The 56,303-nt window shown below is 67.4% G+C and overlaps 1 protein-coding gene across 8 annotated transcripts; it reads left to right on the forward strand.

Moving 5' to 3' along the window:
• Positions 1–9,787: 9,787 nt before the first annotated feature.
• On the forward strand, positions 9,788–55,242 carry JAKMIP3 (Janus kinase and microtubule interacting protein 3). Of its 8 annotated transcripts, none has more exons than XM_045854599.1 (23): positions 9,788–9,918; positions 21,983–22,230; positions 23,787–24,284; positions 33,903–34,118; positions 35,406–35,525; positions 36,052–36,198; positions 36,813–36,944; positions 38,126–38,161; positions 38,892–38,951; positions 40,392–40,520; positions 41,215–41,343; positions 43,377–43,460; positions 43,675–43,737; positions 44,447–44,545; positions 45,613–45,711; positions 45,808–45,861; positions 47,622–47,687; positions 48,450–48,518; positions 48,604–48,681; positions 50,963–51,166; positions 52,440–52,505; positions 54,266–54,307; positions 54,701–55,242. In XM_045854599.1, the coding sequence occupies exons 2-23, from the start codon at positions 22,096–22,098 to the stop codon at positions 55,154–55,156; spliced, it is 2,982 nt and encodes a 993-aa protein (XP_045710555.1). In that variant the 5' UTR covers positions 9,788–9,918; positions 21,983–22,095; the 3' UTR covers positions 55,157–55,242. The 8 variants fall into 8 exon arrangements, with proteins under 8 accessions (XP_045710555.1, XP_045710556.1, XP_045710557.1 ...); XM_045854600.1 differs by having other exon boundaries at positions 45,808–45,867; positions 54,235–54,307; positions 54,701–54,780; XM_045854601.1 differs by having other exon boundaries at positions 54,235–54,307; positions 54,701–54,780.
• Positions 55,243–56,303: the final 1,061 nt, after the last annotated feature.

Consider the following 56,303-nt stretch of genomic DNA (forward strand, 5'->3'; position numbering starts at 1 on the left):
AGCAGGAGGCGGGGGGTGTTGGTGTGAGTGGGGCCTGGCCACAGCCAGGGCACCGGCCAGCAGCGCTGAGACCACAAGTGAGAGGGGCCTGGCCCCGGAGGGAGCCTGAGGGGGACATGGTCCCTGGGCAGTCAGGTCAGGTCAGGTCGGACCTGTGTCTGGGGACCGTGAGGTGCAGGGGAGGGGGCAGCCAGCCGCTGGTCACTCCCAGCTTCCCTGGGAGCAGCCAGCCCCGAGCTGGAGGAGGGAGGGGTGAGGGCCACACTGGCCAGGGCACGAGAACGGCTGCCCCGGACCTGAACCGGGAGGAGGCCGGCCGTCCTCTCCGGTCTCGCAGTGACTAGCGCCGTCTCCCCCCAGGCTGGCCCCCCCCCCAGGGCCGGAAACGAGGAAATGAGTGCCCCGCGGAAGGGAACAGTCCCCGCCGGCCGGGTCCCCGGCAGCGCCGGGGGGGGGGGGGGTGGTTGATGGGACTCCTCTGAGTGCCGGGCAGGACGCCCAGGGGCTGTTTTCCACCTTCCCGGGGACTGGCAGTCCTGGCCGGGCGCCTGCTGACCGGTCACGCTGTCCCGTTTCCCTTTCTCTTCCAGGAAAACAACTTTTCCACGAATTCCCACTGCTGTCAGTACTGCGCTGGGGCTATTTTTGGAGTCAGCGTGGTGAGATGTTTGGGATTGCCAGCTGCCCAGTGCTCGTACGGCGCCTGCAGCCCGCGCTGGCCGCGTCCCCGTGGCCAGGGAACAGGCCCTGCTCCGGGGGGAGGAGAGGGCGTCCAGGGAGAGCCGTGCCCTGCATGTGCCCCGCACGTGCCCCAAGTGCCCGACACGGGGCGCGGCCCCCGCAGCAGGGGCCTCTGCGGAGCGGCGCGGCCGCCCCCGCGGCCGCCGCACTTGTTTGTCCTGGTCTGTGAGGCAACCGCTCGGCTGCTCTGCAGGGAGGCGGAGGCTGCGGAACGGCCTGTGCGTTCCGAGCGAGGCAGGGACCACACGCAGAGCAAACACTGTCAGGAGACTGGTCACGTGGCGAGGGAGGGGCCGGCGGGGGGGGGGAGGTTGGCTGCTGGGGGTAGGGAAGCAGGTCTGGCCCCCAGGGGCAAATGCCCAGCCCTTGCACTGTGCCTGCGCCCCTCCCTGGAAGCCGCCGGCCGCCGTGGGGGCGGGGGGGGGGGCCAGGGGACGGAGCTCATTCAGGCCACACAGACCGCGCCTCCAGAGCCTCGCGCGGCTTAACCAGCCCCGTCCCCGGGTCCTGGGACAGTGGCAGCCAGGGCTCCTGGGAGGCACTTGGGGGCGGGGGGAGCAGGTCGGGCTTCCCAGCGAACAGTCGAAGCTGCCGGCTGGCCTCCGTGGCTGGGGCTGGTCCCCCTACTCGCCAGTGTGGGCACGGAAAAGGGGCCCCCGGCAGGAGGGGGTGGGGCTGCTGGTGCAGGAGGGGCTGCGGACACACGGCCACGTGCGGGGTCGCAGGGTCGCAGGGGCCAGGGTTGGAGCGGCTCCTCTGGGGCAGCCGCTGGGAGAAGCCCCACGGCCACGTGCGGGACAGCGGCTGCCCGCCCGGGAAAGGGCGTTCGAGAGCTGAGCCCAAGGGCCCAGGGCTGAGGCCGGCAGCTCCGCCTGCAGAGCCCGGTGCTGCCAGGGTCCCCTGATGCAGGAGGGCCAGGAGGGCCGGCCGTCCAGCAAGGGCCCTGTGCTTCCTCCCTCCCTGCCTCCCCCCCGCCCCCGCCCCATGTTCTCTCCCAGGCAGAGCGGAGGTGTGCGTTCACGGTCCTCTGACTGGTAACAACCAGCCCCGGGGGCTGCGCCTTCGTCGGGTCCTTCCCCAGGACCCGGGTGGGTGAGTGGGTCCGAAAAGACCTCCCCACCCGGGGGTGGCTTCTCTGCAGCCGCACACAGGAGCTGGGGTTGGATAAAGGTAGGCCCCCCCCGCCCCCCGCAGCAGCACTCTCTGGCCCAGCGCCCAGGCTGGTGGCTGGTCTGTCTGCTTCAGCTCTCGTGAGGGCCCCATCGCGGCGTCAGGGACAGCCTGTGTCACAGGGCCGAGGTGTGACAGCACACAAGTGTCTCGTGGGTACGAGCCAGGGGAGGTGTCCGCTGGAGTCGGGGCGGGGGGAGGCCATGGCGGGGGGCTTTGACCACCCCTTCCCGGAGCCAGGCCTCCTGTGCGGCCCACGGCCACTGAGGAGCCAGCCGGCCCGTGTGGGGAGTGACAGCCGCTCACCCCCCACTCCTGTCCCCTTCATTCGTGTGTGTGCAGGGCTGTCCTCGGGTCCCTTCCTGCGCCGGTGGTCGGGGCGGCACCGGGGCCGGGACTCCCACCACGGGCTCCACACCGCCCCCTGCTGTGCACGACGCAGAAACCGGGAAGCGCCCCGGACGGGAAGGTGTGTGTGCGCGCGAGGATGGTGGTGGCCGGCGTCGTGTTCACACCAGGCGGCCTGGGAAGCAGCGTAGGCGGCCCTCAGCCCAGGGAGAGTGGAGAGACCGGCCGCGCGGGCAGCTCACGGAATGCGGGGACTCCCAGCCGCACGGCGAACTGCTCGAGGTCCGGGAGGTGGGGAGGCTCGCCCTACCCGCACTCGGTGCGACCCGCTCCGTGGACTCCGGGCTGACCCAGCCTGCGGTGGGCAGTGCCAGAGGGGACCGGCCTGGGAGTGCAGGGCGCCGCCGTCGGCACGCTCGGGGGAGGCGGTCGCATTCCGTGTCCTGATGGGGGTTCGCGGCAGAGCTCACTGAGTGCTTCTCTGATGGAAAAAGTGCTGAGCCCCAGTGGGTGAGGAGCCTGCCGCCGCGCCCAGGGGTGACGCCCGCTCTCTGCAGTTCACTCTGGAATGTGTCGTCGGGGAGACGGACTGCGGGCTGGACCGAGGGACGCGGAGACCGTCTGGAGAGTGGACATGCGCATGTACAACCCTCCACGGGCAGCTCTGTCAACCTTCTCCTGTGCTGGGAAGTTCTCATAGTAACGGGGCGAAGGAGTAGAGTTTCTTTAAGTTGTGGACTTGGGTCCAGAGGCAAAGGGCGGAAGACCACCTCCTCGGCACCTTCCCGGGGTCTGCCTCAGGGATGGTGCTCTGGGGTCCAGAGACCTTTCCCAGGCTGGACCTGCCTGTTGCCGGGAGACGCTGACTTGATTGTTTGTGGGCTTGCCCATCCCTTCATCTGGTCCACTTGTCCGCACGAATTTCTGGGCACCCACTACTGGCCAGGCGCCCAGTGAGCAGAGGTCTGGCTTTGGCAAAGGGGGGGAGGGTGGAACAACCCTGGGTAAACACTGTGGGAAACAAGTGGGGGAGGGGCCTGTGTGTGAGGCTCCAGTGCCAGCAGAGAGTTGTGCAATGTTTACACTTTGCATGGTGTTTACATGCAGTATGTTTATGCAGACTTTGTCTCCTGTCTGTGTACAGTGTACAAAGTGCACCCACTTTCTTACAGTGTGTATACAGAGTACATACAGTGCATACTGTGTTACAGTGTTTATATGCTGTGTATAAAGTGCACACACTTCGTTACACTGTTTATATGCTGTGTATAAAGTGCACACACTTCGTTACACTGTTTATATACTGTGTATAAAGTGCACACACTTCGTTACACTGTTTATATACTGTGTATAAAGTGCACACACTTTGTTACACTGTTTATATACTGTGTATAAAGTGCACACACTTTGTTACAGTGTTTTTTAATATATTTTATTGATTATGCTATTACAGTTGTCCTATTACCCCTCTTTTATTCCCCTCCCCCCTGCACACCCTCTCCCACCCACATTCCCCCCTTTAGTTCATGTCCATGTGTCATAATTTCTTTAGCTTCTACATTTCCCATACTATTCTTGCCCTCCCCCCGTCTATTTTCTACCTACTATCTATGCTACTTACTCTCTGTACCTTTTCCCCCCTCTTCCCCTCCCACTCCCCTGTTGCTAACCCTCCATGTGATCTCCATTTCTGTGGTTCTGTTCCTGTTCTAGTTGTTTGCTTAGTTTGTTTTTGTTTTAGGTGTGGTTGTTAATAATTGTGAGTTTGCTGTCATTTTACTATACATGTTTTTTATCTTCTTTTTCTTAGATAAGTCCTTGTAACATTTCATAAAATAATGGCTTGGTGATGAACTCCTTTAACTTAACCTTATCTGGGAAGCACTTTATCTGCCCTTCCATTCTAAATGATAGCTTTGCTGGATAGAGTAATCTGGGACGTAGGTCCTTGCCTTTCATGACTTGGAATACTTCTTTCCAGCCCCTTCTTGCCTGCAAGGTCTCTTTTGAGAAATCAGCTGACAGACTGATGGGAACTCCTTTGTAGGTTACTGTCCCCTTATCTCTTGCTGCTTCTAGAATTTTCTCCTTCATTTTTACCTTGCCTAATGTAATTATGATGTGCCTTGGCGTGTTCCTCCTCGGGTCCAACTTCTTTGGGAATCTCTGAGCTTCCTGGACTTCCTGGAAGTCTATTTCCTTTGCCAGATTGGGGAAGTTCTCCTTCATTATTTGTTCAAACAAGTTTTCCACTTGTTGCTCTTCCTCTTCCCCTTCTGGTACCCCTATAATTTGGACATTGGAACGTTTAAAGATGTCCTGGAGGTTCCTAAGCCTCTCCTCATTTTTCTGAATTCTTGTTTCTTCATTCTTTTCTCTTTGGTTGTTCCTTTCTTCCTTCTGGTCCACACCATTGATTTGAGTCCCAGTTTTCTTCCCATCATTGTTAGTTCCCTGTGCATTTTCCTTGATTTCACATAGTGTAGCCTTCATTTTTTCATCTAATTTGTGACCAAATTCAACCAATTCTGTGAGCATCCTGATCACCAGTGCTTTGAACTGTGCATCTGATAGGTTAGCTATCTCTTGGTCACTTTGTTGTATTATTTCTGGAGCTCTGATCTGTTCTTCTGTTTGGGCCATTTTTTTTTTTATCTTGTCAAGCCTGTTACGTATTGAGGGGCAGAGCCTTAGGTGTTCCCCAGGGCGGGGCCACCCAGACACTGGGTTCTGATGTTGTACGTGGGGGTGGGGTCCGGGAGGGAACAATGGTGCTTGCTCCACTCTCCATCGGATTTCAGTCCCTTCTGCCACTTCCCACAAGCAAACTGGGCCCTTCTGGTGCTGGTTCCCGGGTGGGTGGGCTTGTGTACATTCTAGGACCCCGTGGGTCTCTCCAAGGAACTCTCCTGTGAGGCTGGGAGTCTCTCCCTGCGCCTCAACCCCCACAGGTGTTTTCAGTCAGTGCCCTGAGGCTGTATTTCCCCGTGCTGGGACCCTGGGACCGCCCGGTCTGCCAGCGCCCTGCACGCAGTGCCTTGCTTCACAGTCACCACCTCGCTGGGTCTGCCCATTGCCACCCCGGGCCCAGGGTCCGCCCGCTGCGGTCTCCTGCACCTGGGATGCCTTATGCAACCAGTCCCACTGCCCTTTGTGCCGCAACCCCTCTCCGCCGGCTGCCCGACTCCGCCCCTCCCACTGGTCTGGGTAAATCTGTCTGTTTTGACTCCTTGGTTGTCAGCTTCCATACAGTTCAATTTTCTGTCAGTTCTGGTTGTTATTCTGTTTCTAAATTGTTGGTGTCCCTGTCTTGGTTGTGCGAGGAGGTGCAGTGTGTCTACCTACGCCTCCACCTTGGCCGGAAGTCTGTTACAGTGTTTATGTACTGTGTATAAAGTGCACACACTTTGTTACACTGTTCATATACTGTGTATAAAGGGCACACACTTTGTTACAGTGTTTATGTACTGTGTATAAGTGCACACACTTTGTTACAGTGTTTATGTACTGTGTATAAAGGGCACACACTTTGTTACAGTGTTTATGTACTGTGTATAAGTGCACATACTTTGTTACAGTGTTTATGTACTGTGTATAAGTGCACACACTTTGTTACAGTGTTTATGTACTGTGTATAAGTGCACACACTTTGTTACAGTGTTTATGTACTGTGTATAAAGGGCACACACTTTGTTACAGTGTTTATGTACTGTGTATAAAGTGCACACACTTTGCTACAGTGTTCATATACTGTGTATGAAGGGCACACACTTTGTTACACTGTTCATATACTGTGTATAAAGGGTGCACACTTTGTTACCGTGTGTAAACACAGTGTGTCTGTAGTGCAGACTGTGTTACTGTATTTGCACACAGTGTACAAGCGCACACACTTCGTTGCAGAGAGGCAGGGGAAGTGCCCTGGGACCTGGAGCGTGGAGAGCTGGTGGGACCTGCTGAGCTGTCGGGAGAGGGTAGGAGAGGCTGGGAGGTGCAGGCTGGGCGGCCTCCCCGGCAGAAACATATGCATGCATGTAGACACATGTGCATGCATGTAGGCACAACATGTGGTCAGTGCCGTGGGTGTTTTCAAGGAACTGAGTGAAAGACACGCCTGCAGGTGGAGCAGGGAAAGACGGGCATCTTAGTTCACGTGGACAGCTGTACAAGTGGTCACAGACCGAGCGCTTCAACAGCAAACGCTGCCTCCCACAGTTCCGGAGGCCGAAAGTCCAGTCGGGCTCTGGGGGGAGCCCTCTTCCAGGCTCAGATAGCGGCCGTCTCGTCGTGTCCTCCTGTGGTGACTCTGGTCACCTCTCTGGTGGCTCTAGAAAGACGCTCATCCCATCACATGGCTCCCACGCTCCTGACCTCTCGTCACCTCCCCGAGACCCCACCTCATGCCGCTGCAGTGGAGCCTGGGGTTCAACACACGAATCTGGGGGGACTCACTCTACAGCAAGAGACTGGACAGGTAGGCTGGGACTGTCCACTCAAGCTGGGGTTTATCTGCCACGGAGGCTTGGTGCTGCCCACGACACAGGTGAGGAATCCAAGACACAGTGGGTGAGGCTCCTCCGTCACCAACGAGAAGCAGCAGAGCTGGAACCAGACGGGGCGGTGTGGCCCCTGAGTCTCTTGACCTTGATGCCACGCTGGTGACGGCTGCTGGGTTTGGGGGCAGGGGCATGGAGCTGACCCTCAGTGGGTGCCATCAGAGGGTGTTGGCAGGGGCAAGGTTAAGGCAGCTTGTCTGGCCCCAACTGGTGTGGCTCAGTAGATTGAGCGCCGGCCTGTGAACTAAAGGGTCGGTGGTTCGATTCCCAGTCAGGGCACATTGCTGGGTTGTGGGCCAGGTCCCCAGTAGGGGGCATGCAAGAGGCAACCACAGACGGATGTTTCATTCCCTCTCTTTCTCCCTCCCTTCCCTCTCTCTAAAAAGAAATACATAAAACCTTTAAACACACACGCACACACACACGGCATGGCTGGCTACTTCGCTAAGGTGGGTGGTCGGGGCTCAGCTGCCCCTGTGAATACCCCCAGTGACCTGACTCCCAGAGAGAGTGTCTTCCAAGGTCCAGCCCAGAAGCAACGCCTCTGCTGCTGCTGACAAACTGAAGGCGCCTGAGTGTAGTTTGCATGATCGCTCACCTGCCATCCACCCATCCCACCCCCTGTCCGCCCACCCGCTCGCGTCCTCTGTCCGTCTCCAGCCCCCCCAACTCAGGACGGCCCCTCGGCCCCCATTTTCCATGACCTTGACGTTCTCCCGCGTCCAGGACAATGGCCGTCAGGCTGGGCTGGTCAGGTGTGTGCTGGCCGAAGGCAGGCACGACTTGCGTCAGGAACACCACAGAAACCGTGTTTTCCTGTTACCGCACTTAAAAACCCGTTGTTGATGCTATTACAGATGCCCCCCATTCCCCCCCGACCCCCGGGCCCGGTGCACCCTCCATTAGGGCCGTTGAGGCACAGGGCGCGGGCCGTCAGTTCACTTTCACTCCAGGCGGGGGCGCTGCCTGCCAGGCGTCCCCGCCGTAAACACCTTCCAGTCGTTCTGCGCGAGGGTCTCGGGGGGGAGACGCGGAGACTCCTCGCGCAGCCGCAGTGCCCGCGGGTCGGCAAAGGCGTGCTCAGGAGCCCCGTCCCCCGCCACCGGTGTGTTCGGTGTTACGGGGTGTCCCCCAGAGAGTGACCGACCGGTATGGAGCTTCCGCTGCTCCGCTGGTATTGGCTGGGAAAGGACAGATGGCATTGGGCCCCTCTCAGAGTGGCTGAGGGACAGTGGGGGGGGCGGGGGGGGGACAGTGGTGGGGGGCCCGAGGTGGCCCCCTCGGAGCAGGAGTGGGGTGCCCACTCGCTTGGAGGGAAGGTCACTGGGACCTTCGTCTACACTGCTGATCAGGTGCTTCGGGGCGGGGGTAGGGGGTCTGGGGGGAACGGGCCGTGGGGAGTGGGCCCGGGGGTGAGGATGCTGTGTTCCGTGGGCACCCTCACACAGTGCTCTGGCGGCGGCGGCGGCCCCAGTAGCCAGCGGCGGAGGTGTCGTGGCCACAGGGGTGCCCGGGGCCACCTTCCGCAGCCGCGCCGCTGGCCTGGGCTTGACCAGCTCACGGGAGCGGCGGGCGGTGGTGCGGGTGCGGACGTCGTGGGGTTTAACACGCTGACCTCGCTGACCAGGCCCCCCTCCCTGGCTGCGGCGGCTGCCCAGTCGCCGATCAGCAGCTGAGACCACCGTGGGGCCTCCACACGGCGTCCCCCACGGGGCCGTCCCCCGGGTGTCACTGGAGTGGACGCCCATCCGAGCTGCGGGTTTCCTTCCCGCCCACCGGGCGCCTCCGGGAGCTCCATCAGGGACTCACCGCGCGTCCTCATCCGCCCATCCGATGCTGACCCACCTGCTGCGCCTCTGACTGCGGAGCCACGGCGGCGGGCGGTGGCCAACACCGCGGGCCTTGGGAGTCCGCCCTGCCTCGGCATGGGGAGGGCAGGGGAGGCCGGGAGGGCCGGTTCACGGTGGCCCAGGCCCTGGCCGGGTGGCTCAGCTGGTTAGAGCGCCACCCAATGCAGCAAGGCTGTGGGTTCGATCCCCGGTCAGGGCACGTACACGAATCATGCAATAAATGCACAAGTACATGGAACAAGTTGATGTCTCTCTACCCTCTCTAAAATGAAAATAAAATAAAATAAAATAAGGTGCCCCGAGGTGCCCGCTGGGAGAGAAAACAGCCCTGGCTGTTTCTTGACCAGCGACCAATACACGGTAGTGGCTTCCCTGTGGCCAGGAGGCCGGGGCGCAGGGTTGGGGCAAAGGCGCAGGAGGCGGCCCCTCGGTCGCACCGAAGGGCCCGCCGGCAGGGCTGTGCCCTCTGTGTCCAGATCTGTGGGGTCTGCAGGTCTATCGGCCTTGGCACCCAGGGGAGGCCTGCGTTCCACCCAGGGACATTTCACCGCGAATACAGGCTTCCCTGAAACCACGTTTACCCTTCCTGCGCGCTACGTTTGTTGAATTAACTCACTCACCTCCCCCAGCAACTCTCGGGAGTGGGCATGGGTTTCCCCCACTTTGCAGGTGGACCCCAGACCCGGAGCCCCTGGCGGTGGCGGGGCTCGCCCGCGCTCGCGGTTCGGAGCAGCCACACAGGACGCGCCCCCCGCGAGTCCTCAGGAGCGCCCCTCTCGCCGGGGCGGTGCGAGGCAGCGCCGGGAGATGGGGAGCCACGGGTTAACCGACAAAACGCACGAGTCCGCCGGGCTGCCGACATCCCGCGTGAGACGGGGGTGAGTAACCCGGGACGTGAACGGGGATTCATTATTGGGTGCGGGTCAGGGCGGGCGCCCCGGCCGCCGCCGGCGTCCCCGCCCTCCGCGCACCCTGCGCAGCAGCCGGGGAGGTTCTCCGCGGAGGCGTTTCCGACCCTAACCGACCGCCAGCCCCGCTCCGCTCCGCGGGAGAACGCGAGGAGCAGAGAAGGAAGAGGTGGGGCTGGGGTGTCGCGGAGCCGCGCGGCCGGCGGCAGGGAGTGTCGGGGGAGGGCCTGGGTTTGGGGCGCCCGCCCGCGGTGACGCGCGCCCCCCGCCCGCCGCAGCGCCACTGCAATGGCCGAGCGGGACCGTCGGACGCCGCCGCCGCCCGCCCGCCCGCGGAGAGCCTCGGTGAGCAGCCGCCGGCCGCCGCGGTTCCGCTCCCTGGTCCCCGTCCCCTGACCCCGCCCGCCGCCGCCGCGGTTGGGCAGGGCCTCCGCGCTCCCCGCACCTGGCACGGCGCGCCCGGGGCTCCGGCGCTCTGCGTGCGCGGGGGGGATGGCCTGGGGTGCCCCGGAGGCGGTGGAGTCAGGTTCTGACTCTCGGGGCGTCCCGGGCGGGGCCCTTCTGCCCCTCCAGGCCCCCAGGGCCCTGTCTCGCCCGCGCTCCTCTCCGGGGAACCGCTGCGGGCCGCGGCGCACAGGCCTGGCGCGGGGAAGCGCCCGGTGGCGCAGGTGCGCAGGAGGCCTCGGGCTCGGGCGTGTCTGTGCCGCCGGCTGATCCGCCCTCAGGAAGGCGCGGCCTCTGCGGGGATTTTATTTTTATATTCTGGGGTCCGGTTTTGCAGTCTCACGTGTTTGGGTTCCCGGGTGGCAGAGTGGCTGTCGGATGCTGACCGGAAGCGGCGGAAGGAGGGTTCGGTTGGGGTCCGGAGGCAGAGGGGGGCGGCCTCAGGTTTCCCAGAGCAAACCTGCGCGCCTGGCCTTTGACCTTGCCGTTGGGGAGGGGCCGAGGGGATGCTCCCTTCCCCTTGGAGCTCTGCTGGGGGGCTCTGACCCCACACTCCCCTCCGGCAGTGAGGGAGGCGGGAGAGGCTGTCGCTGCTCCGCGTCACCTGCAGATCTAAGGGGCCAGGTGGTGAGGCCGGGTGGTGAGGGCCCAGCAGGCTCTGACTGCGGATGGCGGGCGTGGGAAACGCCCCTTTGCCTGGGCTGCCGCCAGGGCCGACACGCTGGGCCCAGGGCGGGGACCGGGAGGTTGGCTGGGGAGGGTGGAGCGGAGAGGGACCCGGCCCTGCGTCCCCCGGAGCTCGGGGTGAAAAGCGGGTGCAAAGGGCCCCCCAGCTCCTTCGCTGTTTTTCCGAAAGCTGGTTCATGCCCGTGGATCAAGGCTCTTCGGCAAGGCCGCGATGCTTTCTCCACGTCACCGCGGGTCTCTCTGCGGGTCCGCCCGTGGATGGAGTCCATCGAAACCGGCCGGACCCCCCTCTTCGCAGTGTCCCCGGGTCTGTCCACAGAGCGCAGGGACGGGCGCTGCTGGCTCTCCGGAGGAGGGAGGCGGCCCCGGACAGGTCACGTCCAGCCTCCCCGCGCCTGGGCCCCGCAGCGCCCGCGGGCCCCTCGGGCGGGGGGGGGGGGGGCTGCTGTGTGTCTGCAAAGAGCAGGTGCAACCACCGAGCCGCTCGGGGTCCCGGCCGCTGACCCCGCTGACCGGGAAGGGAGCGAACAGCCCGGATCTCTCCCCGACCCCTGACCCCTGACCCGGCTGCCCGAGTCCACTTTCCCCAAAAAAGACACGGTGGGAGAGGAGGGGTTCTGGGCCGGCGCGTTTCAGCTGGGGGCTGGGGGAGACATCGTTTCGACTTCACGTGGGACTTCCCGGCAAACCACTGTGTCCCGTGTGTGTTTACTGTCTCGGGGCCTCGTGCTGAGACGTGCCTGGCGCTTGCCGGCCGCCCGCCCGCCCCCCGCTGGGAACCAGGTCTAGCAAGGGAGGGGCAGCAGCCGGGTGGGCACCGGTGGGCACAGGTCAGATACACCATCGGCTCACAGGCCTGGCGCCCCGGCAGCCACACACAGGGCCGCCTGGCCTGGTGGCCGGTGGTGGCATCGTGGCCAACACGTTCCGGGGTCCAGCTCAGTGCGAGTTTGCCTGCGCGACGTCTGTGTGATCTGGGAGGTGCCGCACGGTGGGTGCCAATGACAGTCGTGACAAAGCGAAGGCCGGAGAGAGGGAAGAGGGACGACACGGAGTCACCCACCCGTGGTGCCTGCCCTGGCCTCACCGCCGGTGTCTCCCGAGTCGTGGTCCGTGGGCATCAGCTGGGGGAGGGGGCTGCCGGGGACCCCAGAGAGGCCTGAGGGCACCCTCGAGGGGCCTCCAGGCGGGGGGAGCTGACGCCACCTCTGGGTGCCAGGCTCGGCCGCGTCCCCGACGGGCCTGCAGGGGAGGAAATGACGGTGTCAGAGAACCATCCAGAGCAAGGAGCCTGCGACCGGAGGGAGGGGGGCCTTGTCCACGTCGAACTGTCGTCGTGGGGCCTCCCCAGGCCTCGCCCTCGGCTCGGGGCCCCCTCCCGCCCGCCGAGTGGCCCCGGTCGCCCTCCGCCCTCCCCAGCCGCCTGGAGGGTTTGACTCGGCCAAGTCAGCGCTGCGGCTGGGCCCTGCGGGCGGCGACCCCTCCGCTGGGCTCGCTGGGCCCTCGCGGGGCGGCGCACCGCCGAGAGGAGCAGCTGGCCGGGCGCCGAGTCTGTCTGCTTCCCTCCAGTTAGACGGCTCCGCACCTCGGCCGCGCCGACCTGAGACACGGTCCGTCCCCCAGACCTGGAGTGGGAGAGCCGCCCTCGGCCGGCCTTCCTCCTCCTCCTCCCCCTCCCCCTCCTCCTCCTCCTCACGCTCGTCTGTGTCTCGGTGTGGCTGTGGCGCGGTCCGTGCCGCTGCGGGGGCCGCCGGCTCTGGGTTTTCCTCTTCGGCGTCTGTGACGCCACACGATGCCCTTGTGGGCGTCTCCTCTGCTCTGAGCTGGGACCTGCCGGCCAGCGGCCTCCGGCCCGAGCTCGTCTGGGTCGGGGCCACGGTGCCAAGTCTCGGACGATCCGGACGGAGGCTCGCTGTGGCCCCAGAGCACTTCTCCCGGGGGACCCCGCACGGGGTCCCCACGAGCGCCGGGGCTTCCGTGCCCACGGTGGCGGGTGCCTGTCTGTCCCTGGGCTTGAGCGCCTGCGTTCGGGGGCCTCCAGCTGAGACCTCGGAGGGCAGAGGGCGGCGTTTGCTCCGGCCTGGCAGCTGGGGCACCTCGTTGGGGGGACATTTCTGCCCCAGCCCCCAGGACCCCCCCTTGCTCCTCTCCCCCGCGGGGGCGCACACCTGCATGCGCTGGGGGCCCCATGAGTTGGGGGCAAGTTGGCAGACGCTGGGGGCTGGGGCCGGCAGGGTCAGCGGGAGGCTGGGCTGGAGCCACCTCGGGCAGCCCCAGCAACGGGCCAGTCCCCGCAGGGCTGATGCCCAAAGCCAGGCTCACGGTGGTCAGTGGGAGCAGGGCGGGCCACAAGTGCCCAGCGGGTGGGGTCGCCCCTGCGTCCAGGGGCGGGCACGTGAGTGAGCTGAGGCCGGGGTGGAAGGACCACGGGCAGCACCTCGGACAGCACCCAGTGGCCGCCTGCAGGCGGGTGTGGGGGCGGGGCCCCTCCCTGCCGGCTTCTCCCAGCCTCCCAGGGCCCCTGCTGCTGCCCCCCCCCCCCCCCCCCCCCCCGCCCCCGGCCTGAGGCAGGCAGCCGGTCTCGCCGTGGCGTCGGCTGCTCCGGAGGCTCATTAGGGCGGATTTCTGAGGACTCCGGGGCCCATTGTGTTTATTCTGCTTCTCCGGGAGCCGGGGCCGCGATGCTGAAAGCTGGACTCTTAACTGGGAGGTCGACAGAGAAGTCTTCTTTTAACAGAAGTGGCTCATTAGTGACCACAATGTCCCCCGCAGTGCCGTGCAGAGTGACAACCGTGTCTGTGCAGGCCACCAGTGCACCTCGGGGGACTTGCCTTTGGTCTGAGAGACGGCACGAACCCTTTTTTCCTGCCGGCGCTTGGGAGGGGGTCCCGGCAAAGCTGGCTTTGCCAAGAGGCCCCTAGGCAGCAACGGGATCGGAGCTGGGGGGGGAGGGGGCGGGGGAGGGAGCCCACAGGCTGTCCCCAGGCGGGCGCCCCGGCGGCCGGCGCGGGTGCCACGAGCCAGGGTTTGGAGAACACCTGCGGTCTCTCCACCCCTTTCCTTTCCCACCGTAAAGCTCCCTGTGGAGGTGGGACCTTGGCCGGGGCGGGGGGCAGGGGCTTCACGAGCTGCCCCCTCCCCCTCTGCCCCAGCAGGGTCTGCGGTCCCCTGGGGTTCCCGCAGGGAGGGGCCCCGTCGCTGGCCTTCTCCCTTTGGAGGCCCCGGTCCTCCCCCCTCCTCCCCTCCGGTCTGGTTCAAACGTCCGCTGGCGGAACTGCCACCACCTCCAGCGCTGTCCCCAGTGCGTGCAGGTAAACACCACGAGCTCTGGGGCCCTGGGGACTGGCCTGCCCTGGCCTATCGGCCCGAGGCCAGCAGTGGCCTGTCTCCCTGGACGTCTGGCTGGAGAGTGGGCAAGCCTGAGTCCAGGGGGCCCTCCTCCTGCTGGGCGGGGCGCCTGGGTTTCCTATCTCTGCTTGGACCCGGGTCTCCCCGGTGGCAGTGGGTCCTGCTGGCGGCCGGCTGGCCAGGGCCATAGGGCGGGGCCTGCCACCGGGAAGTGGCTGGACCGTCCTTTCTAACGCCCCCACGGCTCTGTCCACTCTGCCTGTTTAGCCGTGGCCCGGCCACTTCCCCCTCCCCTGTCCTGGGGGCAGAAAAGCCCTTTGAAACAGCGTCCGCTGCTACCCCGGCCACCCCCGGAGAGCAATGTGACAGGGCCGGCCCCAGGGGCGGCGGCACGCTGGGGGGAGCCGGGGACACGCGGCTCTTCCTGACCCGGTGCCGTCCGTCCACGGCCGTGGGGGCTCCGGCTCCCCCCTCCCGGGCTCTGCCTCCCACACGAGCGGAGACGCCAGCGGGTCATGACGGCCGCACTCCCTGTCCCCACGATAACGGCGAGGCGACGGCAGAAAGAGCCTCGCGAGGATGGAGGGACCGCCCGTCAGCAGCAGAGGAGAGCCCCGGACGAGGGTGCCCTGGCTGCCGCTCCCCTGCCTGCCTGGACTCGAGTGCCTGTCTCTGCGGCGCGCCCCCCGGGGGACCCCGCTGAGGTCGCAGCTCGGCCATGTCGCAGCCCGTGCCAGTGCCCCCGACACTGGTCGCCCCAAGGCCAGCCTGAGAGCGGAAGCTTTGGCGGCTGCCCTGCCGCACCCAACCCTCCGGGGCTGTGTGGCGGCCAGAGACCCTCCGGCTCGGGGAGAGCCCTCTGTGCCCAGGCGGGCCGTCCAGCCTGGGCCTCGCCCCGGGAGCCTGCGGCCTCACTGCCGGCGGGGGGGGCTCCGTAGCCGGTGTGGGGTCAGAGGTCGTGCGGGGGGCCGACTCCGAGGGCAGGAGAGCGTCCCAGAGCAGGTGGGCACACGCCCAGGGTCCCCGGAGGCTCCCCTGTGCTGAGGGATGTGGGGGGAAGGGCTGGAGGGGGCCCCAGACGCAGGTCCACGGCCTAGTGACCCGGTCGGCACCTGTGAGAGGACCCTCCGTGTGGGGCTCTGGCCCGTGTCCCCTGAGCTCCGGTCCACGAGGGTCCCCGCCGGGTCTCTCGGGGTCAGACAGCTGCATGTGGCTGTCCCTCCTCGGCCGGGGGGGCTGTGTGCGCTGCTTGGTGGCAGGAAGCGGGTCCGGGCTGGGCTATGGCACCGCCGTGTGCCGGTGCCCGAGTGAGTGCTGGCAGGCCGGCCTCGCCTGGCACAGTGCACGGCCGGGGCGTGGGGGCGTCTGCCAGGGGCCGCTCAGAGTGTCCCCTCCGAGCAAGCGGGCAGCCTGCCAGCCTGGGGCTGAGAGCGGAGGGTCCAGGTCACTGGGGACGGGTGTGGTGCCTCGGCTGTGGGAGAGTGGACAGTGTCCCCTGCTGGCCGTGGGGCGGCGGGAGTGTGGCGTCGTCTCAGCAGCGGTGCGCCGAGGGCGCCGGCTTTGCCGGCCGTGCAGGCCCAGCTCGGTGGCCCAGCCGGCCGTTCCTGGGGGCCCTCGAGGGGAGGGCGGGCGGGGGCTGCGGTGGGCCCTGACCGGTCCTCGGAGCGTCTGACAGTGTGTCCGTTCCCCTCCTGACGGAAGCCACCTCGCCAGGTGTGTCCAGCCCGCAGGAGACCAGGCCCCGCGTGCAGAGGGCAGCTGCGTGTGAGCCCGTGTCCTGTGCGGCCTGTGTCCCCTCAGGGGCTCTCGTCTCCTCCCAGCACAGCTGGCATGCCGGGCCCTGGGCCGGGACAAGGGCCGCTCTGTCCTGTGTCCCCAACGCCATGAAAGGGACGTTATCCCGCCCTGGCCCGGGACACCCGCCCCCTTGCTCTGCCCGGCGTGAGTGCGGCGGCGGCTTCTTCGCCGTGGCTGGTCAGTGCTGGGCACAGGGGCGCCGTGTCCGCACCGTGCGCTGGGGCGCACGGCGTGGGGAGCTCCGGGGGCGTCTCGACGACGACGGGACCTCGACCGGGGCCTCTTCCGGGCTGGACCCCGAGGGGTGGACGCTGAGCCCAAACCCCCGTGCGCCCGGGCCGGCCACCCCCACGCACTCCCCCCGCCCCCACGGGCTTCGGGCAGGCGTCCGGGGGCCCCACACGTGAGTGTGCTCCGTCCTGCGGTGCCGCTGCGCTGGGACCCGCGGGCAGCAGTGCACACGCGGGCGAGGGCGTGGGCGGGGCCCTGCGGCCCGGGCAGCAGCGGCAGGTGGGGAGGACCCCGGGCGCAGCGCTGGGTGGTGGCGTCTGGGGTGGAAATGCAAAGGGGGGTGAGGAGCTGATTTCTGACGCTGGGTGACGGGGCCCCGGACCTCGCCCTGCGGGTGAGCCCAGGTGTGCCGGGTCCCGGTGGGCGGTGGGCGCGGCCTCCAGAGGGAGGAGGCGGAGGGTGTGTGGGGGGGCGGGTGGAGCTCTGCCTTCCCCCCAGGGGGCTCCCAGCACACACTCTGTCCTCCGCGAGGGGCATCGCTGGAGTGTCACATGGGCTCTGGCGTGAGGGGGCGTGTGCGCCGTGCCCCCAGCAGCAGCAGGCGGGCCCCAGGCAGCCCAGAAACCACACTGAGTCGTCCGGGTGGAAACTCTGCTCCTGGGAGCTGGGGGCCTCCGGGGGTCCCGGGCCGGCGTCTCCACCGTCCTCCCCCGACTCTCAAGGCGCCCGCGGAACAGAGGGGTCGTGCGGTGTGGGAGCGGCTTGTGTCCGAGCTTCTGGGGGTCGGCCCTCCCCCGTCCGCCTCTGAACTGGGTTCGCGCCATCGATGCGGGAGGGGTGGGGCCGGGGCCTCTCTGCCGCCCGCCCGGCTAGGCAGCCAGGCCCCGGGGCCCCAGAGCCTGGGTTGCTCTGCTCACCCCACGTGCGGGCAGGTGGGCGGACGAACCCTCGGTCTGGTGGTCTGGCGGCGAGCGTCCCTCTGTGGCGTCTGCGGCAGCCCCCAGCCGGGGCCCGGGCTGTGGTGTCAGCACTGCCCACAAGGAGGCCCTGGCCCCCGGGGTGAGCGTGTGCCTGCGAAGTCCTTGGTGCAGCCGAGATCCGCCCCACATTGTCCCCCTGGTGGGAGGGAGGCCACTCCCCTGAGGACCAAGCTGGCAACGACCCCTGGGCCCAAGCCAGGAGGGACCTCAAACACCCATGGGTGTCCACCTCGGAGTAGAGCTGGGGACTCACAGGGTCGCTCCGGCCCCAGGTGGACGACCCAGCGGTCCGTCCGGGGAGCGAGCCAGGGGTTCCGGCTCCCTTTCGCCTCCAGGGGCTCCGGTGGCCGCCTCCAGGGCCTGAGGGACGCCCCTCAGGACGGACGTCCGCCCCGAGGACCAGGGCTGCACCGAGGGGTCCTCGGCTGCAATGGCGGCCTCCGGACAGGCGTGGCCGCCGCTGCCGGTCTGCCGCGGCTCAGAGCAGGGCCCCGCGGCCGGTCCCCAGGCTCCACGGCACCACCCCACCCCGTGGCACGCTGACCCCCAGGAGCTCAGACTTCCAGGAGGAAGCGGACTGCACCTGGGGAATGGGGGGAGCCGGCAGCCGCCGTGGTTTCAGGAAGCTCCTCTGCACCAGGGCGGGGCTGCCGTTGGACAGTATCGGGACCGCCGGCCCACAGGGCTCTCCCAGCACCTTTCTCCTGCACGCAGCCCCGGGGTGGAGGCTGGGGGGCCGGAGCTGGGGGGCCGGAGCTGGGGTCCTCGCCGGCTCACGCACCTACGGGGAGCAGGGCGGGGGGACGGGAGGTGGAGGAGGCCCACTGGGGTGTCAGTCAGGGAAGGAAGCAGACACCCGGGTGGAGAGCCGGAGCTGCGGCCCCTGGAGAGAGCTGGGGACGTGGTCCCAGGCCCAGAATTTCCTGCATTTTCGCGCCAAAACCTGCTGACGGGGAAGGGGCCTCGACCGGGCCTGGCACGGCGCTGAGACCCGAAAGAGCTTGGGGCGCCCACACGCCAGGGGGCCACCGGGCCCCCCGTGGGCCCTGCTCACTCGGTGGGGAAACAGCTCAGGGCCTCGGGGAAGGGCCACAGCGGTGCCCCTCTCCCTCAAGCCCGGGGCTTGAAATGAGGGGATGGGGACCCCCAACCCAGAGGAAGGTTGGTGAGCAGGCCCACAGGGGGCCCCGGGGGGGGCGGGGGGCGGGGGGGCGGGCCCAGGCCGCTCTGGAGGGGCCGGGAGAGAACGACGCAGCTGCTCTCCGCCCCCAGGATGGCGTTGGACCCACGGCAGGGCCAGGGTGCACACTGACGAGGGGAATGAATGGTCCGAAAAGCCAAGTGTGCAGAACGGGGAGGGGGGACGAGCCCCACCAGACACGGGGGCCTGGACACGGCTCAGCGAGCGGCATGACGCTGCTGCCGCGGGATCGATCCGAGACCCTCACAAGGACTGGGGGGGTGGGGGGGGGCGTCCCGCCCCCGGGAAACGGAGCGGGCGGCTGCCCCGGCGCCATCAGACCGGCAGAGCACCGACTCCTCGCTGGGGAGGGCGCACACGGGCTCCCCACGTGGGGGCCCAGCTGCTGTGGCTCCCGGACCAAACCCACTGGTCTGGGTTCCCCGACGATCTCAGACCAGCTGGACACGCACGCCCCCCACCCCAGCAGGACCCACTGGAGCCCCCCCAGGGCCTGCATCCCCCCCAGGAGCTGACGAGGTCGCCCTGTGCCCTTCGGGGTCTGCGGGCCGGCGCCTGTCTCACCCCCCGGGTCTGGTGCGTCTGTGCGTGTCCCCCCTTTGGAGGGAAACGGCCCGTCCCTCCGTCACCTGGGCGTCTGCAGTGGAGCAGGAGTTTGTTCACAACACGGGCCTCGTAGCTGCACGAACCCCGGGGGGACGCTCTGAGGAGGACAGGACCCCCAGGGGCCCGGAGTGGCGGGACACCAGGCAGGCGCGGGGCCGGCTGCCCAGCACGGCTGGTCCTGGCCCCCGGTGCGCGGTTCTGCCGCCAGGCACACGGCGGGAGGCCTTCAGGACCCCACGCAGGGCGCTGCCATTCCTGGGGGCAGAGCCGGGCGGACGCCTCACTCCCCACCCCACGGCCGTCCACGCGGCCCCCCAGCGGACAGGAGCCGGGCGCTCCCGCGGCCCTGGTCTGGGCGGGGGTTTCATGCCCGGGGAGCGGTCTGCGACCCTGCCTCCAGCCCCCGCTCAGCGCCACGGCCGCCCGCCCGCCCCGGGCGCAGTCACAGCCCAGCGACTTCCAGCTGTGAAGTGCAGGCTCACTCTGCTGAGTCACAGAGCCCTGGGCCGCCCGCCCGCCCACAAGCTGCTCGGAGCTCGGAGGAGCCGCGGGTCACCCGGTCGCCGCGCAGACGGGTGAGGAGAGCACCAGCTGTCGGGGAGGGGGGGGTGCCAGCGTGACGGTGCGACCGCGCAGGGCCCAGCTCCTTGCGGGGGGCTGAGGGCTGCCTGCACGGTGGCTCCAGCCAGACTCAGGTCCATGTTCAGAACATGTTCACGTGGGCCGGGGTCAGCAGGGCGGACGTGTTCTCCACGGCGCAGGCGCCTCCCGGGATGATGCTGGGGGCCTCCGCAGCCTGGGCCCTGCGTGGGAGGGGGCCGCCTGGCTCCTATGACATGTTTCTCATCCCAAACTCAGTCTTTCTCTGACGGAGCGCGGTCTGGCCGCCCTGGGGGTGGGGGTGGGGGTGGGTGCTCAGCCGTGTCTGTGCTCCGCGCCGGGTGGGGTGGGCGCCCCGCCCCAGGCCCCCGGCTCCGGGTGCAGAGAAGGAGGGTGGGACTGCTGGGCCTTGGGCCTCCTTCAGGTGCAGGCCTACGTAGGGACCCAGCCGCCCTCGTGGCCCCCCGACCCTGGGGGGTGCTCTCAATCCGGAACCCCAGTTTGTCCGTGGACCCCACTCTGGACTCGGCGAGCTCCAGTGTTTCAGGGAAGGTGACAGCTTCTTCACTGATTCCCAGCACTTGTTTCTGAGAGAGGCGGCTGTCGTCACCTCGTGCCTCGGTTTCCCCGGTTGCTCGGAGACGAGGGGGCTGTGGAGAGGGCACCACGGGGGACGAGCAGGAGGTTTTGCTGACTGAGAGGCCGTGGGACCCGCCAAGAAAGCGGGCGTCCCAGGGTCGGAAGTCCCGGTTACAAGTCAGGGCACCTGGACGGTCTCTGAACGCCTGCTCTCACACCGCTCCCCGAGGGAGCCGCACTGGTCGGCCAATCTCGTGGGTCACCCATGGCTTCGGAAGTCCTGTTTTTAATGCTGAAGTATGACGAGGTTCGGCCCACGTACACGCCCGAGAGCCCGCCCCGAGTGCACGAGAGCGGACCGACCCAGTGCTGCGTCTCCGTTCCCTCCCTTTCTCTTCCGAGGTGCTGCCTGCCGCTCCCCCCTGCCCACCCAGTCCCATCCCGGGGGCAGAGTGACGCCCCTCCCGGCAGACGAGCCTGTGCTCTCGAGAACTGCCCGTCACTGCAGCCCTACTGTGTGCTTCTACGCCGACACGCAGTGTGTTGGTCGTTGCCCTCTGTTTCGTGCGTGGTGCAGGCGTTCCCGGCTCGCTCACCCCGCGCCGGTGGACGGGGTTTGGGGCGGCCGCCGTTCCTCACCGTGGGGGTCGCGAACGAAGCTGCTGTGAGCGCCCAGGCCCAGGTCTGCGCACGAAGGTGCTTCCGTTTCCCGGGCCGAGGCCGCGCCTGGGCCACACGGCGGGTGTGGGACTTTCTGAGACATGCACCGGGTTTCCCAGGACGGCCGGGCCGTTTCCCGCCCCCGGCGGCCATGCGTGGGGGTCCACTCCCCCATCCGCACCTGCGTGGGGGCCAGCGCTCGGCGTGGCCCGCCTCTCACTCCCCGTCCCGCCCGGTGGGCCGTGGTGTCCCCGTGGGTTCGGTCTGTGTCGTCCCGAGGACAGGTGGCGTTATTTGCTGTCTGGGCACCTGCTTTGGTACATGCTCCCAAATCTTTTGCTTATTTTTAAAAACTGAGTTGTTTGTCTTTTTACTGCTGAGTTTTGGGAGTTTTAAGACACGTCTGCACACCCAGGATCCAAGTCCCCCAGCGGCCACGTTACAGCTGCGTGGCCGGAGGCCCGGGAAGCAGCTGGTCTCTCGGGGCCGTGCGCTGACCCTCGTGTCCGAGTGCGAGCCGGTTCTCAGGACGGAGTGCTCGGAGCCCACAGCTGGCGTGCAGACCAACACCGACCGGCGGGCGGACGGGCGGCCTTTCCATGCCCCCCCCACGGGGGAAGGGTCGCCCGTGGCCGGTGCCCTCAGATGCCGTGCTAAGCAGGTCCCCCGGTTTCCGAAGAGGCACCCCGGGAGTCACAGCTCTGGGTCGGGGCCCAGCGGTCCCCTCCGCCTGCTCTGACCGGCCAGCCCCCTCAGGGCTGCAGCCGGAGCCCCCGCCCCGGCCCTGGTCCGAGGACGCCCCCCCAGCCCCTTTGGTCCCTGAACTTCACCCAGCCCCCCCCCCCCCATACACGATGAACGAGCGCAATTCTCACGGGGGAGCAAGCCCTCCCACCACCTCCGATGGAGCACACACACTACCAGCCACCAGAGCGCCCCGGGCCCTGCTCCTTGCTACGGGCAGGTGGTAAAACGTCACTTCCCAGAGGTTTTTCTCAGGTGGCCGTCATGGCCACCAGGCAGCCACAGTCCCGTGAATGAAACTCGCACCTTAAGTTGGGGTCCCAGCCTGTCACTCCGCAGGAGCAGAGGAGGTGCTCCTGAGTGTGGACCCCTGTTGGGTGTGGAGAGAGGGCCACTGGCCTCTGGGACCAGCCTGTGGTCTGGCCAGTGTCCTCAGGGCAGGTGAGCGGCCAGCCTGGCCCCTGTCTGTCCCTGCTGGCCCCTGGCCCTAGGCCGGAGGCCAGCTGCTCACCCAGGTGTGCTCTCCCTCCAGGTGAATGAGAAAATGTAGCAGAGCGGCAGCGAGCCGACACCTGCCGCAGCTTGGCGTGGACAGCCCAGCCCACACAAGCGGCCACCCCTGGTGCCCCTTGGGCCACCCTCACCATGTCCAAGAAGGGCGTGGGCAGCCGGAGCAAGGGGGACAGGGCCGAGGCCCTCGCCGCGCTGCAGGCCGCCAACGAGGAGCTGCGGGCCAAGCTCACCGACATCCAGATCGAGCTACAGCAGGAGAAGAGCAAGGTGGGTCCCCCCACCCCCCCCACCCCCCCCCCACCCCCCACCTTCCCGCACCTGGCCCGTCCACAGTGGGAGGCGGGGCGGCCAGGTCTCTGCGGAAGTGCCCACCCAGTCAGTCCCGGCCCCACAGGGCCTCTCGGAGCCGCTGGAAAGGACAGACAGCTCTAGGGGAGGGGCACCACCGGGCCCCGCCCACAGGTACCAGTGGGGACACAGGCCACTGCCCCGTGGGGACAGCCTGGGGCCTCCTCCAGTGGACGCATCCCTGGAGCAATGCCCCTCCCCCGGGGGTGTCCGGATTGGCCTAGAACCCAAATAGGTCAGCCAGCCCCGGGCCAGGTGTGACGGGTGGCCGAGCGGCTGCTCCGGGCACTGGGGAGCCCCCGTCAGCACTGCTCTGTGTCAGGAGCCCACGGGGCGGCCTGGGGGCCTGGGGACGGGCGGGGCGGGAGGTGCCGGGTGTCAGCGCTGGCGTCCCCAACAGGCCTGTCCTGCGGATCTGACACAGACTCGGGCAGAGGCCTCTCCTGCGACAATGACATCGCGGGCACGGGGCTGCCGGGTGGCGGCGAGGCGGCGGCGTGGCCTCCCGCTGGGGAGCGGCCTCCGTCTCAGCCGGGACTCGGCCCCTGTACCCTTGACCCTTGGGCGGTGTCTCTCCTCCCACACCCCCCCTCCCCGCTGCAACCCCCCCCACCATGCACGGCATCTCCTCTTCCCTGCCGATGCCCACCCAGGAGGTTTTTGTGAAGGGGAGGGCACGTCGTCCCTCGGGAGGGGGCGAGCTGCGCTCTGGGGCCTCAGGTGGGGCTGCCGTCCTGGAGCTGTGGACGGGGGGTGGGGAGTGTCTGTTTGGACAACTGAGTGTCAGGCGGCTGCCCCCCAGGGTCCCGGCAGGAAGCAGGGGCCCCCCTCCACGTGCCTGGAGACAGGCCGTGGGGTCTGTGGCTCCGTCGGCGGGCTTCTCCCGTCGTCTGGCCCCCGTCAGCCCAGGCCGACCTGGGTCCCCACCATCCTTCACCCCATATGGATCCTGAGCCCCAGCTTTGTGCCCAGTGGGGGGTGTGCAGGGGTCTCTTAGCCAAGGTCGCACGGTCAGACGAAAATAAAACGCTCAGGAAAAGTCTGAGTGTTTCCGAAGTCTAGATATCAGGCGTCGTGTAGACAGACGGTGCAGCTGCTGGTGAGGTGTCCCCGCTTGCCAAGGACGGCACAGCAGGCGAGCGTGAGGCCCGTTATCTGGGCAAAGGCAGGGGTCCCGCTGCTCCGCACGGGTTCCTTTGGGGGGCGCCGGCTTCGCCCTCAGCCGGCCTGTCCCTGCGGAGCAGCAGAGCAGATTCCGGGGACCCGGTGTCTAGAGCTGACCCTCAGCCCAGTGCCCCCTGGGATGCCCGTGGGCGTGGAGACAGGCTCCGCCCACGAGGCTCCTCCCCTTTCGCTCGCACTTGAAGGAGTGAGTCTCGAACCGCGAACGGCCGCGGCGGTGGCGGTGGCGCCCCAGCTCGCAGACGCAACTGACGTGGTGACGTCAGTAACCCCGCCTCCCTCTGGCCCCGCAGGTCAGCCGGGTGGAGCGCGAGAAGAACCAGGAGCTGAAGCAGGCGCGCGAGCACGAGCAGCACAAGAGCGCCGTGCTGCTCACGGAGCTCAAGAGCAAGCTGCACGAGGAGAAGATGAAGGAGCTGCAGGCCGTGCGCGAGACGCTGCTGCGGCAGCACGAGGCCGAGCTGCTGCGCGTCATCAAGATCAAGGACAACGAGAACCAGCGGCTGCAGGCGCTGCTGCACGCCCTGCACGACAGCGGCCCCGACAAGGCCAAGGCCGCGCTGCTGTCCGAGGCCAAGGAGGAGGCCCGGAGGGGGTTCGAGGTGGAGAAGGTGAAGATGCAGCAGGAGATCTCGGAGCTCAAGGGCGCCAAGCGGCAGGCGGAGGAGGCGCTGACCGTGGTCATGCAGGCCGACAAGATCAAGGCCGCCGAGATCCGGAGCGTGTACCACCTGCACCAGGAGGAGATCTCCCGCATCAAGAAGGAGTGTGAGCGCGACATCCGCAGGCTGGTACGTGGGCCTGCGGCGGGGGTTGGGGGGGGCGTGGCGTTGAGGTGGGCCGCTCCTCCGCTCAGGCCCTCGCCGCTTCGCTGGTGGTCCGGGGGTCTCCGGGACAGGAGGACGCGAGGGTACTGTCAGTAGGAACAGCCGTCAGGCAGCTCCGCCCTCCGCCCCCCGCCCCTTTCTCCAGCCAGCTTTACCTCCGGTGTCTAGTTTGGGCCAGAGCAGGAAGTCCGCAAGTCAGCCCCCCCCACCCTGTCCCCACGGCGGTTCTGAGATCCGGCCCTTCTTAGGGACCCAGGCTGGGCCGCAAGCCAGGCAGGGCTGGTGTCTCGGTGGCACGAGTCACTTCACCCGTCACGGGCGGGCTCTGCAGCCTGCCCAGCTCGCTGGACCCAGAGAGGTGCGGCTGTAGGGCCCTGGGTGGTGGCCGTGGCCCCAGACCGTCCTGCCGACCCTGTGCCCCGTGCCCGCTCTGAGGCTGGACAGCACGGATGGCCAGCTGGCAGGGCAGGCGCGGCCCCCTGTGCACCCCGGGGGGAGCCCGTGGCCCCTGGCAGGCCCTGAGTCCCCCGTGTGAGTCATCAGCACCTGTGGGATGACCCCCGGGGCCCGATGCCCCTCCATGGGGCCCAGCACGGCCCTGCACCCTGGCCACCTGCCCCTCCTTCCCTGGGCTCTGGTCTCCAAAGACACCCCCACACTGTGCCTTCACCTCAGACTTCCCAAGGGGGCTGCCGTCCTCCGGCCCCAGGGCCCAGGGCGACGCCGAGGCAAACAGGACTCTGCCGTGGTGTGTGCACGGGCACCCAAAGGCTCCCCGCCTCCCCTCTGCCAGGGTGTCCCCAGCCCAGCTCCCCCCACGACTCCCTGTCACGCTGCCCCACTGTGTTCATCGGAGGCAGGCGCCCTCACCTCCCTGACCGGAGGCCGATGCGGAGCCGGCAGGTCCCTGGTCCCCTCACCCCCGGCGCGGACCCCCGAGGCAGCCGCGGGCAGCTCTTCTAGCTGGTTCTTCGGGTATTTGTTCCAAATTCTCGAAAACATGCTTAAACTCCCACTTCCTGGCTCCTCAGTCTCAGCCCCTCCCGTGCTCTCTCCACTCCCGTGACTCACCTTGTCCCGGTGTCGGCAGGAACAGGGGACGGAGGGGACTTCCGTGAGGGGCCGTTTGCAAAGGTGCGGGCAGCGTCGCGGGAGACCGATGGGGTGGTGGCAGCCGGGCCGCAGGCCCCCGGGAAGGTGTCACAGACGAGGGCCTCAGCCCAGCCGCAGCGCCGCTCCTCCCGCCTTGGTTTCCTTTTTTCTAGACAGTTATGTTTATTTTGAATCCCACAGAATTAGATTTTTTTAAATGTATTGATTTGAGGCAGGGAGAGACATTGACTCATTGTTACACTTAGTTGTGCATTCATTGGTCGGTTCTTGTATGAGCCCCGACTGGGGGCGGATCCGGCAACCTTGTAGGGACGATGCTGCAACCCATGCAGCTGCCCCACCAGGGCCCCCACCTTGGCTTCTGTGATCCTGTTGGCCACACCCACCCGGAGGCAGTGGGGGGCGGGCTTGGCCCAGGATGGAGGGTGGGGAGGGGCTCACAGGGCGCTTGGAACTCATCTTAGGCTAAATAAATAGATACATGCATTCTTATTACTATGGAAACATTGTCCATCCAAGACCCACAGTGTCCTGAGACCCCGTTACCTTTCCTGTCCTCACTTCTGTTTTCCCTGGGGTTAACTTTTTCATCTGCTGAGTTGGCTAAGTGCCTATCGCCAGTTCACCCTGGAATGTCCAGCAGAAAGGTAAGTCTCTCGCTGGTCGAAAGCCTTAGGGTTCTGTCCGTGCACCTTGTCCGGAGACCTCCTTTCTGGAGCATTCTCTCCTGCCTCGGCGGGACTTTCTCCCCGAACCCGCGGCTCCCTGGTGACCCGCCCCCTCCCAGGTGTGAAACCCCCCCTTCCAGTTCCCTCTTTTACTGTCTCCTTCTGCCTCTGGAGGGACGCACTCTGCACCATCTCCCCGGAGCAGAGGGGACGTTCTTGTTCTCCTCCCGTGTAGCCGGCTGTGGAGTTACAGGGGAAGTCTCCCCCCCGCCCCGGGCTGGGGGGTGTCCTGCTTGTCCTCGGGCTTCCCGGGCTCCTGGCGAGGAGCGGGACAGCCTTCTGGCCCCGCCCTCCCTCCGAGGGGCCCCGTCCCCTCCCCGTCTCTGGAGAGCAGGGACATCCTAGCTAGGACAGCCCCCTCGTCGTCGTGGTCGCCCCGAGTGTTTGTCCCCCCAACCTGCAGGGGCCGGGGGCACTTTCCAGGGGAACTCACACCCCGGGGCTCTGGGAGACTCTCTCCTGCTGTTTCTCTCATCAGTTCCTTCCGCCTCGTCCTTCTGGAACCCCCCTCGGTCCGGTGCCGGGCCTTCGACTCGGAACCTCAGGTTTTCTTCTCTCGCCGACCTGGGCTTTGCCTTCTCCCTTCTGGGAATGTGCTCAACTTTCTCTCCTGACTCTTCCGTTCGATTTCCTCCGTTTCTGCCATCGTGCGGGCAGTTCCCAAAAACGTCTGTTTTCTGAAACGATGGTCCGGCCGTCCCTCTCTTGCCCATAGACACGACCCCGTCCCGTGCCTCTGAGGGGGAGGATGAGTGGGCTCTTTGAGAAGTCTCTCGCTGTCCCTGCCACGTCCCTGCACCTCGGAGTTCTCCGCGTCTCCCTTTCTGACGGCTGCGTCTCGTCCTCGGGGCTTCCTTCCGTGAGCGGGTCTCCCCTGCCGTCCCGGCACCCCAGTGGGAGTGGTCAGAGGGGCAGTGCTTTAGGTGGACCGGAAGGAATGCTTTCGCCCTGGCCGGTGTGACTCAGTGGGTTGAGTGTGGGCCTGTGGACCACAGGGTGGCAGTTGGTCGGGTTGCCGGCCCGGTCCCCAGTAGGGGGCGCATGAGAGGCAACCACACATCGAGGTTTCTCTTCCTCTCTTGCTCCCTCCCTTCCCCCTCTCTCTAAAAATAAATAAATAAACTCTTAAAACAAAATGAAGAAATTCTGCTTTTTTGTTGGGGCCTTTTCCCCTATTATCTTTTTTGTCTTTTCCCACTGAGGAATTGGAGTGAGGGCCCTAAGGCAAAAGAAAGAAAGTAAAGGCGCCAGGTTGGGAGGGAGGATTGCAACTGTGTTTCTTTGAAGGCGACTGGACTTTGCCCATAGAGACCCCACGGAGTTGCCCCCAGGAACTATTTCAGTGAGCTCAGCGGGGTTCAGGACACAAGACCGGTGTGCAAAGTCAACTGTGTTTTTATGCAGCAGCAACAAATAATTCAAATTAAATATGTTTAAAAACCCACTCATGGCGCAAAAAAAGAATAACACATTTAGGAATAAGTTTAGCAAAAGACATGCGAGACCTGAACTCTGAAAACGACCAACGTGGCCGAGAAACTGAAGACGAGCAGAACATTAGACAGACGCCCGCGTTCACGGTCGGAAGGAAGCTCAGCCTTGTGCCCCCGCACAGCCGCCCAGGTGGCTGCGAGGACCCCACCAGGCCTGCGCCTGCCCCAGCCCCAGCAGGCCTCCTGCAGGCCAGAGACTCCCCGCCCCCAGCGGGGCTCCCGTTCTGAGTCCTGAGCGGTGTGGCTTTGTGAGCTGACACCTCACATTCCCGGGGGGTCTGATTTGTTGATCTTCTTCCATGGCTTGATGCTTACTGTGTCTTGTCTAGGGGATTCTTTTATCCTGGAGCCACAAAGCATTCACTTTTTCTTTTTTAAGATTTCATTTATTTTCAGAGAGCGGGGAAGGGAAGGAGAGAGAGGGAGAGAAACGTCAATGTGTGGTTGCCTCTTGGACGCCCCCTACTGGGGACCTGGCCCACAACCCAGGTGTGTGCCCTGACCGGGAATTGAACCAGCGACCTTTTGGTTCACAGGCCCATACCCGATCCACTGAGCCACACCAGCCAGGGCCACGTCGGCATTCTTACAGGAGCAGGCTTCCTGGTGTGTTCCACCGTGGTCCCTCTTTGAGCTCATTTGTACGGACTGTTCTCGCTTTTTTGTAAGAAGTCCTGATTTCCGGAGGCGTGGCCTCCCACTTGGCTCTTCAGGGGGGACTGGACCCTTCTTGCCCCTTTAACTTCCGTGCAACCTCAGAGTCATCCCTCCTGCTAGGAAAGTGGAGGAACTTCTGTTGGAATTGTAACTAAACTGCGGGAGGACACATTTTAATGAGGGGAGAGTCACAGTTCTCACACGAATACACGACGAACACAAGCCAGAAGTCCCCCTGAACGCACCGGTTAGCGAGGGAGCCAGGCCAGGGTGCAGCCGGTGCGAACCAGGGTTTGGTCTGAAGAGACCAGCTGTGTCGGCAGGGCCGTCTGTCCGTCCGCCCGTGGGCAGGAACTTCTCCTTCCTGACAGCCCCCTCCAGGTCTGTCTCTGCAGAGTCTGGATCAGAGACGAAGGTCAGAGGTGAAGGTGCACGCACGCTGAGGTCAGACAGCCCTCAAGCACTCCCAGAAAGGGAGACAGAAATCTTCCGATTCCTTGTCTCCCACACTTGTCCCTGCAGGCGGAAGAGCCCACCACCATCAGTTTGCCCCCCCCCCACTTGTCCTTTCGATGCTCCTTCCCCGCCTTGCCCGGAATCGACCCCGGAGAAGCCAGGTCCCCCAGGGCCATTTCTGGCCAATTTTTTCCCAGTTGCAGCTGACACTCAGTGTTATTTCTTCCTGCTTCCCGGCGCACATCAAAGCGGTTAGAGCACCGTAACGAAGGGGTCCCCGGGGAGTCCTAGTGCCCAGCGGGGGCGCACGCAGTGATCACAACGCTGTTGACGGTTCCCCGTGTTGTCCTTACGTCCCCGTGTGGCCAGTCTTCATCTTCGTCCGAGGGGAAGGGGAGGGGTGGGCCTGCTCCGCCGCCCACCTGGCTCTGAGGTCCCTGTGAGCTCCGCCGGGTGCCCCTCCCCCGCTGCTGGCGGCTCTGAGGTCGGGACTGCGGCGGGCTCGGGGGCGGTTGCTGCACCCTCAGTGCATTCGCGGCGATAGAGCTCAGACTGTTCTTAAAGTTCCATAAAATTGAGGAAGTGCAGGCAAAGCCAATTTCCGCTTTCTCGTAATAATCTGTGATGTATATCACCCCGCCTCAGCCCGTTGCCGAGGCGACAGCTGGTTACAGTGGAGTTGGAGCCAACAGGAGTCATCAAGCCCCACCAGCAGGCTGCTGCTGGCAGGTGGGGGCGTGGCCGGCCTGCTTCCGTGCTCACGGGCACCTGCCTCAGGTGCACGGCAGGCAGGGCGCCTGCGGTCCTCACTGGGGCGGAGCCTGGCCGAGTCTGGGCAGCAGTTAGAGTAGGGAAGCAGCGTTATCACGTGGTGGGGGGGGGCGGGGGGGGTTGTGGGCAAGTCTTCTGTTTTTTCTGAAAATCGCTGATGGCAAATTCCAGCCACCACCCGCCCCGTCTTGTTTAGCGTGTTTGTCAGCGGAGCAGGGGTGCACTCGCCTGCACGGTGCAAAGTGGAGGCGCCGGGGTGGGGCCCCGCCCCCAGGGAGTGCCTGGGAGCAGGCTCCGGGTCCCCAGGTGGGAGCTGCCACGGCTCTGGGTGGGGACAGTGTGCATGTGGTGCTGTCGGGCGTTGGGGGCTTGGCACTGTGGGGCAGTGGGCCCCTCCTGTCCCCGGGCTCTGTGACTCGGGGCGGGGGGATGCTGGTAAACGCAGGTCCCCAGGCGCCACCCAGAGGCTATGGTTCTGTGGCCCCAGGCTGAGCGCACTGTGCTGGGGGGCAGTCAGGGTGTGGGGCACCTTCTCCCCTCCCTCAGGGGGTCCTCCCGGCCCAGCACCCTCCACATTTCCCCACCAGGGACCCTCCCTCCCATACACCGCTGTCCCTGGGAGTGGGGTGTGAGGCGTGGGGCAGGGGGAGGTTACGGCAGTGAGGGCCGTGGGGGGTGGGGGCGAGGGTCGGGGAGTAGGGCTCCTGGAAGGAAAACGGAAGTGATTCAGGGTAGGAGGATGGACAATCGGTGGTGGTTCTTTCTTTTTTTTTAAGAATCTTTTATTTACTTATTTCAGAGAGGGGGGAAGGGAGGGAGAGAAACGTCCCTTTCACAGGCCACCACCTGGGGACCTGGCCCAAAACCCAGGCATGCGCCCTGACAGGGAACCGAACTGGCGACCTCTTGGTTCGCGGGCCAGTGCTCAGCCCACTGAGCCGCAGCCGCCGGGCTCGGTGACGGTTGTTGCTCGGCAGTGAGGCGTGTCCCCTCCCACCACAGCCACGTCCTGAAGGACAAGAACAAAGGGGCGGAGCTCCACTGAAGCCGCCGGGAGAGCAGAGATTCGAGGTGGGCCCGTGTCCACCACGGAGAGCCCCCGAGTGGCCAGGACAGAAGACCAGGCTCAGAAGTGTGTTCGCTCTGGGCACCACGGTCACCACGGTCACCGAGACCAAAGCAAAAGGCTTGTTTGAGGGGTTGAGAGACAAGGCTGGGCCCGACCGCGGTGCTGAGTTCACTGTCGCCGGGTCCGGGCGGTGGGAACAGGTCGAGGACCGCACTCCCTCCGCAGCCGGGCCGAGAGCGGCGAGCCGTGCGTGGGTGCCGGTGCGGAGGCCGCTGAAGCGGCTTCGGGGACCCCGGACACGCTGGCTGTGGGGGAGTAAAACCACTTTCCAGGGCAAACATTCGACGTGGGCGAGGCCTCCGGGTTTGGGCCCGGGTGCCGCTCGCCCACAGGGGCCACACGGAGGCCGTGCATCCAGGCCTCTCGGGACAGACGGCAGCCCTGCGTGGGGCGTGTCCCCAGCCACCAGCTGCCACCCGTGTGCCGGGGCGGCCCAGGGAGAGGCGCGCGCTGGGCGGCGGTGTCCCTCCCGCGGGAGGACGCCAAGTCCCGGAGGGGCCCGCCCTCCTCCGACTCGTCCTCCCGAGCTGCCGCGCCAGCGGAAGGGCCGTCTGGAGCGGCGCTGCCGGAGTCCACTGCGGTCGGAAGGGCTCCTGCGCCTCCTTCCGTCGTTGGTGACCCAGGTCACTCTCAGGCGCTTCTCCTGGCAAACACCAGCCCTTGGATCCCGCCCACGGCCCCTCCCTGAGGAGGAACTCTGCCCAGGCCGCCGCCGCCGCCGCCGCCGCGGAAGACGCCCGTGCGGTTCTGGAAGGACCACAGCACCAGTGGCTGCATCAGGAACCTGGACGGAGCTGGGCGTGACGTCTGTCCCCCAGGAGTGCACGGGTGGCATCTGGAAGAAGGCGATTAAGAGGCTCATTGGGACGCCCGAGGATTGCGGGGGCGAGGCGGCTGCAAAGATCAAGGCCGCAGCGGAGACAGCGAACAGCCTTCCCCCAGGGTGCACCGGGGCGCTGGGGCCCGAGGGCAGGTTGACGCGCAGCCGTGGGCCCCGGGAACGGGAGGCAGAGCTGCAGGAGAGGCCAGAGCGGGAGGAACCGCACGAGCGGAGAACGGACAGCACCCCCGCCCCCCAGCAAACCCTCGGCGAAGGCTCCGGCGGGGGCTTCTGCCGGCTCACGGGGCTCCTGCGGAGGTCGGCGGGCTCGGACCCGCCCCAGAAGGGCTTCTCGGGCCCGGAGGGCGGCTCGCGGCGCACCGTCTGCCCCGAGCACGCCCGCGATGAAGAGAGAACCCACCACCGCGGGCGCGATTCTCAGGAGTGGAACCCCCCACACCCAGGAGATGTGCCCGGCCTGGCTGCCCCCGCAGACCCTCCCGGGGGCAGGGTGGGGGACAGGGTAGGGGGCAGGCCGGCTTCAGACCCTGGGTAGGCCTCAGCTGACGGGTGTGTTTGTGTCTTAGTTTTCAACCAAAATAATTTTTAAAACTTAAACTTGAAAATTAGAAAAACTATAGTATAATGGTATAAAGAAGAAGCATTCTTTGTAGAGCTGTACTACGTTTTAAGTGATGCTGTATCATGAAAGAATTGAAAAGTAAACAAAAAGAGTATAAAGTGGAAAAGTTACAGTAAGGCAAGGTTAACTGATTGCAAGAGAAAGAAAAGTGACTTCTGTAGACAGAGTGACACCTGGGGGAGCCGTGTCACAGTCTCCAGCTGCGTCCTGGCCTCGCGTCATGCCCCGCCCGCCTCACCCGGGCAGCCTCGCCCTCCCTCTGGGCTGCGTCCCTGCCCAGCGCCCTGCACGCGGGCACCGTGTTCATCTCTCACGCCCTGGCGCCCCGTCCCTGTTCTACGTCCTCCTGTGCCGCGAGCCACAGCTGCTGTCATCACGTGACAGCCGCCTCGGGGCTCAGGGCAGTGACAGATGTGCAGGCTCTCGGCCCCGGGGCAGCAGACCCTGTGGCCCAGGTGAGCGGGAGGAGACACCACGTAGCCCAGGTGAGCGGGAGGGGACACCACGTAGCCCAGGTGAGCGGGAGGGGACACCACGTAGCCCAGGTGAGCGGGAGGGGACACCACGTAGCCCAGGTGAGCGGGAGGGGACACCACGTAGCCCAGGTGAGCGGGAGGGGACACCACGTAGCCCAGGTGAGCGGGAGGAGGCACCACGCAGCCCAGGTGAGCGGAGCAGCAGGCTAGGCCACCTGACTCTGTGTCAGTGCCTCTGCTCGTTCGCACAATGACGAAACTGCCGACGGCACATTTCCCAGAATGTGGGTGAGGGGCAGGTGGCTGTAAGGGGAGTGGAAGGTGTGGGGACGCGCTGTTGACTGAGAAATCCCGGTGGTGACGCTGCACGTGCGACACCCGGGGCTGCAGGACCACCCCCTGGGAGACACAGTCACTGACCCTAAAGTGAGGTTCCCGTCACTAAAAAATCAAACCCTGCCCTCTCCTCTGTGGGTCACCACATGGGGCGACCCCTGTGGGAGGTCGGCCTCCGGTCCTGACGGCCCTCTTACTCGGCGGACCCGGTGGGCCGTGCGCGCACAGACCGGCTCCTGTCTCCTGACGAGAGGAGAGGGGCGTCTCCGAAGCACCCGTGCGGCAGCGGCAGCGGCAGCGGCAGCGGCAGCGGCAGCGGCAGCCCGACCCTCTGCCCACCGGCCCTGGCGTGTTTCCACTCGCTGACTGTGTTGCCCTTGCCTTGCCGTGCGTCCCAGCACACAGGGACTCAGCAACTGCGGATTTCCTTTATTCTCTGCAGCTCGCCGCTTGCCCGTAAATTCCGAGATCCGGGCTAATTAGACGTCGCATCTTTGTTCCCAAGCTGACTCCAGCAGATGGCTGATTTATTGGCCAATTGTAACCTCACACCACGGCAAAGCAGCGAGATCGCCTGCCCTGCGCCGTTGTTTGAAAATAGGTTTCAAACCGTCTTCTTGCCAACCCAGCACCATATGCAGCGATGCCCATGGGCCACGCCTGCCCATCTGACGTGTAGGCGGTGGCGCACTTGGCTCTGCCCCGCGCCCCCCAGGCCGCTCGCCTTTGGCCAGGATGCACCTGCGGCTGCCCGCCCGCAGGAGGGGCTGGGAGGCAGGTGGCTCCTCGCAGCTGTTAGGAGGTGGAACGCAGGATCGCTGCCATTCAGGGCGAGTGGGAGGGCTCGTGGCGCGCACTCGGGGTGGGGGCCCCTCCTGATGCTTGTGCCGTCTGCCTGTTGCTATGGTAACATATCTGCACCCTGCCTGCGTGTGTGATTGTGTTCTGTTCTCCTTGTAGATGGAGGAGATAAAGTTTAAGGACAGAGCAGTCTTCGTGCTGGAGAGAGAGTTAGGGGTGCAAGCCGGGCATGCTCAGAGGCTGCAGCTCCAAAAGGAGGCTTTAGATGAGCAGCTGTCCCAGGTCAAAGAGGCCGAGCGGCACCCGGGCAGCCCCAGACGGGAACTTCCTTATGCAAGCGGTGCAGGAGACGCCTCAGACCACTCGGGAAGCCCTGTAAGCACCTCCCTCCCCGACTCCCGCTGACCGAGAGTGCAGGGACCCGCCCCCCCGTGCCCACCGCTGCGCGTCCCTGCGAGGCTGGGGGGCCAAGCCCAGGTCTGCAGCCCGAGGGCCAGGCCCTGGGCCCCTCGGCTTCCCTGCCCGGCCAAGAGCACAGATAGACCTCGTCCTCCTTCCTTCCCTGCCAACGTAGTGCACAGCCCGGCCTCCGCGAGGCCTCACCCGAGCCGTGGGGTCCGAAGGTTGCTGAGGGCCCCTGGTGCTGGCTGCGGCTGCGCGGCTTCCCTTGCCATGCCCGGGCCCTGCCTTCTGGCGGCAAGGCCGGCTCCCTGCCCCCCATCCTGGATTTGACCCCCATGCAGCGATTTCCGCCATCTGCGTCACCCATCACCCTCCCACCTGCTTTCCATGTGACCATGACAGTCTCCTGCTCACCCCGGGCCCGCCGGCACGGCACAGGGCTGGCAGCAGCCGGCCCCGACACCAACCATCTCCGCATCACTGCTCCTCCTTCGGGGCCTGGGAAGGCCGAGGGAGAGGGGGTGGTCTGAATTCCGCAGATGCCCCACGTGGTCCGCCAGGCAGGCCCCTAGCCTCTCCTGCACCTGCTGAATGAGGAACCACCCCTCTGTCGTTCGGGACACGCGTGTGCGAGCCGAACCAGCCCTAGGACAGGGACACTTCCAGGATAGAGGGTGACACCCGGTAGCCCTCTTCTGCGTGCCTGAACCGAATGAGCACCTGCCCCGGCACCTTGCCTGCTCCATTGCGCGGACCCCTGAGCCGCTCAGACAGGACCCAGTGGTTTCGCTGGTTCTTCCTGAAGTCTCGGTGGTACCACAATGGCCTTTCAGATGCATAGTCCTGGGACACTAGCTTTTGGGAGCCTTAGGTCCAATGTCGTTCTCCGAGCTCACTTAATACCGGGGAAGTGAATTCCAGCCTGCGGGCCCCGCGGACCCTCCCCGAAGTGCAGCCAGCCCTGGCCCAGGATCATCTGGGGCCGGTTCTGACGCTTTCGGGGCGCGCCGCGGTCAGGGAGCCTGCACGTGCATGCCCTCGCCCTCCACACTCGCATCTTCCCGTCATGTCTGCTTCTGCGTGTCATGCCATCTCGCCGTTTGCTGAGCAGCCGCGCTCCAGCCCCTCGGAGGGACCCCCCCGCCCCGCCCCCCAGGCTCGGGCCTCGTGACGCAGACGCGCTCTGGGCCCGCGCGGGTCGGGCTTTGCCGAGGGTTCTGGGTCTACGAGCAGTTATTTTGCAGTTGGCCTCTGTTTCAGGAGCAGCAGTTGGACGAGAAGGACGCTCGGCGCTTCCAACTTAAAATCGCGGAGCTCAGCGCCATCATCCGGAAGCTGGAGGACCGGAACGCCCTGCTGTCCGAGGAGAGGAACGAGCTGGTGAGCGCGGCCGGCGGCGGGCTGGGTCCCCTGGGTGCCAGGGGCTTGGCTGCGGTGCGGGGCGTGGGGCGCCGGGCACCCACTTCCGGAATTCCCCGTGGGAAGGCCCGCTGGTGAGCAGGGCAGGGCTTGAGTCTAGGCCTCCGGTCCGGTGCCAATAAAACTTTATTAACAAACGCGGTGCTGGCCACTTCCGGGCCCCAGGGGCTGGTGGGTGGGTCCCTGCTCCTGTGATTGGGTGGCGCCACCCCGTTCTTCTCATCACGTTCTTCTCTGTACTGACGGGCGTGCGCACCCGGCCCTGCGGGGGCGCCAGCGCCGTCAGTCTGGCGGCCACTGAGGTTTCTGAGCCGCTCGTCCTCCGGGCGTCCCGCGGGGACCTGGCACCGCAGGCCTTCCTGGGCCCGACGGCGGCCCTCCGCAGTCGCCCCGCTGGTTCCGCTCAGTGTGTGGACCCCGCACGGGGACCTGCCGGTCCTCGGTCCCAGCTAGGAGCACCGAGCTCACCGTGGCTTTTGTCTTCCAGCTCAAGCGTCTCCGGGAAGCGGAGAGTCAGTACAAGCCACTGCTGGAGAAGAGCAAACGTCTCTCCCGGAAGAATGAGAGTCTGTCCCACGCTCTGCGGCGCATGGAAAACAAGTTGAAGTTCCTCACGCAGGAGAACATAGAAATGGTAGGGCACCCCCCCGACGTGTCCGCCCGCCAGCAGAGGGCGCTCGCGCGCGCGTTTCCCGAACCACCTCTCCCGCTTCTCACCTGCGAGGTTCGACCCGGTGCCTGCGGCCCTTGGAGGGCGGGGCCCCCCTGCAGGGAGAGACTGAGCAGTCGCACCCCCAGTGCCAGGCCACCACCCGGCTCTGGTGGGATCGCGGTGGTGGGGGCCCTGGCACAGGCCCTGCTCCGGGCATGGACTAGGGATCCTGGGGGGGGGGGGCTCCCCTCCGGCCGCCGCCACCAGGCGGAGTGGGGGATGAGTAGCTGGTATCTCGTGTGTCCCTTCTGGTCCTGAGGGCGCCGGGGGCCATGAGTGAGAGCGCGCAGTGTGGGGGAGGCAGACGTGCCCCCCACTCCCCGCCCTGCAGACCGCCCTGGCTGTCACACCCTGACTTGGGAACGGCGGTGGGGCAGGACCTGGCGTGGGCAGCCCCAGGGTCCCCTGCCGCGGGGACCGGCCCAGAAGCAGCCTCGGTTTCCCCGGGCTCTGCAGCCCGGCGGGAAGGCCCTGGCTCCCCACCACCCGCAAGGACGGCCCCGGGCCTCTCCGGTGACGGCCTGGCTGGTTTCCAGAGACAGAGAGCCGGCATCATCAGGAGACCCAGCTCCTTGAACGACCTGGATCACAGCCAGGAGGAAAGAGAAGTCGACTTCCTGAAGCTGCAGATTGTGGAGCAGCAGAACCTCATAGACGAGCTTTCCAAGGTGACTGGGGCCGGCCGGCGGGCGTCACCCGGGTCTAGGTCTGCTCCCCTCCCTGTGCCCTTCTGCCCCCAGAGGCCACACCCACCCTGAGCCCCGGCCCCGGGGTCTGCGGCCAAGGGGCCCCCCGGGAGGTGGGGTTGTTTGTCTTCCTGGCCCCTCCCTGGGTGCATCTCGGGCCGCATGCGACCCTGCACCGGAGGTGGCCCTGCCAGGAGCTCAGAGCTTCCCCTCCTGGTCGCTCTGGACCGGGGGTCTCGGGAGCCACACCCCCACCAGTGACAGGGTCGGGCTCCTGTGGCCACAGCCAGGGGCTGAAAACAGTAGTGACACGTTCCCCCCGGTTCTGAGGCTAGAACCCCCACACCGAGGTGCTGACAGGGCTGTGCCCCTGATTCATAGAAGTTTCCGGGGGCCCTGGGCCATGTCACTGCTGTCCCTGTCTGTCTTCGTGGGGTCCTCTCTCTGACCCCAGGGCAAGCACCCGCCCTGGTCCAGGATGGCCTCGTCCCGGAACCCCGAACTTAATCCGCCTGCCAATGCAAAGACCCCGATGCCCCAGCCCAGCTTTCTGGCTGTGCCTTATCAGACCCCTGTCCAATCACCCTGGTTCCGGCACATTCCGCTGTTTTTTGGGACCCCAGCAATGGCACGGCCAGGCCTCGCTGCCTCCGTTGTTCTGTGCCCTCGGGCAGCAGCGGGGACAGCGGTGTCCTCCTCTGGGGCTGGTGTGGCACACGGCTGGAAGTGCTGTTCTGATGGCTGGCGTCTCCTCCCAAGTGACAGGAGATGGGGCAGAGAGGTGCCCCTGCCCCGACGGGCTGGGCGTTGGGACCTCCCCCAGGGAGCCCCCCGCATCCCACACCTGAGATCAGGGCTCTCGTCTCGCTCCGTGATGCGGCAGCAATGGTCCCGTCCCACAGGGTGGGAGCGGGAGAGGAAAACACCCACGGAAACGCCCCGCCCCCCAGCTCTGAATGGCCAGCACATCCCTCCTTCCAGGGCCCTGGGCATCAGCGGAGGACGGCAGGAAGGACGAGGGGACCGCCCTCCCCAGGGGGGCAGGGGGCGGAGCCACATGACTCAGTGGTTGGGACGTGGCAGAGGTCGGGGTGGGTGCAGGGCTCCAGGGCCCTGGGACAGGTCACACCCCGATTCTCCGGACCGCTGTCCTCTCTTCCTAGACCCTGGAGACGGCCGGCTACGTGAAGAGCGTGTTAGTAAGTACCACTGGCCCCGCCGGCCCTTGTCCCCATCACCCCCCGCGCCCACGGCTCCTCCCGGGTCAGACAGAAGTGGCCGGGCCAGCACCTGGGTGGATTTGGTGGCCGCAGTGGCACCTGCCCCAAGGCTCTGCTGTGGTGACTGAGGACGCCCGCCGGTCAGTGGGTCGCATGTGCCCCAGCAGCCAGTGGCAGCGCCCGGCCGTGTCCGAGTTGTTTAATCAAGCATCGGTCTGGGGGCGCCCCTCCTGGGGCCCTTCCCCCACCACGGGTGTCCCAGCCGGCGTGGACCGCAGTCTGGGCCTGGCTGCTTCCGTCACGGTCACAGGAAGGCAGCCCAGCTCCCCGGAGGGAAGCAGGTCCCAGGTCCCCACACACGTTCACGGGGCCACATCCACCGGTGTGTGAGCACACGTCTGCCCAGAGCACGCAGGGAGCCGGCCCATCTGTCCGCTCGAGGCCCGTTTCCGTGCCTGCCGCGCACGTCCCTGGACCCCTTGTGCGGCCCCCCGGCCAACCACCGCCCCGGGGCCGGTGCGCCCCGCTGAGTGTGACGGGCCACCCAAAACGGGCGGGCGGCGGAGCTCAGGTGCCAGGATGGCGGGGCAGTCCGCCGGTCAGAGTAGCCACTGTCCTCTCAGTGGCCACAGAGGACGTCCACCTGCGCATTTGAGGTGGACGGAGCTGCTCAATTACTCAAAACCGTCCCCTCAACGGGTTTCTGCAGGAGCGGGACAAGCTGCTGAGGCTTCGGAAGCAGAGGAAGAAGATGGCCAAGCTCCCCAAGGTGGGCGGGGCCGGGGGGCCGCCCAGGGGGGCGAGGTGCACACTCTGCTCCCGGTTCTGAATCAGAGGACCCAGCCTGATTTCTTCTAAAGTGTTGTTTTTAGAGACTTTATTTACTTACTTATTTTTGGAGAGGGGGAAGGGGTGGAGAGAGGGAGGGGAGAAATGGCCAGGAGTTGGCTCTCGCAGGCGCCGCACCCGGGGACCAAACCCGCACCCAGGCCTGTGCCCTGACCGAAAGTCCAACCCTGACCTCTGGTTTGTGGGGTGACGCCCAAGCCGCCCAGCCACACCTGTCAGGGGGGCCTCCCTGCTCTTGATTTCCCACAAGAAGGCAGGAACTCGGGACACTGGTGAGGAGGGGCGGGCTCAGCCATAGGCTCTGGCCTCCCAGCTGCCCGGCCAGGCCCCGTGGCCCTGGGGACGGCCGCCTGCGGGCCGCAGCCCCTCCGTGGAGGACCTGGGGCTCTCTCTGCTGCCCAGTCCTTTTTGATAAACCCGTGGTTTCCCTCGGAGGTGAGCTGGGAAGAGTCTCTAAAACAGCAGAGACTCCTGTCCTGGTTTTTGCAAAGCGTGTTTTTGTTTGGTCTTGAGCGGTCCCCGGGGTGTGTCACACGCTCGTCTGGGCCTTAGAAAGGCCCACAGGTGGCACGGAGGGTGTGGGGTCATCTCAGGGTCCTTGGGCACCAGCAGCAGGCACTGGCAGCGTGGGCGGGCGGGAGGAGGAGGCCGGCCCTCCCCGCCTGGGCCTGCTCTCCGGGCGCCCTGGTGAGACCGGAGCCCTCAGCGAGGGGGGCAGGCTCCCGGCCGAGGACAGGGCGTTGGGTGGTGAGCTGGCCGCCACGCGCTCCAGCCTCCGTGGGCAGTGGGCCGTCGGTGAGCTGCAACTCAGGGGTGGGGGTGGGGAGAGCCCGGGTCACTGATGTCACAGAGGAGTTGGGGCGGGGGCATCCCTCAGGCCGGGCCCTCGCGTGTGCTGGGGGAGGACCAGCTGTTGCTTGTGGTTTTGCTTTACCCTGATTTGCCTCGGACGATACTTTGAAAACACAACAAAGATGAGTGGCTGCACAAGTGGCCCCTTGCCAAGTACGGGGCTGGCGCTCACCCACCGTGAGTCCCACGGCATGTCTCCTGCATGGTGGCATCCGAGTGCCGCTGCCGTGGGACTCGCAGAGCTGGTGCCCACCGCCCCGAGTGGGCCCCACAGCAATGGCGGACGGCCTTGCCGCAGACCCGGCCCCTCCCTCGCGCTCTCTCTCCCAGCTCACTGCCCCACGGGCCGCGCCACACGGCGCCCACCTTGCCGCGAGGCTGGGGGCCCAGATGGGGCCAAGTGCGCAGGGGCATGGCTCACGGCTGGGCAGCGGGGGGGGGGGGGCCGGTGGGGGCGGCCCGGAGGCCCCCGGGGGCTGCTGGCACTAACACACACCCTCCCCCAAAGCCGGTCGTGGTGGAGACCTTCTTCGGGTACGACGAAGAGGCTTCCCTGGAGTCCGACGGCTCTTCCGTGTCCTGCCAGACGGACAGGACGGACCAGACCCCGTGCACCCCCGAAGATGACCTGGAGGAGGTGACGGGGCAGGCGGGGCCGGGGGCAGCTCCCCGCAGAGGTGGCTGCGTCCCCCACAGTCCGTGGTTCCGCGCCGTGACAAACGTGCTCTGCGGCCGCCGCCCTCCCACCACCCCTTCAGGCGCACGCCCGGTCTGCCTCGCCCCGTCCAGTGCCCCCTGCACGGGGGAGAGGGGCTGCCTGTGGGGGAGGCCCGGCCCCCCTGGCCCGGGGTTGTCGCCACCGCCAGGGGCACGCGCCACATGGTCCCCAAGGCCACGGAGCTGCTGAGCCACCTCAGACGTGGCAGCAACCTGCCGCCAGCGGGGCGAGGGCTCCCGGGCCCCGTGGCTCTGGACGTCGCCAGCCCGTGTGACCCTGGCTTGTCTTCTGGGCAGCGAACTAACTCTTCAGGGCCCAGTAGGGCCTCAGAGCGGCGGTGGCGGCAGCCCCCTCCCCCTCTAGGGCAGCAGGTGTCCCTGCAGCCGGGAGGAGGTGTTGGGGGTCCCAGTGCAGGAGGGGCCCGGGCTGTGGGGCAGGTGGGAGGGATTTGGCCATCTGTCCGACAGCCGCAGCCTCCCTCTCCTCCCTGCCTCCGGTGGGCGGGGCGGAGCCGCTGCGAGCCTGCTCTGGAGGGAGGGGGAGGCAGGGGTCCGGCCAGAACCGGGCCGCGGGCGGAGGCCGGCGCCAACGCGGGCTCTGTGTGCCCCTGCAGGGCATGGCCAAGGAGGAGACGGAGCTGCGGTTCCGGCAGCTGACCATGGAGTACCAGGCCCTGCAGCGTGCGTACGCCCTGCTGCAGGAGCAGGTCGGAGGGACGCTGGACGCCGAGCGAGAAGTTAAGGTCTAACTGACTTCCACTCCGCTGCCCCCACCCCGCGCGACCCCGGTAGCTGGTGTGGCCCAGTGACACCCGCCCCTCGGCTGAGCGCCAGCGGCGGGGAAGCCGTCGGCCGGGCCGGGCCCTGGCGGAACCTGCCGGAACCTGCCGGAGCAGGTGTGCCAGTGAGCCTCCAGAGAGCTCGTTGTCCGGCTCCCGGCCGCCGAGGGGGCCGCCGAGGGGGCCGCGGGGCCTGCAGCGCCTTGAAGGTGAAGTCGCCTTGGCTGCAGACCCGGCGGCACGGAGCCGGTGCAGGGCCGGCTTTCGGGCTCAGGTGGTGCCGTTTGCCGAGATTGGCCATTCCCCCGGCACCTGCCGAGCTCAGAAGCTGGGCCCACCTGGCTCCCTGCCTCGCTGGGCAGCCCCGTGTCCTAGATTCAGGAGGCGGGGGTGCCCACAGCTGTGTCTCTCCTGGGAAAGGTCGGAACACAGGGCTGACGGTGCCCCTGCTGGCTGCCAGGGCCCCCTGGGAGGGCCCTACCCGAAGTCTCCTCCCACCCACCTGCCTGTCTGGGGGCTGCCTGGGCTCCAACGGGGCAGCTGCAGGAACAGCGGTGGCGGGGCAGGGGGACAGGCCGCGTCCCCGTGGAGGGAAGGGCTCTCCCGAGCTTGCAGCCCTGGGGCCCAGGGTGGGGGTGCAGCTCTGCCCCCAACCCCATTGTGGGAAGGGGCGGGGAGGCCATCTGCCCGTCATCCTGGGCCTCGGTGGCGGGCTGGGTGGAGCTGGCCCTCTGGGGCAGCGGGGGTGCGGCCCCCTCTGGAGCTGCCCCCGGGGCCCCGGGCCTCACCCCTTCCCCTGGCGGTCGTGCCCTGTGGCGTAGCTTGTTTCCTCCCCCGGGCTTTCTGGAGTTCCGGGGGCACCTGTTGTGGGACCCGACAGAGCACGCCTCCGGCTGCGCCCCTGCCCGGGCGGGGCCGCCCTCCCCTGGCCTGAAGGGAGAGGTGACCGCGGACAGGACGCTTTCTCGTGGCAGGGACTCGGAGTGTTTCCTCCCGCACTGTTTGGGGCGGGGGGGGCGGGGGCGGAGAGCCTTGTCTGTGTGTCTTGTTGGGCCCTGGAGAAGCCTTTGCTCGGGCCACAGGCACTCGGGCGGGCAGCACAGCCTCGAGGTCTTTGCCCGGGGAGTGAAGCGTCCGAAGGGACATTCCCGTGCAGGCCCTTTGTTGGAAGTCCCCCCGCCCCCACCTACTGCACCAACCAGGGACACCTGGTGGGGGGGGTACAGGGCCGGGGACGGCCCTTCCGCTGGTGGTCCCTGGACCAGGACCTGGGCTTAGACCGCCGCTCCCCTCCAACCTGCAGATGGGGGCGAGGACTGACAAGCATCCTTTTTCCGCCCCTGGGCTCTCCCCAAACACTTCCCCTCCCTCCCTCCCTGCCGCCCTTAGAGGGGGGACAGGAGTGTGCCGGGGGAGGCGGAGTCGGGCACCCCCTGGGAGGGGGTGTCCAGGCCCTGTGCCCTGCTGGTCCCACAGGCCCTCATCCGTTTGCCCCGGAAGCTGTTCTGGGGTGGGGGTGGGGGGCAGGAGGGCCCATCAGGGTGCAGTGCCCTGTGGTTTAGACCCCAGAGGGCGCAAACTCGCAGGAGGGGGCCAGGCCCTGGAGGCCCAGGAGGCGCTTAGGGGGCTGGTTCCCCAAACAAGGGGCAGGCTCAGCAAAGTGGGGAGCGCAGGGCTGGCAGAAGGAGCCAGGGTGGAAGGGCGGGCACTGTCGGGGGGCTGCTTTGCGAGCCCCAGCTGGACCCCAGCAGGGCCAGGCCCGGTCGGCTGTTCCAGTCCGAAAGGAGGGTCCCCGGCAGCCCCTCGGGACGGAGTGCAGGCCCTGCCACCATCCAGCTCGCTTCTGCTCAGCCCCGGGGCCCGTCCTTCCCTCGGGGCATCCTCGCAAAGCTGCCGACTGCCCGTTCTCCGCGGACGCACTGTCCTCGGAGTCCCCGGTCACGTGGGCGTGTCCTGGCTCTTAGGGAACATTTGATGTTTCCCCCTCCCGCCCACAGACCCGCGAGCAGCTCCAAGCTGACGTGCAGAGGGCGCAGGCACAGATCGAGGACCTGGAGAGGGCACTGGCGGAGCAGGGGCAGGTGGGCGTGTCCCCGGGGGGCCTGTGTGGGGTCGGACCAGCGTGGGGCCGCCCCCCTGCCCTCCGCCCAGGGGGCCCGGGAACAGGGGTTGTCCGGAAGCCAGGTGTCGAGGCCCTCTGTCCAACCCTCCGTCCTGCAAGACCGTGATCTGAGTGTGGGATGTGCGGTCTGACCCCGCCGTGTGCTCACCTCTCCCTTCCCGCCCGTCCGCAAGGACATGAAGTGGATCGAAGAGAAGCAAGCCCTGTATCGGAGGAACCAAGAGCTCGTGGAAAAGGTGCGCCCGGCCCGCCCGAGCGTCGGGCGGCTCCCGGGGGAAGCGCCGGTGCCCTGGGCTCACGGAGGGGTGTGGGTCATGGCGGCCCCACCCACAGGCCTGCTGTGCTGCCCCGGCCTCCTGGGGCCGCTGGAGGAGGGGCTCACGGCACAGGGCCTGCAGGCCGTGGGCCACGTGTCAGCCAGATGCTGCTGTGTCCTTCAGACCCGTCCCCGATGCTCGGGACAGCCCCTCAGCCCCGCGGGTTCAGTCGGGGGCGGGGCCCCCCCCACTGCGTTTTCAGGTCCTCGGGAGACCCCTGCGGACGTGCCGGAGGCTGCGCCGTGAGCGCCCTGGGGGAGGTGTGGCCTCAGGGCAGGTCCGCTGGTTAAACTGGAAGTGCAGACTGTCCCTTAATCGGTGGAGGCGGTTCTGGAGGGCGGCCTGGCAGCCAGAGCACGGGACCCCGCTGACAGTACCCTCCAGCCCCGGACCGGCCTGGGGTCCCGGAGTGCGGCCCCAGCCAGGGCGAGGCAGGGGTCAAAGGCACGCCTTGCTTCCTCTCTCCTGGGCGGACCCCTCTCCCCCCGCCCATGCACCTGGGCCTGAAGCCCCCCGCTCCCCCAAATCAGCCAAGGGGCAGGGCTCAGCCAGGCCCCTGTCCCCACAGAGAGAACCGGGGAGTTGACCTCACGTGACCTCCGGCGTCCCCCCACCTCTCATCTTCCAGATCAAGCAGATGGAGACGCAGGAGGCGCGGCTGAAGCACGAGGTCCAGGACGCGAAGGACCAGAACGAGCTGCTGGAGTTCCGGATCCTGGAGCTGGAGGTGCTCGAGGGCGGGCGAGGGCGGGCAGGGCACTGAGCGTGGCTGCCCTGGGAGCCCGGGGGACGACGGCTGAGCCGGCCTGGGCCCTGCCCTGCTGACGCACGACCCCAGGAGGCCTGGCCGGGGTGGGGGGTGCATCTCTGCGTCCACGGTGCTGTGCGGGGGGCCGGACGCCGCGGTCTGGCCCTCACCCTCCGCGGGGACCTTGGCCTCCGTCAGGGGGAAGAGGGGGGTCAGGGCCGCCCTGGTGGCTGCGCTCACCTGCCACCAGCCACTCCTCTCTGCGAGGGTGGCTGGGACACGCGGGCCACCTCTGAGGAGGGGAGGCAGTGGCTCGGGCTGGTGTCCACCTTGCTGGCCGCCCGCGTAAGGTTCACGGCCTCCCTTTGGGTCCTGGCCGCCTTCGGGACCCCTGGCGGCCAGGAGGTCATGACCCCACTGGCAGGATGACCCCTCCCGTGTGACACTGCTGCCTGTCTTCTCTGCGTCTCTCTGGGCCCCGCTCCCACCGTCTGGTTTCCTGACGTCCCTGCACCCCTGAGGTGGGGGCCGGGTCCCCACTTGCCCGCCAAGGAAGCAGATTGAGTCCAGACGGAGCTGCCCCTGGGGTCCCCCGTCCACCTCCCTGAGGTGGCAGGAAGGGTCTACCACCGCCCCCTGTGCGTGACCCCCTGTGTGTGCCCCCTCGGCCTCCAGGGCTCCTGCCTGTGTCCTGTTTGAGGACGTGGCCACACCTGCCACTGTCCCGGGGTCATGCTGTCCTCAGGCCTGCAGGGAACAGTGGGGAACAGGCCCGTGGGGGCCCTTGGGGGCCCCGGTGGGTGAGCGAGGGTCCTGAGTCCTGTGGGAGCCTGGAGCCCCGCCCCCGGGGGCAAGTGCAGAGGGGCCGCCTTCTCGGACTGGTCCCTCGGGGGTTCAGCCAGCGCCGCGGCCGGGGCCTCGTTTACGCACAGGCCGTGACGACCGTGTCTGGGGGTGGCGTCCACGTGTCCCCTGGCCCGCCCCTAGCCCAGCCCCCATGGAGGGGCCGCACAGGAGGGCCGGGCCCAACCTCGCCCTCTGTCTAGGAGAGGGAGAGGAAGTCGCCCGCCATCAACTTCCACCACACCCCCTTCGAGGACGGCAAGAGCCCCCTGCAAGCGTACTGCGAGGCCGAAGGCGTGACGGTAACCCCCGCCCCAGCGGTGCCCCGCCCCTGCCCCCTCCCGCCCCCGCCCGGCTGGTGCTCACCTCCTGTGCGTCCCCCGTGTCTTTGCCTCCAGGACATCCTGGTCTCAGAGCTGATGAAGAAGCTGGACATCTTGGGGGACAACGCCGTAAGTGTATGTTGCTCTCCTGACTCGTGCATGCCCCTCACGCCGACCGCCCCGAGGCCCCAGCCCCTTGTGCTCCGGGCCCCGTGAGTCCCAGGCGGCCCTGCTGCCGGCCGCCCCTCCCTGTGGCCAGAGCTGCTGCCCGTGCGCGACTGGCCTTCGGGAGAAGTTCTGTTCCTTCTCGCGTCGCTCCTGGGCCCGTGTGGGTGGCGACCAGCGCCCGGAAGTGGGGGGGTTCGGGGCCTGCGCTCGGCTGGAGTGGGGGCCCACGCCCAGTCCCCCAGCAGAGACGCTCTGTCCACGTGGTCTCAGTTCCTGAGGTCCACCTGTAGCTCTTCCGGGCCCTTGCTGGGAGGGGCCGCAGCTCTGTGGGGAGGCTTGGGTGCTGCAGGCTGGGGAGTCCCACCGCCTGTGTGTGAGAGGGCGGCAGGGCCCTGAACAGCCCTCCCGTCTCGGGGAGGGGGGGTTTCCAGTTTCGTCAGCGGACTCCCGGAAGGGGTCCCAATCACCGAGGGGACAGAGGGGCTGTAGCCCTCGTGCCGCCCTCCACCCTCTGTCCGTGAAGCTATCTTCCGTCCACCGTCCACTGTCCATCCACCTCCCACCTCCCGCCCAGCCCCCACCCGTCCCCCGGCACCTGTTGCATCCCCTGCCCAGCGAGGGGGTGGGCTGTGCTGGGCGGCAGCCCCGCCCACACCCAGGACGTCTCCCCACGGTCACCGACACACACAAGGTTTGCAGCTGTCCGTCCCCGCCACCCTCTCGAGGCCGAGTAAGGCCCTAGTCAGAGGAGTGCACAGCCCACAGCCGGGGGGGGCGGAGGGGACTACACCCCCCGAACCCAGGTGTTCACACAGCCAGGCTGGCCCCCCGAGCGAGGAGGAATTTGGGGCTCCTGGCCCTGCTCCCAGCACCACGCCCGAGTTGGGGTGCAGCGCACATCCCCCCGTGGACAGAGTTGCCTCTTTGCCTACAGCAGTTGGTCACCGGCCCCCACCCTGTGCAGACCGCGTGGGTATTGGGTGGCAAGAGACCCCCACCCTCAGGGCACCCCCCCCCGGGCAGCGGGACCTCGGATGCCCAGCCCCTGCCCCGGCACTGACAGAGGGGGCAGCCGGGGTCTGAGCGGCCCCTGCATCTCGTGCCCGCGTCCCCCGAGGATGCTGACTGGCCCCAGAGCCAGCTCACCCCGCCTGGAGGGGCCCCCCGGGCGGGCTCCCTGGGACGAGACGTGGCTAGAACGCGCAGAAAAGGGGCGGGGACCCGGGGGCGGGGACCGTTGCGGCGCCGGGCACGCTTGGCCTCCGCTCCCCGTTTGCGCATGACGTTTCCGTGGCTCAGGCTCCGTGCTCTGCGCTCCGCGCGGGGCGGACGCGGAACCCGGCGAGGCCACGGGCAGGGGCCCGTTGCCACTCACTCGCCTGCCTGGTGCGCGGCCCGCCGGTCCCGCCCTCCCTCGGGGGCGCCCGCTCCGACCGCCGTGGGTGCTGCGGCGAGGGCACACGCGGGGACACACAGGAGGCACCCCGCGTGACCAGGGTCAGGAGAGGAGGGCAGCAAAGAGCCTGGGGGCCTGTTCTAGCGAAGCACTCTCGGCTGCGGCCCCGGCCCCCCATCCTGCACCTGCCCAGTCAGCCCCCTCCACACCGTGCACCCCCATTCCCCCTCCATGCACCCCCATTCCGCCCCTCCACGCACCCCTCATTCACCCCAGCTGCCCCAGGGGGCCCCTGACTCTGTGCGTGTTCTGCTTTCGGACGCAGAACCTGACGAACGAAGAGCAAGTGGTCGTCATCCAAGCCAGGACCGTCTTGACCTTGGCTGAGAAGGTAACGGGACCCGATGCTCCTGGGGGGGCCGTGCTCCCCGGGGTCTCACCCTCCGGACTTGGCTCAGAGAACACGCTCCCCCTGGGAGGAGGGAGGCGGGTGCGGGGGGCGCTGACCCTGTCGGCCCTGGAGGTCTGGCACACACGGGGTGAAACGCGCCCGCCCCGCGTGTCTGCACGTGACAGAGGGAGCCCACTCTGCCCTGGTTTCCCCCCAAAGGCCGGGGGGCGCGGTGGGCCTCCGAAACGGTCAGCGTTCTGTCTGACCCTCCTCTGGGGGCCGCCCAGCCTGCCCGGGCTCCCCGCACCCCAGCTCCCAGTCCCAGCCGGCCCAGTGCAGCCCCCGCTGGCTGCCAGCGCACCCACCCAGGGGCCTCCAGGAAGGGGTGTCCGGCGAGTGGGAGGCGCAGGGTCCCGGATGGGGAGAACCCCTCCTGCACCTCCTGGACGAGCTCACGGGCACCAGCTCCCGCTGCCCCCCACTGAGGACCCTCCTGTCCCCGGGGACGGGCTGAGGGCACCTCACTGGAGAGCAGGCCGGCGGTGGGTGGGCTGGGGCCTGGACGTGCCCTGCATCCTCGTCACGGGGACATCGTGGGGACCACCGTGCCAGCCCCCCATCTCCTGGCGAGAGCGGAGCTCTTCCCTCTCGGGGGAGACCTGGGGGGCACACAGGGGCCTCCCTCCCCCCCTAGGCCGTCCCCATGGGGCGGGAGGCGCGAGGGCCCCCGCGGGTCTCAGCCGCCTGCCCTGCTGCCTCCAGTGGCTCCAGCAGATCGAGGAGGCGGAGGCGGCCCTGCAGCGGAAGATGGCCGACCTGGAGAGCGAGAAGGTCGGTGGGCGTCCCGGCGCGCAGCCCGCCCCTGGCCCCGGTGGGCCGGCCCCGCGGCCGCGACACAGGTCCTCTCGTGTTGCAGGAGCTGTTCAGCAAGCAGAAGGGCTACCTGGATGAGGAGCTGGACTTCCGGAAGCAGGCGCTGGACCAGGCCCACAAGGTGAGGGCCACGTGGCTGGGGCGCCCCTGCGGGAGTGGGGGGTTGGAAGTGGGGAGAGTGGGTCCCATGCCAGCGGGGCCGGGCGCAGACCCCCGCCCTGGGAGGGCCCGGGCCCGTGTGACCCGCGCGGGGCCGCTGCCTGCCTCTGTCCCTCCGGCGCCCCCTGCCCGGCTGCGCTGGCCGCCTGTCACCAGACACTCTGCCCCAAGAACTCGGGCGCGGGAGCAGAGTCCCAGGGACGGTGGGAGCGAGTCGCTGAGACGGGCAGCGTGACTGGGAGCAGTGGGGGGTCGGCAGCACCCCCATGGGGAGCCCCCAGACTTCCTGCAGGAGTGAAGCCCACCCCGCCTCCGGCAGGCAGTCACCCCGTCCACCGCTCTGGGGGTCACCTTTGTCCCCCGCCCCGTGCAGTCAGCACCTGCCGCGTTCTGGTTCAGGAAACGCTGTCGCCCGGCCCCGGCAGGGCGGCCCGAGGTCTGGCGGGAAGCAGGCGTGGGGTCCGGGACTGAGCGTCCGGCCCCCGGGAGACCTGAGGCCAGCAGCTCGGCCCCTCTGGGTGCACAGAGGTGTCGGTTCCCCTGCCTGGGCTGACAGGGGAGGAGGAGAGACGTCCCACGGGTGGCCCCGGCCCGTGCTTGTGCGCGCAGGGAGGCGGTGGACGCCCCCCAGGTTCCCGTGGCGCGGACTCTAAGCCCCACGCTCAGCGGCGTCTGTGTCAGAGTGCGGCGTCTCCCAGATGCAGTGCGCCTGCGTCCTGAGAAGGGGCCGTCCCCGGGGCGCAGGCTGCGGTGGCAGCCGGGGACGGCGCCTCCTGTGGCTGTCAGGAGCAGTGCCGTGGAAGTGAGGGCCAAAGTGGGGCACTTGTTTTTGCCTGTTTCTTAAAACGTCAGCTCAGACTAAAGGGCTTTTCGTGATCATTTTGCCTAAAGGTAAACATTCATTTTTGAAGGTGTTACAATTTTTTAAAGATTGTATTTATTTTTAAAGAGGGGAAGGGAGAGAAACATCAGTGTGTGGTTGCCTCTCGTGTCCCCCTGGCCCGCAACCCAGGCCTGTGCCCTGACTGGGAATCGAACTGGCGACCCTTTGGCTCGCAGCCCATGCTCAGTCCACTGAACCACACTGGCCAGGGCTGAAGGTGTTGCATTTTTGATGGGAAGATGGGTTTCTGTAGTTTGAGAATTTGGTTTTTTCGAAGGTTGTGCCCATGACACTTTTCCAGAGGAAAACCTCTGAAGGTCCCCCAGAGCAAACGGCTCGACCCTTGGGCACTGGTAACAGGACGCGTATTTGGGGGACTGAGGTACGGCGGGGACCGGTTTGTGTGGGCCTGTGGCGCTTTCTCAGTCACGACAGGGTTTTGGGGGAAGCAGCCGAGGGCTGAGGCCCACGTCCACTCCGGTCTCTCCTTGTCGCCGTGTCCCCTCCGTGGGCCACCAGCTCACACGGCTCAGCCTGTCCCCGCCCTTGGCCTCACGCATCAGCCCCGACCTGGGGCCCGGCTGCCACTCAGCCGGGCCAGCTTCTCTGCTCCTCCAGGTCTTTTACTGGGGGCTCTGGGGCTCCAGGCCCTCCCCTGAGATCCAGGGGAGGTGATGACCGTGGCCCCTAACAGTCGGCCTTCTCCATGTCCATGGGGAAGCCGTCCACCCGCAGAGGCCCCTGCGCAGAGCTGGCCCAGGGCTCCGGACCGCTGGGTGGCGCAGTGGCCGGAGGGGCAAGCTGGTGGGCCTGGGCGACCCCAGGCCCAGTCCTGCCTCCTCGAAGAGGATGCTGCGACCCCTCGAGGACGGGTGTGCCCCAGGTCTGCTCCCCAGTCCAGAGCGGCGCTCAGCGGCGCCCCTCACCTGGCGTGGGAGGGACCTGAGTGAACCTTTGTGGGGACACAGTCCGCGGCCCACAGGTGGCAGGGAGGACGACAGAGGCCGGGCCTGGACTGGGGACCGGCGGGGCGTCGGGCGCGTGCCCTCCCGTCCGGGATGCACGCCCGGGAGCGCGGCCCGCCTCCTTCCCCTGGGGATCCCAGAGCCTGTCTGGCGGCTCGAGAGCCAAGGGAGGGGCCTTCCCTCCGCTGGTCTCCCGAGGGGACCCCGCGGGCCGCGCCCCCCAAGGTCGCGTGTCTGCTGACTGCGCTTTCCCAACGGTGCGCGTCGTGTGGTGGACCCGGTGTCCATGCTCGACTGCCAAGGCGGCCAGTGCGGGGGCAAGGGGAGTGACCCCGAGGGATGGACGGGGCCCCCGGCCCCCAGCTGCAGAGGCTGACCTCTGCCCTCCTGCCCAGCACATCCTGGAGCTGGAGGCCATGCTGTTCGACGCGCTGCAGCAGGAGGCGGGGGCCAAGGTGGCCGAGCTGCTGTCGGAGGACGAGCGGGAGAAGCTCAAGGTGGCCGTGGAGCAGTGGAAGCGCCAGGTCATGAGCGAGCTGCGCGAGCGGGACGCCCAGATCCTGCGGGAGCGCATGGAGCTGCTGCAGCTGGCACAGCAGGTGCGGGGGTGGGGCCGTTAGAGGATGGATGGGAGCGCATGCAGCTGCTGCAGCTGCTATAGCAGGTGCGGGGAGGGGGGAGGGGAGAGCATGCAGCCGCTGCAGCTGGCACAGCAGGTGCAGGTGGAGGGAGGGAGGGGAGGGAAGTGCATGGAGCTGCTGCAGCTGCTATAGCAGGTGTGGGGGGGATGGGAGCGCATGGAGCCGCTGCAGCTGACACAGCAGGTGCGGGGGGGGGGGGTGGGAAGGGAGGGGAGTGCATGCAGCCACTGCAGCTGCTATAGCAGGTGCAGGTGGAGGCCAAGGAGGTGGTACCAGGAACGGGCTATCTAGTAGCCTCACCCCAGTGACCACACCCTTCCATGGCCACGCCCTTGGATGAACCCTTTTGCTAGGCTGTCTGCACTTCCAGACCAGCCTCCCAGGCCACACTGTCCTGGGCTCTCAGTGCACGTCCCCTCTCCTGGGACCCCTGACCGCCGGGTAGGGGTGTGGTGAGGGTGCCACCTGGCGAGCAGCAGCTCCTGGGTTGGGGAGCAGCCGCTGGTCCCCTCCAGCTGGTCCCTTTCTGACGGGGCGGGTGTTAGGGGCACTGGCCCACCAGAGGACCTGACCTGAAAGACACCCTCCCTTCCCCCGTGTGTCCCCATGTGGCCTGGGAGGCCACGGAAGTGGACCCTGCTCGGGACGCCCAGACGCAGTGGCTGTCGGGGACTGATGTCCAAGCAGAGGGCTCCCAGCCGCCTGTGTCCTCAGCCCCAGATCCAGGGCGGTCAGTGTGAGGGCTGTCATCTGCGTCCCCACACCCGCCAGGCAGGCTGCGGTCAGAGCGCAGCCGCCCCAGGGCCCAGACACAGGCAGACTGGCATCGGGTGGGCCCCGCCCCTGGGGGGCTTCAGTCCGTGACTCCCGCCCCCGCCCTGTCCCCGGGGCGTCGGGCTCACGGCTGGTGGTCCAGCGCGGCCGGAGGTGGGAGGGGAGCGCGGCCGCGAGGGGACGGCTGTGTCCCGGGGTGTCAGGGCCAGCAGACCCGCCTGGTCCCAGACGCTGCACGGGGGACAGGCCAAGGCTCCAGGCCTCTCGGCGCTGGCCAGATTTGCAGACCGGCCCTGGTCAGCACGACCCCTGGGGCCCACGAGCTGCGCGGCGGCCGCCCCGCGGCCGTGTGTGCACTCAGCCCCCGCGAGACGTCTGGGGAGGCTTCTTCCCCGGGCGGGCGCTCGGTTCCTGAAGACTCCCCCGCCCCCCCCCCCCGCCCCCGTTGACCTTGCAGAGGATCAAAGAGCTGGAAGAGAGGATAGAAGCTCAGAAGAGACAGATCAAGGAGCTGGAGGAGAAGGTACCGTGAGCGCGGCTGTCGGGCTGCTCTGCCGCCGAGCATCCCAGACCGGGGAGAGCCCGTCGGTCACAGGCGCGTCGCCGCTTGCGGGCTGGGTCCGAGGTCGGGCCCCAGGGCGTGGCAGCTCTGGGCCAGGAGCCCGGGTCTGGGGTCTGGGACGCCCCTTCTGCCACGGCCTGCCCACGAGACCTTGGGCTCCACGTCTCTGGAGGCTTCGGTTTCTGCCGTGGTAGCCGGCGGGCGGGGCGGGAGCCAGACCAGCGACCCAGGATCCCTGGGAGGGCGAGGGAGCATTCGGTTTTCCCAAGCTCCCGAAGCACGCTGGACGGAAACCCCGTTTCTGCAGCACGGATGTCCCCCAAGGACGGGCCGTCCGTCCACTATGGGACTCCTAGTCCTGGTCCTCAGCCCAGTTGCCTCCAGGGTCAGGAAACGCTGCTGGTGGGCGGTTGGTGGGGGCCGCGCCGCTGGGGGCTCGGGGCGGGCTGTCCAGCCCTTCTCCCGAGCCCCGGCCTGGGAGGCACGGGTTGCAGGCGCTCGGTCCGCGCGGGTCACAGTGTGACTTGCTGCTCCCCGGACCAGACCGCACGGGGCAGGCCTGGGAGCACCCTGACTCTTCCTGGGGGGTTCGCCTGGTGTAGGGCAGTTTCCCCCCGAAATGCAGGGGCAGTTCAGGGATCTCTGGTGACCACGAGTGATGGGATCTTGTGGTCAGCCCTGCCTGGGGGGTCTCGTGGGCAGCGTGCGTCCTGGCGGAGGGCCAGCAGGGCCCTGTGCTCGCAGGACTGAGGGTCCCCTCCCCCCGGCCCACCTCTCCTGCCAACAGCCCCTGCTTCCACTGAGCGGTGGTCACGGCAACGGCAAACCCGCCGTGCCCAAGACTGGCCCCTGGGGCGGTGCAGGGCGCAGCTCCCAGCCCGGCATCCGGCAGATGAGGGTGTACTCTTCGAGTGTTCACAGGACGCCGGGGCGGGGACACTGGGCTGGGGGCTTCAGCCTCGCCCGGTGTGGCGGGGGGGGCGGGCACAGGGGGGAGACTGCGACCCCCCCCCCCCGAGGGACAGCTGTGCCCCTTTGCTTCTTAAAGAGCGTCTGTCAGGAGTAAACACTGGAATCTTCATTCTGTTCTGTTAATCCAGCCGAAGTAGCTCTGGGTTTCCAGGCGGTGGGTTCGAGGCCGGACATTCTCGGGTCCGAGTTGCCCTGGGCCCTTCCCCTGGCCCCACGTGCCTGCCGCCCCGAGTGCGAGGCGTACCGGGGACGTTGCTGGCACTCTGTCACCTGCTGTGGGGCTGCCAGGGGTGCAGGGCCCTCAGTGTTGTCAGCCCACGACCCCTGGTCACTGTCGGCTCTGGTGGCCGTCCACGCGGCCGGTCCGCCGCGCAGAGGAGGATGCGGGGCCCCTGGGAGGCGAGGGCACCGGCCGAGGCTTGCTCGAGCTGCGGACCCACGGGCTGGCCCCCGACTGTCCCCCAGCCCTGCTCCCAGCCCGGGCAGGGTCCCCGGGAGGGCCTCTGTGTGGCGGCAGCACCGTCACTCGGACGCAGGGTCCACTCGGCCCTTAAGCCACCGGATGCCAGCCCCCAGCGTGGCCCCTGAGCCCCGGCGACCTCCCCCCCCCCGTTCTCGCTGTGTTCTGTCTGTGACCACCCTCTTTCCTGCCAGAAGCACTACAAACTCTCTTTTCTCTCTCTTCCCTCCGTGTCTCCTCCCTCCCCTTCCTTTTCAGTTTCTATTTTTGTTCTTGTTTTTCTCCTTAGCTTTCATTCTCTGGTCGTAGCTCGCCTGGGTGCCCTGGCGTGGTGAGTACGCCCTCGGCTGCCGTTCCAGGGTGAGCGTCCGCCCCGCCCCCGCGCAGCAGCGCAGGACCCTCAGCCGCCCCGGGGCCGGGACTCAGGGGGGCCGGCACCGTCGGGGGGCACACGGCGCTTGCCTTCCTTGCCGGGGGAGGAGGGCAGGACCCGGCGCCACCGCAGTGGGGGGCTGTGCGCCCTCAATGTCCCCGGACGCTGGCGGAGCACAGTCTCGTGGTCCGTGCGCTCTCCCCGCGGCGTCCGGCACAAGCTCAGGGCAGCGGGAGGTGCGGCCGGAGAGGCCAGCTTCCCGGCCGCGCTGGCTCTCAGACCCGGGGCCCCTCCTGGACGCCGACCCCGCCTCCTCCCGAAACCACATGGTTCTCGTCTCTGTCCTTCCAGCCCCCAGCGGAGCCGGACCCCACGCCTCCAGCTGGACCGGAGGGCAGCGGCAGCCCGGGCAGCAAAGCGAGACGGCCCGGGTCATCCCCAAAGACACAGGAGGACCTGGCCCGTGCGGGCCCTCCGGTCGGGGGGGAGGCAGGGGCTGGGCTGGAGCCGCCGGCTGTCGCCTCGACGGGTCTGGTGGCTCGTCTCCGGACTGTGCTGCTCTGGAAGGGGCCTGGTCTTGGCTGCTGGATGCCAGGGTCCGTCCTTGGGGCGCAGCCCCCCGACCCCGGTTCCAGGGACACGCGAGGGCCCTGCCGCGCGGGAGCAGGGGCCGCGTCCCCGGGCCTGCACGCCCACCCTGCCTGGCTCCCGGGGTGGCTGTCGCCCGCACGGTCTTGGAGGAAGATCCTCAGGAAAACGCTGCTGCCCCAGGAAGTGGCAGCATGGAGGCCGTGGCCCCCGTGGTGACCTGCTTCAGGGGGACCGGAAGGGGTCCCCAGACGTCGCCGCAAGGAGGGTCCCCCTGGCCACCGCGGGAGGTGAAGGCGATGCTATGACCCGCTCACCGGGGTCCCCGGCCCCTCCTGATGGACACGCCACAGCGACACCCCCCCCCCCCCCCGCCTGTGACGCTGCCACCGTGGGCGCGGCCGGGGGCGCGGCTGCCACCGTACACCTTCGCCGCAGCCGGGAGCCTGGCAGCGCGGGGACGGGGACGGGGACGGGGACGGGAGGCAGGAGGACTCGGGGACGGCCCCTGCAGGGGAGCCCACCTTTCTCCGACTCCCGGGAGGCGCCCCAGCTGCCCAGCCCAGGCCCCGCCGAGGGCCCATCACGTCCACCCGGAGCCTGCAGGCCGAGGGGAGCCGAGCGTGGCCGAAGCCACCCTGTCTGGACTCCGCCCTTCACACTCAAGGGCGGGTGCGCCTGGGAGGGCGAGGAGAGCCGGGCGCGTGGTGGCCGGCAGGTGAGGCCCCGCCCACACGGCCGGGGGGACGGCACTTCCCGCCCTCGGGGTTGGGGCCCTCACCCCACTCTGCCCAGGGGCGGGGTGCCCCACCCCGTCTGGTGGGGCTCGCCCGGGGCCGTCTGCTGGATGTGGGTCCTTTGCTGGGGCGCCGCTCCCGCTGTGGGGGGTGGGTGGGGCGGGGGGGGGCGCCTCACCCCGGGGGCCTCCTCATTCCCATTTACTCCTGTTTGGTTCGGAAATGTTCGGCTGCAGTTCCCCAGACAGACAGCTACACGGGGAGGCTGTTCCGGCCCCTTCTCCGTCGTCCTGGGGCCGATGGGGCACGTTTTGGGGGGTCATTGGGGGGGCACAGGAAGTAGGGACGGCGTTTGAGGCAGAGAATGAAGATCTCAACCACCCAGACCCCCCCCCGGCACACCCCGTGTCACACGTGGTCTCGGGGCCCCGGCGAGGCCGCCGGCCACCCCTCGTCCCTCCTCCGTCCGCCCTGGTGCGGTGGGACGGGCCGGTCCGGGGCGTTGGTTTTCAGCGTGTTCTTGCGCTTGACCGCCCACCCGCAGCGCAGCTCGGTGTAGAAACGACACCGCGGCCCCGCCGTCCTCGGTGAGGAGGGAGGTTTGGCTGCTGGCGGCCGGCCGTCCTCAC

This window comes from Phyllostomus hastatus, unplaced genomic scaffold, assembly GCF_019186645.2.
Source record: "Phyllostomus hastatus isolate PE091 unplaced genomic scaffold, TTU_PhHast_1.1 phas_scaffold_1066, whole genome shotgun sequence".
Classification (NCBI taxonomy): domain Eukaryota; kingdom Metazoa; phylum Chordata; class Mammalia; order Chiroptera; family Phyllostomidae; genus Phyllostomus; species Phyllostomus hastatus.

Coding starts and splice junctions, on each gene's coding strand:
- JAKMIP3 (XM_045854599.1), top strand. CDS start 22,096: ATGTCCAAGAAGGGCGTGGGCAGCCGGAGCAAGGGGGACAGGGCCGAG. Junction 22,231..23,786: donor TACAGCAGGAGAAGAGCAAG/GTGGGTCCCCCC, acceptor CTGGCCCCGCAG/GTCAGCCGGGTGGAGCGCGA. Junction 35,526..36,051: donor CCGAGGAGAGGAACGAGCTG/GTGAGCGCGGCC, acceptor TTTGTCTTCCAG/CTCAAGCGTCTCCGGGAAGC.